We start from the raw sequence: 72,089 nt of genomic DNA, 5'->3' as shown, positions 1-72,089 counted from the left end.
TTTTTTTAGACAAACAGTCACACACACACTTATATTTGCATCTAGACATTATTTCACATTTCTTTTAGACGAGCAATTGGTTTTCAACAGTGGAGATTTGTATAAACGTTGCTGTCTGTCTCTCTGACATTTGCAACATTGTTTCAATATTGAAATTGGATCTCCAGCTGTCACATCGTAATGAACGTGCAGCAGTTGGGAGTGGGGACAAGACAGGCAGTCGGCCATCTTTTCACAGACAGTCAAAATCATGAATCTGCATCATGTTCATGGATATTTACAAAGAAATGTCAATAGAAAACTGGTCAAATGAAATGCAGATAGTTTGCTGTCTTTCCAGCTTCAGTTTGAAGTGATTGTGTTAGCTGTGTTGTTGGCTCCTCTGAACAACAGTGTCCTGATGAGAGAGCACATTTTCTATGCCAGGCGAAATCACGCCTCATTAGATCATTGTTATGGATGTATCCAAATAAATGTCACTAGAAAACAGCTTAAACAAATGCAGCTACTTTGCTGTTATTCTGGCTGCACTGTTCTACGTGACTGTAGTTGGCTAGCTACCAAGCAACCATTTTTGGCTAACTACCAAGCAGGGGATCAGAACGTTACCAGCCAGGATGGCAATAGAACATTTAGAACCAATGACTGGGTCACGTCCATAGATACAGAACAAAAACACTGAACGACTGGGTCACATCCATAGATACAGATCAAAAAGACTGAATGACTGGGTCACGTCTCTAGATACAGAACAAAAAGACTGAACGACTGGGTCGCGTCCATAGATACAGAATGAAAAGACTGAACGACTGGGTCACGTCCATAGATACAGAACAAAAAGACTGAACGACTGAGTCACGTCCATAGATACAGAACAAAATGACTGAACGACTGGGTCACGTCCATAGATACAGAATGAAATGACTACACCCTACACTACTACTGTTACAGTAACTTCCCTACACCATACACTGCTCCTGTTACAGTACCTTCACTACACCCTACACTACTTTCACTACACCCTACACTACCTTCACTACACCCTACACTACTCCTGTTACAGTACCATCACTACACCCTACACTACTCCTGTTACAGTACCTTCACTACACCCTACTCTACTCCTGTTACAGTACCTTCACTACACCCGACACTACTCCTGTCACAGTACCTTCACTACACCCTACACTACTCCTGTTACAATACGTTCACTACACCCTACACTACTCCTGTTACAGTACCTTCACTACACCCTACAATGCTCCTGTTACAGTACCTTCACTACACCCTACACTACTCCTGTTACAGTACCTTCACTACACCCTACACTACTCCTGTTATAGTACCTTCACTACACCCTACACTACTCCTGTTACAGTACCTTCACTACAAACTACACTACTCCTGTTATAGTACCTTCACTACACCCTACACTACTCCTGTTACAGTACCTTCACTACACCCTACACTCCTCCTGTTACAGTACCTTCACTACACCCTACACTACTCCTGTTACAGTACTTTCACTACACCCTACACTACTCCTGTTACAGTACCTTCACTACACCCTACACTCCTCCTGTTACAGTACCTTCACTACACCCTACACTACTCCTGTTACAGTACTTTCACTACACCCTACATTACTCCTGTTACAGTACCTTCACTACACCCTACACTACTCCTGTCACAGGACCTTCACTACTCCTGTTACAGTACCTTCACTACACCCTACACTACTCCTGTTACAGTACCTTCACTACACCCTACACTACTCCTGTTACAGTACCTTCACTACACCCTACACTACTCCTGTTATAGTACCTTCACTACACCCTACACTACTCCTGTTACAGTACCTTCACTGCACCCTACACTACTCCTGTTACAGTACCTTCACTACACCCTACTCTAAGTATGTTGTCTATCACTAGCTGCACGTCATCAGAGAGCGACACATGTTTGTTGTTGTTGAATGCTGTAAAACATTAAAAACAATCCAGCAACCCAGAAAAGTGCTAACAATACCCAATATTACCATGTGTAGCCTAAGAAACAAGGTCCAATAGGTCAATAACTTGCTTGTAACAGAGGACATTCATATTCTATCTCTGAAACTCACTTAGATAATACCTTTGATGATACAGTGGGTAGCAATACATGGTTATAACATCTACCGAAAAGACAGAAATGCCAAAGGAGGCGGTGTTGTGGTCCATATTCAGAACCACATTCCTGTAAAGCTTAGGGACGATTTAATGTAAATAGGGCTAGGGGACAACTTCTGATGAAACTGGAGGGCGCGCAATTTAAATAAATAATCATGATATTGAACATTTAGGTACATACAAGTGATTTATATCGGTTGAAAGCTTAAGTTCCTGTTAATCTAACTGCACTGTCTAATTTACAGTTGCTATTACAGCAAAAGCCATGGGATTGTTTGAGGACAGCGCCCATCATCAAAATATTTTTCCACCGGCACAGGTTTCATATATTCACAAATAGTGATTAAATATTCACTTACTTGTTAAAATCTTCCTCTGATTTGTCATCCAAAGGGTACCAGCTATAACATGTAGTGTTGTTTTGTTAGATAAAATCCTTCTTTATATCCCAAAAAGTCTCTTTAGTTGGCGCCATCGATTTGAGTAATACACCCGTTCAACATGCAGAGAAAGGAATCCGAAAATGTACCCCTAAACTTTGTTTCAACAAGTCAAAATACATTTCAATATACTCCTCAGACACCCTAAAATGTAATCAAACTATAATATTTCTTACGGAAAGAAGTATGTTCAATAGGAAACCGATTTTAGCAGGTGCGTCTTGTCTTCATGGCGCCCAAACACGAATATCCAAGACTGTGTCCCTGTACTAAAACTGATATTTCTTATTCGTTTTGGAAGTTACAACCCTGAAACCTTGAATATGTACTGCTGACATCCTGTGGAAGCCATAGGAATTGCACTACACCCTAGTAGCCGGACGCCACTCTGATCTGGTTGAAGTTGCTACTGAGTCCGGTCTCTCTGTGGCTTTTCAGTATGTGTGTGTGCATGTATCTCAGGTGGTAATAGTCGACACTCTTCCTCTACATGTCCAGACACAAACAAACTGAAAAACACACACTACACACACACACTCACACACATACACAAATACACACACATACACATACACACAATAATACTCCATATTCACACTGTTTTAAACATTTTGATTAGTTTTTATGAAATGCTTTAAAAGGCACAGTTTATGTACATATACAATAGCTATGTAAATCTCAAAGGGACAGATAACTATTATGGTATTACTGTCTTCATTATTATAACAGCCAAAATGAAGGCAAAATGATATGACAAAACACAAATATTTACAATAATGTTGGTTGACTTTCACAAAATCTGGAACTAAAAGTGATTCTGAAGCCAGATGTTCATATTTTACAGACATTGTATACAGTAAAACCACATGAGCTGTTTTAATACAAAATGTCAAGGAGGATTTGAAACAGGAAAGGGATTGTTTTCTTCATGTCATTCCAAGATGGCGGCTCTGTGGTGACAACCCTTCACTTCTCTACAGGAAGCTTCTCTTCATCCCAGATGTCACCTTGTTCTCTATAGAGCACTGCCTTTGACCAGGGTCCATATGGGGGAAAGATAATAGGATGTCATTTGGGATGCATCTCTTGTAGAGATTATATACTACTACATTATTTTGGGTGGCTGGGCTGTAGAGTAGATGGCATCTTCTGGAGTGTCTTTAGAGAGGTCTACATCAGGGCATCTTGTAGATTCTACAGTATCTTTGGGTGGCTAGGCTGTAGAGTAGATGGCATCTTCTGGAGTGTCTTTAGAGAGGTCTCCAGCAGGGTATCTTGTAGATTCTACAGTATCTTTGGGTAGCTGGGCTGTAGAATAGATGGAATCATCCTGGGATCCACTGGCTGTTGGAGGTCTTGAAGAGACTCTAGAATCTTTGGGTAGATCCACACTGGAGTAGATGAGAGAAGCTGGTTGATCTGCAGTAGAATAGCTTGGATTTATATCATCTTTGTGGCAGCTAGCGTTAGCATAGATGTCACAGTGTGAGACACTGGTAGAATGGCCAACAGGGTAGGTTGTAGAGGCTTGGCCAGCAGGGTGGGTTGTAGAGGCTTGGCCAGCAGGGTTGGTTGTAGAGGCTTGGCCAGCAGGGTAGGTTGTAGAGGCTTGGCCAGCAGGGTAGGTTGTAGAGGCTTGGCCAGCAGGGTAGGTTGTAGAGGCTTGGCCAGCAGGGTAGGTTGTAGATTTGGTAGGTGAGTTGACATTGGAGTTGACTGAAGAGATGACCTCAGCGAGTGTGTCTGTCTGTCTGTCTGCCTCTCTGATCTCCTCATAGACACAGTCAACCTGCATACAAAACCAATGACAATAGATACATGTTCAGATATGAAAAGAAGTGGAGGCCCTCAACCATCAACATGTTAGCCACTGTTTATCTTCATGGAATGATAACAGACTACAGTAGAAACCCACTAGAGGCTGTAGACTCACACACTCAACCCTTAGATGGTTAGTTTACCACCTCCCTGTCTATCACCACTACACTACACTTTATTATGGACACACACACACACACACACACACACACACACACACACACACACACACACACACACACACACACACACACACACACACACACACACACACACACACACACACACACACACACACACACACACACACACACACACACACACACACACACACACACACACACACACACACACACACACACACCGTTGTGTCTCTCACCTCTCCAGTAGGGTCAGGTTGTGTGTTGGAGGAGACTGGTGGTGGTGTTCTCCTGGTTCCTCTCCTCTGTCTGTAGAACAGGACCAGGACCAGTCCTAACACTGTCACCATGACTACCAGACCAACACTGGTCCACACCATCAGACCTGACCACAGACAGGAGGAGAGACTTTACAGAGTACTGTATATATCATAGATACCATCAGACCTGACCAGACAGGAGGAGAGACTTTACAGAGTACTGTATATATCATAGATACCATCAGACCTGACCACAGACAGGAGGAGAGACTTTACAGAGTACTGTATATATCATAGATACCATCAGACCTGACCAGACAGGAGGAGAGACTTTACAGAGTACTGTATATATCATAGATACCATCAGACCTGACCACAGACAGGAGGAGAGACTTTACAGAGTACTGTATATATTATAGATACCATCAGACCTGACCACAGACAGGAGGAGAGACTTTACAGAGTACTGTATATATCATAGATACCATCAGACCTGACCAGACAGGAGGAGAGACTTTACAGAGTACTGTATATATCATAGATACCATCAGACCTGACCACAGACAGGAGGAGAGACTTTACAGAGTACTGTATATATCATAGATACCATCAGACCTGACCACAGACAGGAGTAGAGACTTTACAGAGTACTGTATATATCATAGATACCATCAGACCTGACCACAGACAGGAGGAGAGACTTTACAGAGTACTGTATATATCATAGATACCATCAGACCTGACCAGACAGGAGGAGAGACTTTACAGAGTACTGTATATATCATAGATACCATCAGACCTGACCACAGGCAGGAGGAGAGACTTTACAGAGTACTGTATATATCATAGATACCATCAGACCTGTCCACAGACAGGAGTAGAGACTTTACAGAGTACTGTATATATCATAGATACCATCAGACCTGACCAGACAGGAGGAGAGACTTTACAGAGTACTGTATATATCATAGATACCATCAGACCTGACCACAGGCAGGAGGAGAGACTTTACAGAGTACTGTATATATCATAGATACCATCAGACCTGTCCAGACAGGAGGAGAGACTTTACAGAGTACTGTATATATCATAGATACCATCAGACCTGACCACAGGCAGGAGTAGAGACTTTACAGAGTACTGTATATATCATAGATACCATCAGACCTGACCACAGACAGGAGGAGAGACTTTACAGAGTACTGTATATATCATAGATACCATCAGACCTGACCACAGACAGGAGGAGAGACTTTACAGAGTACTGTATATATCATAGATACCATCAGACCTGACCACAGACAGGAGGAGAGACTTTACAGAGTACTGTATATATCATAGATACCATCAGACCTGACCACAGACAGGAGAGACTTTACAGAGTACTGTATATATCATAGATACCATCAGACCTGACCACAGACAGGAGAGACTTTACAGAGTACTGTATATATCATAGATACCATCAGACCTGATCACAGACAGGAGGAGAGACTTTACAGAGTACTGTATATATCATAGATACCATCAGACCTGACCACAGACAGGAGGAGAGACTTTACAGAGTACTGTATATATCATAGATACCATCAGACCTGACCAGACAGGAGGAGAGACTTTACAGAGTACTGTATATATCATAGATACCATCAGACCTGACCAGAGACAGGAGGAGAGACTTTACAGAGTACTGTATATATCATAGATACCATCAGACCTGACCACAGACAGGAGGATAGACTTTACAGAGTACTGTATATACTAAATATATAGGAAAGTCAGGTATCCTAGTGGTTAGAGCATTGGGCCAGTAACCGAAAGGTTGCTGGATCGAATCCCTGAGCTGGCAAGGTACAAATATGTTGTTCCACCCCTGAACAAAGCAGTTAACCCACTGGTCCCACCCCTGAACAAAGCAGTTAACCCACTGGTCCCACCCCTGAACAAAGCAGTTAACCCACTGGTCCCACCCCTGAACAAAGCAGTTAACCCACTGGTCCCACCCCTGAACAAAGCAGTTAACCCACTGGTCCCACCCCTGAACAAAGCAGTTAACCCACTGGTCCCACCCCTGAACAAAGCAGTTAACCCACTGGTCCCACCCCTGAACAAAGCAGTTAACCCACTGGTCCCACCCCTGAACAAAGCAGTTAACCCACTGGTCCCACCCCTGAACAAAGCAGTTAACCCACTGGTCCCACCCCTGAACAAAGCAGTTAACCCACTGGTCCCACCCCTGAACAAAGCAGTTAACCCACTGGTCCCACCCCTGAACAAAGCAGTTAACCCACTGGTCCCACCCCTGAACAAAGCAGTTAACCCACTGGTCCCACCCCTGAACAAAGCCGTTAACCCACTGGTCCCCACCCCTGAACAAAGCAGTTAACCCACTGGTCCCACCCCTGAACAAAGCCGTTAACCCACTGGTCCCCACCCCTGAACAAAGCAGTTAACCCACTGGTCCCACCCCTGAACAAAGCAGTTAACCCACTGGTTCCACCCCTGAACAAAGCAGTTAACCCACTGGTCCCACCCCTGAACAAAGCAGTTAACCCACTGGTCCCCACCCCTGAACAAAGCAGTTAACCCACTGGTCCCACCCCTGAACAAAGCAGTTAACCCACTGGTCCCACCCCTGAACAAAGCAGTTAACCCACTGGTCCCACCCCTGAACAAAGCAGTTAACCCACTGGTCCCACCCCTGAACAAGGCAGTTAACCCACTGGTCCCCGTTGGGGAAATAAGAATGTGTTCTTTTACAAATAAGAATTTGTTCTTTACTGACTTCTTTACTGACTAGTAAAATAAAGATATATATTTTTTAAATAGATAACATGATGTTCATTCGATCAGTTGTTTTGTCAGCGGGTTGTTCAGTCAGTCTCTCAGTAAAGCAGGAAGAAAATAAAGAGACAGAGAGAGAGAGAGAGAGACAGAGAGAGACAGAGAGAGAGAGAGACAGAGAGAGAGAGAGAGATTTGTCCAAAGCATGAACTGTTACATTTGATTTCCTCCAGCATTACAGCATTTAATATCACAACATATTAGTTGTAATGTCTGAGATGAGAGATTCATCATATCACAACATTTTAGTTATAATGTCTGAGTGGTCCCGTGGGGCTCAGTTGGTAGAGCATGGCGCTTGCAACGCCAGGGTTGTGGGTTCAATTCCCACGGGGGGACCAGGATGAATATGTATGAACTTTCCAATTTGTAAGTCGCTCTGGATAAGAGCGTCTGCTAAATGACTTAAATGTAAATGTAAATAAGAGATTCATCATACCTGCTCTTGATGAAGGAGGACCATTGACTTCTACAGATGCCAGAAACGTTGTAGAGATGTTAGATAATTTTGCAGAGAGGTTTGGGATGGTTGTGGAGATGTTAGATCATGTTGCAGAGAGGTTTGGGAGGGTTGTGGAGAAATGAGGTCTGGAGGTGACTGTTGACAATTTAAGAGGAGCTGTGTGTAAAACAAAAGAACAGTCATCCACAAATACTGTCACCATTTTGCTTTTCTCTAATGAAGTCATGAAGCCTGTAACAAACATTAAGCTCTGAATTTGTCAAGACAAATATGATTGAGTGTTAACTTACCATCTGTAACTGTGAGATGCACCTCTTGGTATGTGTCTGGGCCAAATCTCTCCACTCCACACCAGTAGGTTCCAGAGTCTGTCTTCCTCAGGTTCTTGATGGTCACATAGAATACTCCATTCCTTAAGTCTTCTATGATGTATCTCTGTTTCTCAATATAATGCTTCTTGCCCTCAGTTTGAACAAGACGATCTCTATGGTAACATTCTCTTCTGCAGAAATATTTGTCATTGTCCTCTGCCCATGAATAAGAACAGGTGATTTTGACTTGTCCTCCTACCACCCCCGTCACATTAATGCCAGCTGACTCCACAACACACAGAGCTGCAAACAGAAACACACAGTACAGTCACAACTAATGACCTGTGAGATATACTTTAACCCTGCTCAAATCTAACTTTAACCCTGCTCAAATCTGACTTTAACCCTGCTCAAATCTAACTTTAACCCTGCTCAAATCTAACTTTAACCCTGCTCAAATCTAACGTTAACCCTGCTCAAATCTAACTTTAACCCTGCTCAAATCTAACTTTAACCCTGCTCAAATCTGACTTTAACCCTGCTCAAATCTGACTTTAACCCTGCTCAAATCTAACGTTAACCCTGCTCAAATCTAACTTTAACCCTGCTCAAATCTTACTTTAAACCTGCTCAAATCTAACTTTAACCCTGCTCAAATCTTACTTTAACTTTAACCCTGCTCAAATCTAACTTTAACCCTGCTCAAATCTAACTTTAACCCTGCTCAAATCTAACTTTAACCCTGCTCAAATCTAACTTTAACCCTGCTCAAATCTAACTTTAACCATGGATAAATCTGACTTTAACCCTGAATAAATCTAACTTTAACCCTGCTCAAATCTAACTTTAACCCTGGACAAATCTAACTTTAACCCTGCTCAAATCTAACTTTAACCCTGCTCAAATCTAACTTTAACCCTGCTCAAATCTAACTTTAACCCTGCTCAAATCTAACGTTAACCCTGCTCAAATCTGACTTTAACCCTGCTCAAATCTGACTTTAACCCTACAAATCTGAATTTAATCCTGCACAAATCTAACTTTAACCGTGGATAAATCTGACTTTAACCCTGCTCAAATCTAACTTTAACCCTGCTCAAATCTAACTTTAACCCTGGTCAAATCTAACTTTAACCCTGCTCAAATCTGACTTTAACCCTGCTCAAATCTGACTTTAACCCTACAAATCTGACTTTAACCCTACAAATCTTACTTTAACCCTCTACAAATCTAACTTTAACCCTACAAATCTGACTTTAACCCTACAAATCTGACTTTAACCCTACAAATCTGACTTTAACCCCCTACAAATCTGACTTGAACCCTCTACAAATCTAACTTTAACCCTCTACAAATCTGACTTTAATCCTGCACAAACCCAGGTAAAAGACTCACCTAAGAGGAGATAGCATGAGACAACATGGAGTATCTTCATTCTGGACAGGTACTCCTCAGTTACTATATTGTTAAAGTTACTTTACAATCACTGTTACTATACTGTTAAAGTTACTTTACTATCACTGTTACTATACTGTTAAAGTTACTTTGCTATCACAGTTAGTATACTGTTAAAGTTACTTTGCTATCCTACCAGCTAGTTCAGGTCCACAACAGCTTGTCTGTCAGCTACTCATTTGACAGCAGGGCGTTTCTGAAGTGCTCGGTCTTCCTTAAATGAAGCTCTCACTCTCTCTGTCTCTCTCTCTCTCTCTCTGTCTCTCTCTCTCTCTGTCTCTCTCTCTCTCTCTCTCTCTCTCTCTCTCTGTCTCTCTCTCTGTCTCTCTCTCTCTCTCTCTCAATTAAATGAAATTCAAAGGGCTTTATTGAAATGGGAAACATATATTTACATTGCCAAAGCATGTCAGAGAGATTGAGATAGTGATGGTGGTCATGAAGGGCTGGGCATTAGCCTGCACATCCTAATTTCTCTGTAGTGAGCTCAGTGTCTGCAGGTCTATATGTGCTGCAGAGTGAAACTGGTTCAAACCGGCCGGAGGATAGATTTCTAAACCACAAGAGAACTCAGCTAGGTGTGGTGACTAAGTGTGAAAACTAAAGTTACCATGTTTCAGCAGAGGAGGAACACATTGTTGAGATGATGACATTATAGTTAAAGTACACATCAATATATTTTATTACATTTTTCTGACATGTCATTGATCCAAATACAGTCTTTGTAAATGATCAACTCAACAGATGAGTTTCTGAACAGAAGAAACATCCCTCCTCTACAACCCAAACCCCCCTTAATGAATGATGTCACCACATAACAGACAAGCTACTGAGATCTCAGTAAACCAACAGAACGACCTCCACATCGCCCCCTACAGACTGGTATCAGTACTGATGAATAAATCTACTATAATCTCCACCACCAGTCGTCTCTCTCTCTGTTGATCCTGGGGGACGAGGTTACAGTCTCATAAACTACATGTTTCAACTCAGTCAATTCAGGAAGTGAAGGGAAATTCCACATGGAAAATGATGGTCATCAATGATCAATTGAATTGTGATTATTTTTATGAATTTAATTGAATTCTATTCAATTGGACCCCAGCTCTGGTAACGATAGCACTTGTGGGTCAAAACCAGAGGGTCAGGTGACCTCTTCTCTTCAGCATACAGAGCATAGAATGACATATTAGAATCTAATGACATATTAGAACTTCATTACATATTCAAATGTAATTCCAATGTTAGTCAGATTTTAATAGGATCTCTGTGCTGCAGAGTCTATCAGGAGTCAGTAGTTGTGACATTGTTGAGGTTCTGGTCCAATGCTTTAGGGTTGAGTGCTTAAAAGGCTGATTGGTAGAGGGCGGGGTCATGAGCAATGCATTCTGGGTCAGCGGTAGACACGGGCTGAGGGGCCACTGCATTGTGGGTGGAAGTTACATTTTCTTCATCCTCACCATCTTCCTCATCATTAACCTTTGAGACAGTGAGGAGAATCATGACTGTTACCATTAGGTGAAGACCGAAACACACATGCATACGCACAAACACACACTCTCTCTCCTCTCTCCCACCTCTTCAGTGCTTCCTGTGTCTGCATCAGGCCTGTTCGAGATTGACCCTGTGAAACACACAATAGACTGTATATTATAACTCTGTGTGTGTGTGTGTGTGATATATATGATATCTCACCTAGATCCTTGCTGCTTTGCCAGCTCCTGTAGAACATGAGGGGGATGACAGCAAACACCAACACAGCCAGACTCACACACACAATGATCACCACTGAGGTACCTGGAATACAGGGAGGTATGAGGGGTGATAAATGACAGAAATGAACCGTTGAATGTCCTGTAGGAAAACAAGAAAAAATCTGAAAAGTCAGGACATTTGACATTTTCTGAATTTGTTAAAAGGGTTAGGGATTTAGGGTTAGGGTTAGGGTTAGGGGTTTAGAGTTAGGGGTTAGAGAATGTTGACTGCTGTGTTAGTAGTACTGCTGGGGATAGACTGGGTCTACTGGATGATGACTGCTGTGTTAGTAGTACTGCTGCTGGGGATAGACTGGGCCTACTGGATGTTGACTACTGTGTTAGTAGTACTGCTGCTGGGGATAGACTGGGCCTAATGGATGTTGACTGCTGTGTTAGTAGTACTGCTGCTGGGGATAGACTGGGCCTACTGGATGTTGACTGCTGTGTTAGTAGTACTGCTGCTGGGGATAGACTGGGCCTACTGGATGTTGACTGCTGTGTTAGTAGTACTGCTGCTGGGGATAGACTGGGCCTAATGGATGTTGACTGCTGTGTTAGTAGTACTGCTGCTGGGAATAGACTGGGCCTACTGGATGTTGACTACTGTGTTAGTAGTACTGCTGCTGGGGATAGACTGGGCCTAATGGATGTTGACTGCTGTGTTAGTAGTACTGCTGCTGGGGATAGACTGGGCCTACTGGATGTTGACTGCTGTGTTAGTAGTACTGCTGCTGGGGATAGACTGGGCCTACTGGATGATGCTGACAGCAAGATGTCTTGCGACGACGAGGAAGTAAGGGGTTCAGGAGTAACTGTGAGGAGAGTTCAGAGAACATAGAAGAGGAGAGGAGAGGAGAGGAGAGGTGTCACGGTCGTCTTGAGGTGAGAGAGTGGACCAAGGCGCAGCGTGAGAAAAATACATCTTCTTTTATTAGACGAAGATGAACCACTAACTAAAAACTTACAAACTAAACAAAACAACAAACAACCGTGAAGCTAATGACGTAAGTGCATACACAAGCATCAAACGTACAACATAGACAATTACCCACATTAACCAAATGCCTATGGCTGCCTTAAATATGGCTCCCAATCAGAGACAATGAATGACAGCTGTCTCTGATTGAGAACCCTTCAGGCAACCATAGACTTACCTAGACAACTACACTAGACACTGCCCCATACACATACAACACCCCTAGACACTACAAAAACACATACATTCCCCATGTCACACCCTGACCTAACTAAAATAATAAAGAAAACAAAGATAACTAAGGCCAGGGCGTGACAAGAGGAGAGGAGAGGAGAGGAGAGGAGAGGAGAGGAGAGGAGAGGAGAGGAGAGGAGAGGAGAGGAGAGGAGAGGAGAGGAGAGGAGAGGAGAGGAGAGGAGAGGAGAGGAGAGGAGGGGAGAGGAGAGGAGGTATATCACAAGATCCAAATAATTTCTCTCTTTCATAACAAGATGTGTTATAAAACATGTATTTCTTTGTTTGTAGTCTTTCCTCATTCAAAACTATAACTGTGGTCAGAATCTTTACTTGAGATATTTCTGACTGCATGAATTATGATGACAGTGGATTCACATTGAAATATGTAAATAGCGTTATTTTGTTAAAGACAGATTTATATACATTCTACATTGATTATTATCATTAAATAAACAGTGCATATATTATAAATTCATTTCTATACATTCATTCCCTCAACAACAGGTATATCTTGCCAAAGATCTCAATTATCTTTAACGAGGCAAATCGGAATCATTAAAGGCTATTTAAAATAAACATGAGGTTTAGTTTACAATTCACCGTCACTAACAGTAAGATGTACTTCCTGGAACGAGCCTGGGACAGTCCCTTCCACTCCACACCAGTACGTCCCAGAGTCTCTCTCCACTAGCCCAGTGATGACCACAGTGAAGTCTCCATCTCCTCTGTCGTCTATACTAGACCTGGGGAAGAGTGGAGGGTGAGGTGCAACCAAAGAATTTAGATCAGAATTGAAAAGGAAAAGGTACAGTGCCTACTCACCATTAAAAACATATTTTATTTTAACAATTATTGTGCAGAGACTTTTTCCTGTTTCTCCAGTTTTGCCTTTTGCTTCCGGCACCTTCATCATACCGCACGCGTTTTGGTGTGCGGTAGATTCTGCCTATTATTTAAACAATTATTATAAGACTTGATGTTTCGGCCTTCATCAGAAGCATCTTTGCTTTAGTGTAGCCGGCCTTCCTCTCTGTGTGTAACTGGCGTTCCCCTTCGTTTTAAGCAGGATATCCTTCCCCAGGCACGACCTCTTGCAGAAGTATTTGACTTTGTTTTCCGATTGTATTTGAGAGCAGTGGATAGTTACTGCTCCTCCCGCGAATCCTCTCATTTCAGTGACTGCAGATGCTTCCAGACACACAGCTATAAGACAGAGGCAGAGCTACATGTCACACAGCTATTAGATAGAGGTAGAGCTACATGTCACTCAGCTATTAGACAGAGGTAGAGCTACATATCACACAGCTATTAGACAGAGGTAGAGCTACATGTCACACAGCTATTAGACAGAGGCAGAGCTACATGTCAGACAGCTATTAGACAGAGGCAGAGCTACATGTCACACAGCTATTAGACAGAGGCAGAGCTACATGTCACATACCTATAAGACAGAGGCAGAGCTACATGTCACACAGCTATAAGACAGAGGCAGAGCTACATGTCACACAGCTATAAGACAGAGGCAGAGCTACATGTCACTCAGCTATTAGACAGAGGCAGAGCTACATGTCACACAGCTATTAGACAGAGGCAGAGCTACATGTCACACAGCTATTAGACAGAGGTAAAGCTACATGTCAGACAGCTATTAGACAGAGGCAGAGCTACATGTCACACAGCTATTAGACAGAGGCAGAGCTACATGTCAGACAGCTATTAGACAGAGGCAGAGCTACATGTCACACAGCTAATAAACAGAGGCAGAGCTACATGTCACATACCTATAAGACAGAGGTAGAGCTACATGTCACACAGCTATTAGACAGAGGCAGAGCTACATGTCACACAGCTATTAGACAGAGGTAAAGCTACATGTCACACAGCTATTAGACAGTGGTAAAGCTACATGTCACACAGATATTAGACAGTGGTAAAGCTACATGTAACACAGATATTAGACAGTGTATATAATATGTTTATGGTGTGTATTGCTTTTTTGTTTTTACATTTACTGATCATTCCAAAATAATATTTAAATTCTATCTTAAATAATGTGAAGAGGGGTTTGTTCTCTGCCCACTTCATTTTATGGATAAAGAATCTTCCATGAAAGACAAACAAATTAACAATGAAAGTTAAATCAGGGTCCATACCATTTGGATATAAGACAGAGGCAGAGATACATGTCACACAGCTACAAGACAGATGTGAGCTACATGTCACTTAATTAAGACAGCTATAAGACAGAGGCAGAAAACAGTAGATACTCAGTGTTTAGATTCAGAGACAGACTGTACATTGAATCAAACATGCAGTGTGGAACAGAACTTTGCTACAGCCCCGCCTCATTTGTATTATTCAGTCAGTAAGTTTACTACTACTTGAGTAAAATGACATTAAAGTAACAGTACTGTAACAGACCCCTCCTGTCTCAGCCTCCAGTATTTATGCTGCAGTAGTTTGTGTCGGGGGGCTAGGGTCAGTTGGTTATATCTGGAGTACTTATCCTGTCTTATCCAGTGTCCTGTGTGAATTTAAGTATGCTCTCTCTAATTCTCTCCTTCTCTCTTTCTTTCTCTCTCTCGGAGAACCTGAGCCCTAGGACCATACGTCAGGACTACCGGGCATGATGACTCCTTGCTGTCCCCAGTCCACCTGGCCTTGCTGCTGTTCCAGTTTCAACTGTTCTGCCTGCGGTTATGGAACCCCTACCTGTCCCAGACCTGCTGCTTTCAACTCTTAATGATCGGCTATGAAAAGCCAACAGACATTTATTCCTGATTATTATTTGACCATGCTTGTCATTTATGAACATTTTGAAAATCTTGGCTCTCTCTAATTCTCTCCTTCTCTCTTTCTTTCTCTCTCTCGGAGGACCTGAGCCCTAGGACCATACGTCAGGACTACCGGGCATGATGACTCCTTGCTGTCCCCTGTCCACCTGGCCTTGCTACTATTCCAGTTTCAACTGTTCTGCCTGCGGTTATGGAACCCCTACCTGTCCCAGACCTGCTGTTTTCAACTCTTAATGATCGGCTATGAAAAGCCAACTGACATTTATTCCTGATTATTATTTGACCATGCTTGTCACTTATTCACATTTTGAACATCTTGGCCATGTTCTGTTATAATCTCCATCCGTTCACAGCCAGAAGAGGACTGGCCACCCCTCATAGCCTGGTTCCTCTCTAGGTTTCTTCCTAGGTTTTGGCCTTTCTAGGGAGTTTTTCCTAGCCACAGTGCTTCTACACCTGCATTGCTTGCTGTTTGGGGTTTTAGGCTGGGTTTCTGTACAGCACTTCGAGATATTAGCTGATGTACGAAGGGCTATATAAAATAAACTTGATTTGATTTACTGCTACTTTAGTAGGATATTGAGTAAAAGAGGGAGTTTGTGAGTGATGAAGTAAAATGAGGGAGGGAAAGAGTGAGTGAGTGAGTGAAACCTTGTGAATGGGTGATTGAGTGAATGTCAGCCGGTCCCATGGACAAACAAGAAGTAACAGAGGGGTGAATGAGGGATTGAATGGGTGAAAGACTTAGATCTGTTTGTTTCTGGAGTCTGAAGTAGATTCTGTTTGTTTCTGGAGTCTGAAGTAGATTCTGTTTGTTTCTGGAGTCTGAAGTAGATTCTGTTTGTTTCTGGAGTCTGAAGTAGATTCTGTTTGTTTCTGGAGTCTGAAGTAGATTCTGTTTGTTTCTGGAGTCTGAAGTAGATTGAAGTCTGGCAGCTTCATTGTTTAGGACTCTTTTTCTATTGCTTGTTTATTTAAAAAAATATATATATTTAACATTTATTTATTCAGGTTTTTCTCAATGAGATAAAATCAATTTTTTCAAGAGAGACCTGGTCAAAATGACCTTGTTAATGATTCATTGCGTTTTAATTTCTTTGAATGTAAAATTTATTTTCAAATGTTAATAGTATATTTTTGACAAATCCTTTTTTTTTTACACACAGATGTGCCTTGTTACAACTCAGAAAATAAATCAACTGAGTTCCTACTGTACATTCATTTCCTCTCTTCCTTTTCTAAGTTGATGCATGGACAAGGTCATGGGTAACAACGTACATGTAACCTTAGCAAAATTATCAAGGTCATTGTTTTTTTTTAAGTAAATCAATTACTTTTACTCTGAGTACTTTTTAAATGAGCTACTTTTTACTTTTACTTGAGTATTTTTTTTACATCAGTAATTTTCAGTACTCTTTCCAACCCTGGTGATTGGTTAGTAATTGATTAGTCCAGTCTGACTAGCTGAAAACAGAACTCACCTGAGAGGACGCAGCAGGTGACATCATGGAGGATCATTGTTCTAACTCCCATGGAATCTACTCCCAAAACTCATACCACAGCACACTTCCTGCAATACTACAAATAATCAGATCACTTGAACTACAAAAATATACCAACTTTAACCACAAAAATACACCAACTGTAAACTATAAAGTACACCTACTGTTACCACAATAGCAATCTCGTTTAACCCAGAAATAAAATGTTGTGTAAACCCTACTCTTCCTGGGGTTTATTATGGATCCTCATTAGTTCCAGCCAAGGTAGCAGCTACTCTTCCTGGGGTTTATTATGGATCCCCATTAGTTCCAGCCAAGGCAGCAGCTACTCTTCCTGGGGTTTATTATGGATCCTCATTAGTTCCAGCCAAGGCAGCAGCTACTCTTCCTGGGGTTTATTATGGATCCCCATTAGTTCCTGCCAAGGCAGCAGCTACTCTTCCTGGGGTTTATTATGGATCCTCATTAGTTCCTGCCAAGGCAGCATCTACTCTTCCTGGGGTTTATTATGGTTCCTCATTAGTTCCTGCCAAGGCAGCAGCTACTCTTCCTGGGGTTTATTATGGATCCTCATTAGTTCCAGCCAAGGCAGCAGCTACTCTTCCTGGGGTTTATTATGGATCCCCATTAGTTCCTGCCAAGGCAGCATCTACTCTTCCTGGGGTTTATTATGGATCCTCATTAGTTCCTGCCAAGGCAGCAGCTACTCTTCCTGGGGTTTATTATGGATCCTCATTAGTTCCAGCCAAGGCAGCAGCTACTCTTCCTGGGGTTTATTATGGATCCCCATTAGTTCCAGCCAAGGCAGCAGCTACTCTTCCTGGGGTTTATTATGGATCCTCATTAGTTCCAGCCAAGGCAGCAGCTACTCTTCCTGGGGTTTATTATGGATCCCCATTAGTTCCTGCCAAGGCAGCAGGTACTCTTCCTGGGGTTTATTATGGATCCTCATTAGTTCCTGCCAAGGCAGAATCTACTCTTCCTGGGGTTTATTATGGATCCTCGTTAGTTCCTGCCAAGGCAACAGCTACTCTTCCTGGGGTTTATTATGGATCCTCATTAGTTCCAGCCAAGGCAGCAGCTACTCTTCCTGGGGTTTATTATGGATCCCCATTAGTTCCAGCCAAGGCAGCAGCTACTCTTCCTGGGGTTTATTATGGATCCTCATTAGTTCCTGCCAAGGCAGCAGCTACTCTTCCTGGGGTTTATTATGGATCCTCATTAGTTCCTGCCAAGGCAGCAGCTACTCTTCCTGGGGGTTATTATGGATCCTCATTAGTTCCAGCCAAGGCAGCAGCTACTCTTCCTGGGGTTTATTATGGATCCCCATTAGTTCCTGCCAAGGCAGCAGCTACTCTTCCTGGGGTTTATTATGGATCCTCGTTTGTTCCTGCCAAGGCAGCAGCTACTCTTCCTGGGGTTTATTATTGATCCTCATTAGTTCCAGCCAAGGCAGCAGCTACTCTTCCTGGGATTTATTATGGATCCTCATTAGTTCCTGCCAAGGCAGCAGCTACTCTTCCTGGGGTTTATTATGGATCCTCATTAGTTCCTGCCAAGGCAGAATCTACTCTTCCTGGGGTTTATTATGGATCCTCGTTAGTTCCTACCAAGGCAGCAGCTACTCTTCCTGGGGTTTATTCTGGATCCTCATTAGTTCCAGCCAAGGCAGCAGCTACTCTTCCTGGGGTTTATTCTGGATCCCCATTAGTTCCTGCCAAGGCAGCAGCTACTCTTCCTGGAGTTTATTATGGATCCTCATTAGTTCCTGGCAAGGCAGCAGCTACTCTTCCTGGGGTTTATTATGGATCCTCATTAGTTCCTGCCAAGGCAGCAGCTACTCTTCCTGGGGTTTATTATGGATCCCCATTTGTTCCTGCCAAGGCAGCAGCTACACTTCCTGGGGGTTATTATGGATCCTCATTAGTTCCTGCCAAGGCAGCAGCTACTCTTCCTGGGGGTTATTATGGATCCTCATTAGTTCCAGCCAAGGCAGCAGCTACTCTTCCTGGGGTTTATTATGGATCCCCATTTGTTCCTGCCAAGGCAGCAGCTACTCTTCCTGGGGGTTATTATGGATCCTCATTAGTTCCTGCCAAGGCAGCAGCTACACTTCCTGGGGGTTATTATGGATCCTCATTAGTTCCTGCCAAGGCAGCAGCTACTCTTCCTGGGGGTTATTATGGATCCTCATTTGTTCCTGCCAAGGCAGCAGCTACTCTTCCTGGGGGTTATTATGGATCCTCATTAGTTCCAGCCAAGGCAGCAGCTACTCTTCCTGGGGGTTATTATGGATCCTCATTAGTTCCTGCCAAGGCAGCAGCTACTCTTCCTGGGGTCCAGCAACATTAAGGCAGTTATATGCAATTCTAAAAACATTACATATCTACAACACAATGTGTTCCCTCAGGCCACTACTCTACAACACAATATACATGTGTACTGTACGTGTGTGTGGAGTGCGTATGTTATCATGTGTGTGTCTCTTCACAGTCTCTGCTGTTCCATAAGGTGTAGTTCTGCCTGGTTTTTAAATCTGATTTCACTGCTTACATCAGTTACTTGATGTGGAATAGAGTTCCATGTAGCCATGGCTCTATGTAGTACTGTGAACCTCCCATAGTCTGTTCTGGACCTCCGGTGGCATGTCTTGTGGGGTATGCATGGGTGTCTGAGCTGTGTGCTAGTAGTTTAAACAGGCAGCTCGCTGCATTCAACATGGCAATACTTTTCACAAATGCAAGTAGTGATGAAGTTAATCTCTCCTCCACTTTGGGCCAGGAGAGATTGACATGCATATTATTAACATTAGCTCTCTGTGTACGTTTAAGAGCCAGCCGTGCTGCCCTGTTCTGGGACAATTCTAATTTGCCTAAGACTTTCTTTGTGGCGCCTGACCACACGACTGGACATAACTGGACAAAACAATATGTTTTGACCATGACAGTTTACAATACAGGGTTACTACAAGCAGTTTAGTCTCCTCAACTTGCTCAATTTAGGGTTTAGTGAATGATTTGTGCCAAATACAACGCTATTAGTTTTCTAAATCATTTAGGACTTATTTCTTGCCGCCCATTCTGAAACTGACTGCAGCTCTTAGTAAAGCGCTGCAGTGATTTCACTGGCTGTGGTAGCTGACGTGTATAGCGTTGAGTCATCAGCATACAGAGACACAGGCTGAGAAGAGGCCCCGGCGCGTCTCAAGCCAAAAGACGTCTTCATACCAGATCACACTGTTACAACACGTTCATCACATCTTTCCAGAAAGAGAAACAAGGATCCGTTTATCTAGAAGAAAACTTTATTTTCTTATGAAAGTTATGTAGAAAATACATTCTGTGTATAGAAAACTGTTCAGAAATATAATACATACGTGGGAAATGTTTAGTAAACTAAGAAATTCAAAGTCTGGTTGCAGTTGTAGAAGATTCTGTCCAGGGTTAACGTTTTCTTAAAGGTATTCCTTAAATCTGAATGACATGATTTAAATATAAAAACTAGTTCCTGATGTGAAGGAGAAATAATAGCCTCTATATTGAGGTGAGGGATCTTTCATTTAAATGCATAGATCATTACAAAGCAAAAGTTGATATTCTTTGCTCGATAAACACAGCTTCATATCAGTTTCTGGACAGTTCTCACTTGCTGCATCAACAACAGGTAGCAACAATACATGTCGTGTATAATATTCAGTAAAGAGGAATGCTATGGGTTTAACATGAAGGCCTATATCTCCCATGGTTACTGTGCTAACATCCTATCTCATGATAGTACACAATCCAACAGTTGCACCATACAAAGCCCAGATCCTACAGCAAGTCACACATTCCAACCGTTTCTGTACAAAAAGTTCACCTAGTCAGCTAACTCATACACGCTAGCTGAAAAACACACCTCACACTTCCCTCCACCCTGTTATTGTAGGCATCCTGGAAAAGTAAAGACCTTTCAAGCATAGAAATAGAATCAGCATTGACTTGAATGGGAAGGTCGGGTCTATAGATTATATTTCTATGCATTCAAATAGCATTGTTTCTCTTCTAAACCATTAACTATGGGTATTATCAGACTATGGGTATTGATCAGTGATCAGTGGCAATACTTTCTATTGATTTGATCAGAATCCAGAGCCATGAAAACCACCCATGATACCTAAACCCCTAGAATCGTTACATGAAGAGACGTCATCTACAAAGAAACGCCACCAAGAGATACAATCTAATCCCCCAAAACAGGAGTTCTCAGACCTCTCCTGGGGGACCCACAGACAAATGGATTTCATCTACTCAAGAGCCAGAACATCTGATTACATTAGTCAATCAATCATCAAGCCCTTGACTAGGTGAATCAGGTGATCTCTTACTCCAACAGTCTCTCTGGCAGTAAATGTCCATTCATTCTCACATCTCTCTCTCTCTCTCATATCAACCAATCATCAAGCCCTTGACTAGGTAAATCAGGTGAGCTAGTCCAGGGCTACAACGTTGTGTTAAATGTCTGAGGGTCCCAGAGAAGAGGTTTGGAAACCACTGCTAACAAGCCAATGGCTCTAGTCTGTACATGGAAACATTCACCAGTGGGGAAGTAGAGATAAAAAGAGGCTCATACTAAAAGGAAGCTAAACAACATGTATATGATGTTCTCTGGTTCTACAGTGCAGGAGTGCTGATCTGGGATCAGGTGCCCCCCTGTCCATGTAGTCACATGCATTATTATCTAAAAGGCTACACTGATCCTAGATCAGTATGCCTACTCTAAGATGCTTTTTGAATAATATGAGTTGCAGGTTTTCCTCAGTTCACTAGTGGTTCTGAAGTGGACTCACGAGGTCCAAAGTGGCAGTTCTCAACTAAAGGACAAGAGACACCATAACGAACATTGGCCGTGCGCAGTAGGTCACCTGATGGGTGTCGACGAACGATGGTGATTCAACACGCAGAATGGTCTGGAAATGAACAGAAAATGGCAGCGGTAAACGTTCTTTGGTCAGAGGCGATAGGGAGGACAGCCACCTGTTGCTTTTCACTGTTCGTCGGCTCCGTCCGGTTTGTCCTTAACAAGTTCATAGTTCATAGCGGTCAGGACTAGGGTGGAAGCACCTGTGCGATGGTCTCCTTGGCACTCTGACTCAGTCTCTCCGGAAACGCCACCTCGTACTCCACCAGCAGGTCACCGCGGCGATCGGGCCGCTTGGGCAGAGGAAGCCCCTCCCCCGTGATGCGTCGTTTCATCCCCGGACGCACCACGTCCCCTGTCGTCACGGTTACTGTCCTGCCGTCCAACGTGGGGGCGATGACCGTGCAGCCGCACAGCGACTGAAGGAGAGAGAGAGATGGAGAGAGAGAATAGGGGGAGAGAGATGTTACACTTCATCACTCTAGTCTACGTACAAATAGTTGTCTGTAGGTTCAAGAATTATTGTCATTCTAAGTACTATCAATTTGTTTTAGCGAGCACTTGGAGAGCAACGTATACAAACAAAGTATATTTAGTTTAGTTAAAGTTCAGATCACTCTGCCTTACCTCTCTGAGGGAGACCTTGGCGGGGTAAACAATGTCAGAGCCGTCTCGCCGGAACACCGGGTGTGGCTTATCCTTGACCACAAACACCACGTCTGCCGGGATGTTAGTCGGCGTCTCGTCCCCCTCTTTAGGGAAGGTGACCTTAGTCCCCTCCTTCCATCCCTTCTTGATCTCCACCTCCAGGATCTTGTCCTCCGTCCGGATGGTCTGTCGGTCTGCGTTCAGCCGCTTGTGGGATATCTTCATTCTCTTCGTGCAGCCTGAGAGAACCTTTAAAAAGGACCACGATGGAAATGAGGCATGGACTTCATGGTGTTATCCTAGACAACTTTTACTTTGAATTGTCAAATAAAATAAGTCAACCAACCAACCTCCTCTAAGGTCACCCTGAGGTCGTGGAGCACGGGTGGGTCCTGGTGCTTCTCAACCATCTGCCCCCCCATCCCCCCTCCGCCCATCCCTGTGCTGAAAGAACGGGGGAACCCCCCCATCCCGAAACGGGCGAAGGGATCGTCAGTGTCCATGTTGTCCCCGTCTGGGCCCCCGCCGTTTCGGGGGAAGAACTGGTCGAAGGGGCTCCGGCCCCCGAAGAACTCGGCGAATATGGCGTGGGGGTCACCCTGGAAGGAGTAGCTGAAACTAGGGCCCCCGGGAACACCCCCTCCTCCTGGGGGGCCTCCTCCCTTCAACCCTGGAGAGGAGAGGGAGAGTTAAACATTTGTGGCTCTGGTCCAGACTTCTTTCAATAGAAGTTGTGTAAACATTTTCTATGTGCAGTGGCACCCATGGGTGTGGAAACAACGTGTCTGTGTGGAGGGCTAGATGGGAGGAACAATGGGTCTGTGTGGAGGGCTAGATGGGAGGAACAATGGGTCTGTGTGGAGGGCTAGATGGGAGGAACAATGGGTCTGTGTGGAGGGCTAGATGGGAGGAACAATGGGTCTGTGTGGAGGGCTAGATGGGAGGAACAATGGGTCTGTGTGGAGGGCTAGATGGGAGGAACAATGGGTCTGTGTGGAGGGCTAGATGGGAGGAACAATGCGTCTGTGTGGAGGGCTAGATGGGAGGAACAATGCGTCTGTGTGGAGGGCTAGATGGGAGGAACAATGGGTCTGTGTGGAGGGCTAGATGGGAGGAACAATGGGTCTGTGTGGAGGGCTAGATGGGAGGAACAATGGGTCTGTGTGGAGGGCTAGATGGGAGGAACAATGGGTCTGTGTGGAGGGCTAGATGGGAGGAACAATGGGTCTGTGTGGAGGGCTAGATGGGAGGAACAATGGGTCTGTGTGGAGGGCTAGATGGGAGGAACAATGGGTCTGTGTGGAGGGCTAGATGGGAGGAACAATGGGTCTGTGTGGAGGGCTAGATGGGAGGAACAATGGGTCTGTGTGGAGGGCTAGATGGGAGGAACAATGGGTCTGTGTGGAGGGCTAGATGGGAGGAACAATGGGTCTGTGTGGAGGGCTAGATGGGAGGAACAATGGGTCTGTGTGGAGGGCTAGATGGGAGGAACAATGGGTCTGTGTGGAGGGCTAGATGGGAGGAACAATGGGTCTGTGTGGAGGGCTAGATGGGAGGAACAATGGGTCTGTGTGGAGGGCTAGATGGGAGGAACAATGCGTCTGTGTGGAGGGCTAGATGGGAGGAACGCTCTGTGTGGAGGGCTAGATGGGAGGAACAATGCGTCTGTGTGGAGGGCTAGATGGGAGGAACAATGCGTCTGTGTGGAGGGCTAGATGGGAGGAACAACGCGTCTGTGTGGAGGGCTAGATGGGAGGAACGCTCTGTGTGGAGGGCTAGATGGGAGGAACAATGCGTCTGTGTGGAGGGCTAGATGGGAGGAACGCTCTGTGTGGAGGGCTAGATGGGAGGAACAATGCGTCTGTGTGGAGGGCTAGATGGGAAGAACGCGTCTGTGTGGAGGGCTAGATGGGAGGAACGCTCTGTGTGGAGGGCTAGATGGGAGGAACGACGCATCTGTGTGGAGGGCTAGATGGGAGGAACGACGCCTCTGTGTGGAGGGCTAGATGGGAGGAACGACGCATCTGTGTGGAGGGCTAGATGGGAGGAACGACGCGTCTGTGTGGAGGGCTAGATGGGAGGAACGACGCGTCTGTGTGGAGGGCTAGATGGGAGGAACGACGCGTCTGTGTGGAGGGCTAGATGGGAGGAACGCTCTGTGTGGAGGGCTAGATGGGAGGCTGCTGAGGGGAGGACGGCTCATAATAATGGCCAGGACAGACCAAATGGAACGGCATCAGACACCTGGAAACAATGTGTCTGATGTATTTGATACCATTCCACCACAGTCATTACCACGAGCCCGTCCTCCCCAATTAAGGTGCCACCAACCTCCTGTGGTCTACAGTGTCTGTTGCTATACACGGAATAATGCAGCTTGACCGTTGAGTTATCTAGCCTGGTCCTTAAAGACAACTGATAAGAACACAGCAGCACCGTTGTAACCTCGGTCTACTGTAGGTACTAGGAATACACAACCACACCATCTGTCGTTTGAGAAGCTGGCTGACAGGCTCGTGCCAAACTGTCAAAGTCAAACTCTCCGCCCCGCTGTGACGTCAGCGCCAGAACCTTCCAGTAGTGGGCGCGCACCTCTCCCTCGCCGCTCCGCTCTTGGCGTACAGCCAATCAGCAGTGTTATTGTATCTATCCGTTTTTTTTCCTTCTCCATTCTTATGATTGTGCTGCAAGGGATTCTTGTTGGAACTCGCTAATCCCTTGCAGCTCAATCATACGAATGGAAAAGGGGAAAAAAAGGATAGATACAATAAGCCTGCTGTGTCTTGCCCTTTCCAGTATTAAAATATAGCTCACATGGGCTAAGAAAGGTAGGCTTATAAGCTGTTGCTCACACAGGCCAAGGAGGGTTGGCTTATGAGGTGTTGCTTGGTTTGTTATAAGCATATAGCGTTTGTTTTTGGAACTTCTGTGGCCCAATGCGTTAGAACACTAGAAATACAACAACGATTTCAGCACCACTGAAGAAGAGTAGATTATCAGAGGAAAGAGGCAGGTTCTTGAGACAGATCTTGAAATGCCTCTTCGCCTTAATACTCATCTAAATATCCAGCGACAATGATTCAGCTTTACATCTTTATAATCGCAGTTTTGAAATCTTTTCCGATAAGCCTACCTAACTAAAGCATTTTGAAAAACAAAGTGTATTTATTCACTTTCAATAATAACTTGTTGCGTCTGGTAATTAAAAAGAACACTTACCTTCTTCACCGAATCGGTCGTAAATGTCCTTTTTCTTTGGGTCGCTCAGAACGTCATAAGCTTCAGCTATTTCTTTAAACTTATCCTCGGCTTTAGGAGCCTTGTTTTTATCCGGGTGGTAACGCAGAGCCTGCTTACGATACGCCTTCTTGATCTCGTCCTCCGTCGCTCCTTTCTGTATGCCCAGGACATTATAGTAGTCTTTACCCATTTTGACCATTTAGCTGTCGGTGTGTTTATTCCGAATAGCTGCGAGAAATAGTTTAAAGTTCCCTTGCTTGAGCCTGTGCTGACTGTCAATCAAATTCACACAAGGTAGACGGGTCTCTCTCTTTAAATGCGCTGGTCCGCTTGCAGGCAGTCTATCTATGGAATGGTAAATAAACGTATGAAAGCCTAACCTGAACTTCACACATACTGTTGAAGAACGCTACCGTTCTGTCAGCTCAGCGCGACACTCCGCTTGGGACCCATTCTAGTTTATACCCGCGCAGAAAGTTCGAGAATTTTCTAGCAACATCAGGAAGAGTCTGGACGCAGCTCAGCTCCTGTCGGACGAAAGTTCCTGGGACCGACCACGCCCACTGGAGCGTCACTGAGTTTGAAAGTTCGATAGGACACGCCTCTGTAGTCTAGGAAACTCAACCACGCCTTCCTTATAGAAATCTCACCGTGTGTGTGTGTGTGTGTGTGTGTGTGTGTGTGTGTGTGTGTGTGTGTGTGTGTGTGTGTGTGTGTGTGTGTGTGTGTGTGTGTGTGTGTGTTTGTCTCTGTGTGTGTGTGTGTGTGTGTGTGTGTGTGTGTGTGTGTGTGTGTGTGTGTGTGTGTGTGTGTGTGTGTGTGTGTGTGTGTGTGTGTGTGTGTGTGTGTGTGTGGGTGTGTGTGCGTGTGGTGGCAGATACAGTGTTGACTCACTGGATGTATCAAAAGTACTAAGAATCGTGTTAGTGAACAAAATGTATCACAATGTGTCTGCAAACTGCGCAGATGAAAAGCTTTATGGATCCCCTGAACAAAACTGATGCCCTCATAATGTGGTTTGTCTGTCGCTTTTGTTGGAACTATAGGTTTAGTCCTCGCTATTGTCAAAAGTTGATGTTACAGTTACTAGAGAAATGAGACGAAGTTAAAACGCTGGACAGGGTGGATCGGTATATAGTAAGACAGTTTATTCAGATGTGAAGATATCTGACAAATCGTGCTGCACGGCTCCGTTTTTCAAGTTCCTAGCGAACTATCAAAATGGAGTCCCCATACATAGTGTCCAATGCATTTTATACAGGTAATGACGTAGGTAGATTCTGGCAGCTCGTGCTGCTGACTGGTCGTCGGTAGTGGAGGATCGTCCCCTTCAGGCTGATATCAATGTCTCATTGGTTCATGGTAATGTTCTTTGTTCGTGGAACTCCCGCCTGAAACAGGGGTTTGTGTGTGTGTGTGTGTGTGTGTGTGTGTGTGTGTGTGTGTATGCATGCGCGTGCTCGTTGAGTGCCATGCTGGTCTGGGTTGTCTCTTGTATTGACAAGATGTTGATGCAGACACCAGCAACTGGCGCCTGAGGTCCGAGCGCCCCCCTGAGGTCAGAGCGCCCCCCTGCCTTATCAGAGCTCATCAATGGTTTGTGTCAGCCATCTCTCTCTGTGTGTGTGTGGGAGTGAGGTTAGTATCTGGCACAGGCAGAACGAGTTCATCTGTGGGGTGCAGCAAAGTATTACAACAAAGTCTACTTTAGTAAAAAGGCATTATGTCAGCATTGTAGCTATGGGTTAAAGTCACATAAAAAACATCATTTATTACACTATGCTTCAGGTTTAGAGGTACTATGCGTTAGGTTGAGCCCTGTCCTTTCTCAATTTAAATAATGACGTTATTTCAACATTACTAGCCTCTTCTTGGTCAAATACCCACAAAGAGGTCTAGGCATATCCTTGGCAAACAGCCGTGCTGCTTTTGAAAACCACCGCTTGCCCAATATAACAGTCAGTAATCTAGGAACTAAAATCGCTGATCTGTAAAGTCAGTATATAGCTTGCCCTGGTGTTGATAACATAAGATTTACTAACATAATCACCTGCTTATACAATTTACCCCGCATCTCCATTTGTCCAAACGGATCACTCCATTGTGGGAATCTACTCCCCCATTGGCTACAGTACGGGAAGTAAGGCATATCTACTTAGCTTTCCGACACATTGATTGGACGTGATATTAAAGAGGTAACCATTGGACTTTCCAATCATTGGACCAATTGGGGACCTCAACGCTTCCTCTTGCTCTGATTGGAAGGCACGACCCGTCACTCACCTTGGATGAGAGCGAGCACAAACTGCCAAGATGAAGCATTACGAGGTAAGATAGTATCCGCTGTAACTCTAAACCTTTCATCGGGATTCTGTACATTATATTTCTGACTGTTTCATACCGGTTGTAAGATTGTCCGTTCGTTTCCCACCGGTCAGATGTAGGATGGTAGGACACGCTGGAGAACAGAGACTAGCTCACTCGGATGTCAAAGCCTCCAGCCCGTGTGGTGTGCTTGTGGACTCTGGTCGAAGTTGTAGCCTACTTGCCTGCAATTCACACATCACGGACACAGCCTATCACTTCTACTTACACAACAAACAGCGATCCAAACAGATAGGTTACTAGTTTATTTATCTATTTACCAGTCGTTCTTTTCTCACAATGCATAAACTAGGCTGCGCCACCGCTGGTGGATTGGAACGCGGAATATTTCTTATCTCGGCATTGTTGCTTCATTGCAGGGCAGCTACTATCATTGCAGGTGAACAGTCAAGTGCGCAACAAATCTAACCTTGTGGGGAGAGTTGTCGTAAAATAATGTAGCCTCTTGGGTAGAAATGTTGACCGTTACACTAATTTACTGTATGAACACAGAGACCACTGCGTCTCATATCAGACTGACTGACATTGTTGATCTGCATAAAGGAGAGTGAAGTGATGACACAACTAGGCCTAGCTTAAATCTAAACTCCTATTGCACATAGCCTCGTAGACTTAAGTTTTTCAATCACAAATACGAGACAAAGTTATATGGTAAGCAAGAAAGACTGCATGCAATGATGCGTATTTAATCATATCAAAGCCCACAGGTTACTTTATGATAAATGCATAGCAAACAGGCAATAATTGTAGTCGCTATGTCCTCTGAAACACATGACCACCTTCACTCTCATGGCTGTATAGGCAGACAGACCCATAGACATGTACCTCTACATGTGCTGTCCTTGTGGCTCTCGCAGACCTAATACACACAGATCTAGGACCAGATTAACCCCCACTAAACCTAACCTTAGCCATTTGGGGGTAATCGCATACAACCTGATCTTAAATCAGTGTCTAGAGGGGAGTTAATCCTCCTACAGTCAGATTTTAAAACCGCTTTCTAGACTGCAGGCTAGCTAGCTACAGCAGGTGTTGTCATGGCTGCCAGGACTGAAGCTACAGCAGGTGTGCCGACCAAACCCAATGGGCAGGATGTGAAGGAGCCAGTTTGGGGAGTTGTGTAGAGTTAAAGTGCCCGACCAGTGGGTTCCCGCCCCCCCATGTCTCCTCCTCCTCATACCAGACCTGGGTTCAAATAGTATTTGAAATCGTTCCAATACTTTGAGAGTTTGCTCTCTAGCCTATCTAGAGTTGTAGATGGGTATCTGTTGCAGCTATTGGACTATTCCATTGGTCTGTTAAAGCCCGGCAAGCTCAGTCAAGCAAATAATGTTTTTCGAAATAATTTCAAATAGTACTTCAACCCAGGTCTGTCTGATACAAAATATGCACTGGGAGGTGATCATACTTCAAACCCAGGTCTGTCTGATACCTATATGCACTGGGAGGTGATCATACTTCAAACCCAGGTCTGTCTGATACCTATATGCACTGGGAGGTTATCATACTTCAACCCAGGTCTGTCTGATACCTATATGCACTGGGAGGTTATCATACTTCAACCCAGGTCTGTCTGATACCTATATGCACTGGGAGGTTATCATACTTCAACCCAGGTCTGTCTGATACCTATATGCACTGGGAGGTGATCATACTTCAACCCAGGTCTGTCTGATACCTATATGCACTGGGAGGTGATCATACTTCAACCCAGGTCTGTCTGATACCTATATGCACTGGGAGGTGATCATACTTCATCCCAGGTCTGTCTGATACCTATATGCACTGGGAGGTTATCATACTTCAACCCAGGTCTGTCTGATCCCTATATGCACTGGGAGGTTATCATACTTCATCCCAGGTCTGTCTGATACCTATATGCACTGGGAGGTGATCATACTTCAACCCAGGTCTGTCTGATACCTATATGCACTGGGAGGTGATCATACTTCAACCCAGGTCTGTCTGATACCTATATGCACTGGGAGGTGATCATACTTCAACCCAGGTCTGTCTGATACCTATATGCACTGGGAGGTGATCATACTTCAACCCAGGTCTGTCTGATACCTATATGCACTGGGAGGTGATCATACTTCAACCCAGGTCTGTCTGATACCTATATGCACTGGGAGGTTATCATACTTCAACCCAGGTCTGTCTGATCCCTATATGCACTGGGAGGTTATCATTCCAAGAACTTTCTGTCTGTCTAATGTAGTAATTGAGGGGACAGAACAGCTTGAGAGGAGCTGGAACCAGCTAGCCTGCTACAATGTAACCTAGTGTTCTGACAGAAAGGTCCACAACTCTTGGAGGCCGTAGTTAGCTAACATACAAGCAGGCTACAGTAATATCTACATTAGTCTGCAGTAAGCCCAATATAAACATGTTATTGCACTGGTAAGATGTGCAATTGACTATAGAATACATGTTGGGACCGTATCAAAGCATCATTGGCCATCAGGGAAGGATTGCTAACAATCAACAAGATTACTGTCTGCATCCATCTTGAATCCAATTGATCTCCAATGAATTACATTTATCACAACACAAAATCACTGCTGATGTAGTTATAACACATATCCACAAGGTGGAGCCAAAGCACTGTAATAGTAAATATAGACCTAGGCATGACACCTGCTGCTTCGCTGCACTGACAACACACACATTGGAGAAGATGGACACTCATTCCACCATACCACAGATCTAGGATCAGATTACTATACGCACAATGCTAATATTAACCATTCGGGTGGTAGAATATACCTGACTGTAGATCAGTTGCTAGTCCACTCCATCAGCATCAGGTCTGTCCATAGAGAACGTTGTGCTAAGCTCACAGTGCATTTCTGTGCTTATACAACCAGTAAATAATATTAATCATTAACACTGACCTGTGTGTGAGTGAGAAGGCAGGTGTGGAGATGCCAGAGTCCAGTAGACTGGAGATACACCATCTGTCAACCTGTAGAGAGAGAACTATTAGTGTACTATAATGAGCTGGAGTGTTCTACGAATCCCTCTGTCTTTCCACACTCAATCATGGCAGCACAGCACTACTACAACTTGCACTACTACCCGAGTCTTGAATTTAGCTAGTTCCAATGCTGTCCTACTCTAGAGCTCCACGTTTTCCCCCTTTCCTACACTACCCTACCCTAACACTACCCTACCCTAACACTACCCTGCTCTACCCTAACACTACCCCAGCCCTACCCTACCACTACCCCAGCACTACCCCAGCCCTACCCTAACACTACCCCTACCCTAACACTACCCCTACCCTAACACTACCCCTACCCTAACACTACCCCTACCCTAACACTACCCCTACCCTAACATTACCCCTACCCTAACGCTACCCCTACCCTAACGCTACCCCTACCCTAACGCTACCCCTACCCTAACGCTACCCCTACCCTAACGCTACCCCTACCCTAACGCTACCCCTACCCTAACGCTACCCCTACCCTAACGCTACCCCTAACACTACCCCTACCCTAACGCTAGCCCTACCCTAACGCTAGCCCTACCCTAACGCTACCCCTACCCTAACGCTACCCCTACCCTAACGCTACCCTAACACTACCCCTACCCTAACACTACCCCAGCCCTAACACTACCCCAGCCCTACCCTAACGCTACCCCTAACGCTACCCCTACCCTAACGCTACCCCTACCCTAACGCTCCCCCTACCCTAACGCTACCCCAGCCCTACCCTAACGCTACCCCAGCCCTACCCTAACCCTACCCCTAACACTACCCCTACCCTAACGCTACCCCTACCCTAACGCTACCCCTACCCTAACACTACCCCAGCCCTATCCTAACACTACCCCAGCCCTATCCTAACTCTACCCCTACCCTAACACTACCCCTACCCTAACACTACCCCTACCCTAACACTACCCCAGCCCTACCCTAACTCTACCCCTACCCTAACACTACCCCTACCCTAACACTACCCCAGCCCTACCCTAACACTACCCCTACCCTAACACTACCCCAGTCCTACCCTAACACTGCCCCAGCGATGACAGTTGTCTATCCAGTATTGCTTTAGACCCCCAGCACTAGGAAAGGCCAGGGGGGGTCTTTATATAGACAGGGGGTAGAGGCGATGGAAGGGGGGGGTGTTTAAATAGCTAGAGAAATCCTAGCCGTGTGTGTGTGTGTGTGTGTGTGTGTGTGTGTGTGTGTGTGTGTGTGTGTGTGTGTGTGTGTGTGTGTGTGTGTGTGTGTGTGTGTGTGTGTGTGTGTGTGTGTGTGTGTGGACTAAAGCACTGGGCAGTTCTACAGTAATGGATTTGCGTAGACTCAGATTTTTCACTTTCAAAATGTATATCAAACAAAAACCATTGATTTCAAAGTTTAGAAAACCATACAACTCTACAGTGCCTTGCAAAAGTATTCACCCCCCCTTGGTGTTTTTCCTATTTTGTTGCATTACAACTTGTAATTTAAATTGATTTTTATTTGGATTTCATGTAATGGACATACAAAAGATAGTCCAAATTGGTGAAGTGAAATGAAAAAAGAAAAAAAAGTGGTGCGTGTATATGTATTCACCCCTTTGCTATGAAGCCCCTAAATAAGATCTGGTGCAACTAATTACCTTCAGAAGTCACATAATTAATTAAATAAAGTCTACCTGTGTGCAATCTAAGTGTCACATGATCTGTGTGTGTGTGTGTGTGTGTGTGTGTGTGTGTGTGTGTGTGTGTGTGTGTGTGTGTGTGTGTGTGTGTGTGTGTGTGTGTGTGTGTGTGTGTGTGTGTGTGTGTGTGTGTGTGTGTGTGTGTATGTATGTATATATTATACACACATCTGTATCTGTTCTGAAAGGCCCAGAGTCTGCAACACCACTAAGGGGCGGCACCATGAAGACCAAGGAGCTCTCCAAACAGGTCAGGGACAAAGTTGTTTAGAAGTACAGATCAGGGTTGTTGTTTTTTTTTTATATCCAAAACTTTGAACATCCCACGGAGCACCATTTTAAATCCATTATTAAAAAATTGAAAGAATATGGCACCAAAACAAACCTGCCAAGAGAGGGCCGCCCACCAAAACTCATGGACCAGGCAAGGATGGCATTAATCAGAGAGGCAACAAAGATACCAAAGATAACCCTGAAGGAGCTGCAAAGCTCCACAGCGGAGATTGGAGTATCTGTCCATAGGACCACTTTAAGCCGTACACTCCACAGAGCCGGGCTTTACGGAAGAGTGGCCAGAAAAAAAAATAAGCAAACACATTTGGCGTTACCCAAAAGGCATGTGGGAGAATCCCCAAACATATGGAAGAAGGTACTCTGGTCAGATGAAACTAAAATTGAGCTTTTTGGCCATCAAGGAAAACGCTATGTCTGGCACAAACTCAACACCTCTTGTCACCCCGAGAACACCATCCCCACAGTGAAGCATGTTGGTGGCAGCATCATGCTTTTCCATCAGCAGGGACTGGGAAACTGGTCAGAATTGAAGGAATGATGGATGGTGCTGAATACAGGGACATTTTTGAGGAAAACCTGTTTGTCTTCCAGAGATTTGAGACTGGCACGGAGGTTCACTTTCCAGCAGGACAATGACCCTAAGTGTACTGCTAAAGCAACACTTGAGTGGTTTAAGGGGACACATTTAAATGCCTTGGAATGGCCTAGTCAAAGCCCAGACCTCAATCCAATTGAGAATCTGTGGTATGACTTAAAGATTGCTGTACACCAGCGGAACTGATCTAACTTGAAGGAGCTGGACCAGTTTTGCCTTGAAGAATGGGAAAAAATCCCAGTGGCTAGATGTGCCAAGCTTATAGCGACATATCCCAAGAGACTTGCAGCTGTAATTGCTGCAAAAGGTGGCTCTACAAAGTATTGACTTTGGGGGGGGGTGAATAGTTATGCACGCTCAAGTTTCTATATTTTTTTTGTCTTGTTTGTTTCACAAAATATTTTGCATCTTCAAAGTGGTAGGCATGTTGTCTAAATCAAATGATACAACCCCCCCCCCCAAAAAAACCACATATTTAAAATCCAGGTTGTAAATCAACAAAATAGGAAAAATGCCAAGGGGGATGAATACTTTCACAAGGCACTGTATGCACAAGGACTACTTTGAATAATTTACACAGTAAATAAAATAAGTATTTGCTGGAGAAACTGTAAATATGCAAAGTTTGGTAACTGAATTGGAGTAAAATCTCCCTCAGTTTCCTTCTGTTACCAAACTATCTGCACAGTTCTTCCTGTAAATGTGTTTTTGTAAAATGTTCTGACATTTTTAAAAGTAGTCCTTCTGCATAGAGTTGTATGGATTATCTTTGAAATCAATGGTTTTTGTTTGGTATACATTTGAAGTCTTGGCGTGATTGTTAACATAGTAAATTGATATTGGACCGACGTATCTAGGAACATAAGGGTTAAAGGTGACGGTTCCGGACATTATTGGAGGGTCGATGGGTTGAACGGAGGAGAATTCCCCCAACTAAGCCATGAGTCTCTGGAGTATTATCACCCTACTCTGTGTGTGGGTGGGGGGGGGGATAGGGAAGGTGTGGAGGTAGGGAGAGGGTTGCTTACACAGAGCTTTTTATTTAGCTGTGGGGGGGACTGACAACACATACTTCCTTCTAGACTGGGGAAGGGGGTGCTCGGGTATCATAATGGGGGGGGACTGACAACACATACTTCCTTCTAGACTGGGGAAGGGGGTGCTCGGGTATCATAATGGGGGGGGGACTGACAACACATACTTCCTTCTAGACTGGGGAGGGGGGTGCTCGGGTATCATAATGGGGGGGGACTGACAACACATACTTCCTTCTAGACTGGGGAAGGGGGTGATCGGGTATCATAATGGGGGGGTTCATAATCAACTCGACACAGGAATGCATCAACTTTCCTTACTGTTCTTTAAACTTTGTTCCCTGGTGTAAATGACTTCAAAGGGGAGCAGGGCTGTGTGGGGGTGGGGTTAAATAAAGCAGCCAGCGTGCCAGGAGAGAAGGAATGAGAAGTGGGGGGTGACCGAATGATAGAAAGGATGAAGAGAGGGAGGGGTGGGAGGAAAACCGACGGAGCGAACGAGGGGGAGAGAAAGAGATTTATTTCCACAGCTGAAACCAGGCGCTCCTCTCTCCTCTCTTCGCTCAAACTGAGGGAATTAAGAAAAAGGTATTTTTCCAGACAAAGGGATTAAATAGAGAGGCTCGTGGTGGAGGAGTGTGGATATGGATACCGTAGTACTAGAGGGGGCTACCCACAAAAAGGCTGGTCCGGGGAGTGCCCCAGGAGTGCCAGCACCCCCCGTTAAACGGCCCAAAGCTAAGAAGGCTAAGAAAGCTGTGGTTTTCTTTGAGGTGGAGATTCTGGATGCCAAGACCAAGGACAAACTCTGCTTCCTGGACAAGGTAAGACGGCTTCACAAATACTGGTGTGTGTGTGTGTGTGGGGGGACGTCTATATCTGTGTGTGTACGTCTATCTGTGTGTGTCTCTGTGTTAAATAGTGCAACAGGTGCAGGCTAGATAGGACTATTAGTCTAATGTAGGACGCTCCACTGTACTCCGGTCAGAAGTGCTGTCTGTCTGAGCCCAGTCAGTCAGTATAGTGCTGTGTAGCTCCAGGTACAACCTGGACCTTGTCTGAGCCAGAACGGCCCATAGTGGTCAGTACTACCTAGTACTGTAGTGAACTATCATTCTTATGGCTTAGAGGTTAAAACTCCTCTCTATTAGCATGGTGTTATAGACTGATGGTTAAATGACAGGTGGAACACCTAGCTAGGTTTAGCATGGTGTTATAGACTGATGGTTAAATGACAGGTGGGACACCTAGCTAGGTTTAGCATGGTGTTATAGACTGATGGTTAAATGACAGGTGGAACACCTAGCTAGGTTTAGCATGGTGTTATAGACTGATGGTTAAATGACAGGTGGAACACCTAGCTAGGTTTAGCATGGTGTTATAGACGGATGGTTAAATGACAGGTGGAACACCTAGCTAGGTTTAGCATGGTGTTATAGACGGATGGTTAAATGACAGGTGGGACACCTAGCTAGGTTTAGCATGGTGTTATAGACGGATGGTTAAATGACAGGTGTGACACCTAGCTAGGTTTAGCATGGTGTTATAGACGGATGGTTAAATGACAGGTGTGACACCTAGCTAGGTTTAGCATGGTGTTATAGACGGATGGTTAAATGACAGGTGGGACACCTAGCTAGGTTTAGCATGGTGTTATAGACGGATGGTTAAATGACAGGTGTAACACCTAGCTAGGTTTAGCATGGTGTTATAGACTGATGGTTAAATGACAGGTGGGACACCTAGCTAGGTTTAGCATGGTGTTGTAGACAGATGGTTAAATGACAGGTGGGACACCTAGCTAGGTTTAGCATGGTGTTATAGACAGATGGTTAAATGACAGGTGTAACACCTAGCTAGGTTTAGCATGGTGTTATAGTCGGATGGTTAAATGACAGGTGGAACACCTAGCTAGGTTTAGCATGGTGTTATAGACCGATGGTTAAATGACAGGTGGAACACCTAGCTAGGTTTAGCATGGTGTTATAGACTGATGGTTAAATGACAGGTGGGACACCTAGCTAGGTTTAGCATGGTGTTATAGACTGATGGTTAAATGACAGGTGGGACACCTAGCTAGGTTTAGCATGGTGTTATAGACTGATGGTTAAATGACAGGTGGGACACCTAGCTAGGTTTAGCATGGTGTTATAGACGGATGGTTAAATGACAGGCGGAACACCTAGCTAGGTTTAGCATGGTGTTATAGACGGATGGTTAAATGACAGGTGGGACACCTAGCTAGGTTTAGCATGGTGTTATAGACTGATGGTTAAATGACAGGTGGAACACCTAGCTAGGTTTAGCATGGTGTTATAGACGGATGGTTAAATGACAGGTGGGACACCTAGCTAGGTTTAGCATGGTGTTATAGACGGATGGTTAAATGACAGGTGGAACACCTAGCTAGGTTTAGCATGGTGTTATAGACTGATGGTTAAATGACAGGTGTGACACCTAGCTAGGTTTAGCATGGTGTTATAGACAGATGGTTAAATGACAGGTGGAACACCTAGCTAGGTTTAGCATGGTGTTATAGACAGATGGTTAAATGACAGGTGTGACACCTAGCTAGGTTTAGCATGGTGTTATAGACAGATGGTTAAATGACAGGTGTAACACCTAGCTAGGTTTAGCATGGTGTTATAGACTGATGGTTAAATGACAGGTGTGACACCTAGCTAGGTTTAGCATGGTGTTATAGACTGGTGGTTAAATGACAGGTGTGACACCTAGCTAGGTTTAGCATGGTGTTATAGACGGATGGTTAAATGACAGGTGTAACACCTAGCTAGGTTTAGCATGGTGTTATAGACTGATGGTTAAATGACAGGTGGGACACCTAGCTAGGTTTAGCATGGTGTTATAGACTGATGGTTAAATGACAGGTGTAACACCTAGCTAGGTTTAGCATGGTGTTATAGACTGATGGTTAAATGACAGGTGGGACACCTAGCTAGGTTTAGCATGGTGTTATAGACGGATGGTTAAATGACAGGTGTAACACCTAGCTAGGTTTAGCATGGTGTTATAGACTGATGGTTAAATGACAGGTGTGACACCTAGCTAGGTTTAGCATGGTGTTATAGTCGGATGGTTAAATGACAGGTGTGACACCTAGCTAGGTTTAGCATGGTGTTGTAGACTGATGGTTAAATGACAGGTGGGACACCTAGCTAGGTTTAGCATGGTGTTATAGTTTTAATAGCACTGTATTAGGTTCTGTATGGTGTTGGTGTGATATTAGTAGGGCATACAGGAGCTGCAAGGTATCAGGTCACGTCCTCGCAGGATTACCACTGCTCTGAGACCTGTTCTCAGCTTAACACAGTTTCCATGGCCACGTCATCCCCCACTTTAGACTGCGGCCCCCTGGAAAATAGAGATTCCTGAAGTAGGGCTTTGATGTGGGAGTGAGTATTTGATTTGGTTATTAGAATTTTATATTGGTGGAGTTGAATAAAGTTATTCTAATCTAATGTTGTCAAGTAAATGATTTGGAATGTCTGGGGTGAAGTCATAAAGAGACTAGAATGTCTGGGAGAGACCTGTGATGTCACAAGTAGACTATAATCTCTTGAAGACCTCACCTCTGTGATGTCATAAAGATTAAATAATGTCTGGAGAATACTTTTTTGTGATTTTTATAAAGAGTAGAATCTCTGGGAAAGACCTCTGTGATGTCATGAAGGCACTAGAATGTCTGGAGAGGAACTTGTCATGAGAGAGTAGAATATCTGGGGAAGACCTGTGATGTCATAAGTAGACTAGAATGTCTGGAGAGGAACTTGGTGATGTCATAAAGAGAATAGAATGTCTGAGGGAAGACCTCTGTGATGTCACAGACAAATACAGTAGTAGTAGAATGTCTGGTGAATGTTGTCAGGATGCCAAAAAGAATGGAGTAGCCTAGTGGGGAGTCCAGTGTTAAGAACCTTTCAGTTTGACTGTTGTGACCCACCTTCAGTACAGTCTTTGTACAAACACCTAGTCCTTATCAACTAGTCCTTATCAACTAGCCAGTAAGGACTGTCCGTTATTCCTCTGCCCGGCGATTAGTATTGGCCAAAGTGGCCCAGGCTGGGCAGAACCATCCAGTCCCTGCTGACTGGAGTTAGGGGGGTATGTGAGGGCTAAGCCCCCAGGATGAGGCAGTCTGGCTGGGGGAACAGGGTTCAGCGCACGCCCCTAAACCTCCAGACTTGGCATCAATCTGGGAGGGGCCGCTGTTAAATGGTTGTGTGTGCGTCAAATGATGCACACATGGTCTTGTCTGTGCGTCATTTGTCAGTTTGTCTTTGTGGGATTGTTGTTGCGGTGTGGCTTTAACTGTGTGTGTGTTTTGGCGCTGTATGTGTCTGTTATATTTATGCTGTGTGTGTGTGTGGTAATAATACCAGCTGTTTGATACCCAGTACCCAGGGGGTGTGGCCAGAGCTAGAGCTAAATTTACTGGTAATCACATGAAAGGGCAATGAGGGGAGGGGGGGTGTGTGTGTCCCACTCATCTCTCTTGATTTTGCAGGTTGAGCCAAATGCCACTATTGGGGAGATCAAGTCTATGTTCCACAAAAGCCGTGAGTACGACCTTAGATTGACATCACACAGCAGCACATTCTAATACAATTAAATTCAATTAAATTCACTTCAATATACAGTATTTCAATTAAATAAAGCTAAACAGTTTACCCCCCCACTGTTGTCTGTGTGTCTGTCTTCTTTCTCTGTCTGTCCCTCTACTTGTCTGGTCTCCCTCCCGCCCTTGTCCGTCTGTCTGTCTTCTTTCTCTGTCTGGTCTCCCTCCCGCCCTTGTCCGTCTGTCTGTCTTCTTTCTCTGTCTGGTCTCCCTCCCGCCCTTGTCTGTCTGTCTGTCTCAGATCCTCAATGGTACGCAGCCAGACAGTCCATCCGTCTAGACCCAAGTAAGTCTAACTCCAAACCAGTCTTCTGATGTTCAGTCTGTATGAAGACAGTGTTGATATGTATAGTAGTGATGGTAGCAGGCTGGTAGAGGACAGTGTTGATATGTATAGTAGTGATGGTAGAGGACAGTGTTGATATGTATAGTAGTGATGGTAGAGGACAGTGTTGATATGTATAGTAGTGATGGTAGAGGACAGTGTTGATATGTATAGTAGTGATGGTAGAGGACAGTGTTGATATGTATAGTAGTGATGGTAGAGGACAGTGTTGATATGTATAGTAGTGGTGGTAGCAGGCTGGTAGAGGACAGTGTTGATATGTATAGTAGTGATGGTAGAGGACAGTGTTGATATGTATAGTAGTGGTGGTAGCAGGCTGGTAGAGGACAGTGTTGATATGTATAGTAGTGATGGTAGAGGACAGTGTTGATATGTATAGTAGTGATGGTAGAGGACAGTGTTGATATGTATAGTAGTGATGGTAGAGGACAGTGTTGATATGTATAGTAGTGATGGTAGAGGACAGTGTTGATATGTATAGTAGTGGTGGTAGCAGGCTGGTAGAGGACAGTGTTGATATGTATAGTAGTGATGGTAGAGGACAGTGTTGATATGTATAGTAGTGATGGTAGAGGACAGTGTTGATATGTATAGTAGTGATGGTAGCAGGCTGGTAGAGGACAGTGTTGATATGTATAGTAGTGATGGTAGAGGACAGTGTTGATATGTATAGTAGTGGTGGTAGCAGGCTGGTAGAGGACAGTGTTGATATGTATAGTAGTGATGGTAGAGGACAGTGTTGATATGTATAGTAGTGATGGTAGAGGACAGTGTTGATATGTATAGTAGTGATGGTAGAGGACAGTGTTGATATGTATAGTAGTGATGGTAGAGGACAGTGTTGATATGTATAGTAGTGATGGTAGAGGACAGTGTTGATATGTATAGTAGTGATGGTAGAGGACAGTGTTGATATGTATAGTAGTGGTGGTAGCAGGCTGGTAGAGGACAGTGTTGATATGTATAGTAGTGATGGTAGAGGACAGTGTTGATATGTATAGTAGTGATGGTAGAGGACAGTGTTGATATGTATAGTAGTGATGGTAGCAGGCTGGTAGAGGACAGTGTTGATATGTATAGTAGTGATGGTAGAGGACAGTGTTGATATGTATAGTAGTGGTGGTAGCAGGCTGGTAGAGGACAGTGTTGATATGTATAGTAGTGATGGTAGAGGACAGTGTTGATATGTATAGTAGTGATGGTAGAGGACAGTGTTGATATGTATAGTAGTGATGGTAGCAGGCTGGTAGAGGACAGTGTTGATATGTATAGTAGTGATGGTAGAGGACAGTGTTGATATGTATAGTAGTGGTGGTAGCAGGCTGGTAGAGGACAGTGTTGATATGTATAGTAGTGATGGTAGAGGACAGTGTTGATATGTATAGTAGTGATGGTAGAGGACAGTGTTGATATGTATAGTAGTGATGGTAGAGGACAGTGTTGATATGTATAGTAGTGGTGGTAGCAGGCTGGTAGAGGACAGTGTTGATATGTATAGTAGTGATGGTAGAGGACAGTGTTGATATGTATAGTAGTGATGGTAGAGGACAGTGTTGATATGTATAGTAGTGATGGTAGCAGGCTGGTAGAGGACAGTGTTGATATGTATAGTAGTGATGGTAGAGGACAGTGTTGATATGTATAGTAGTGATGGTAGAGGACAGTGTTGATATGTATAGTAGTGATGGTAGAGGACAGTGTTGATATGTATAGTAGTGGTGGTAGCAGGCTGGTAGAGGACAGTGTTGATATGTATAGTAGTGATGGTAGAGGACAGTGTTGATATGTATAGTAGTGGTGGTAGCAGGCTGGTAGAGGACAGTGTTGATATGTATAGTAGTGATGGTAGAGGACAGTGTTGATATGTATAGTAGTGATGGTAGAGGACAGTGTTGATATGTATAGTAGTGATGGTAGCAGGCTGGTAGAGGACAGTGTTGATATGTATAGTAGTGGTGGTAGAGGACAGTGTTGATATGTATAGTAGTGGTGGTAGCAGGCTGGTAGAGGACAGTGTTGATATGTATAGTAGTGATGGTAGCAGGCTGGTAGAGGACAGTGTTGATATGTATAGTAGTGGTGGTAGCAGGCTGGTGGAGGACAGTGTTGATATGTATAATAGTGGTGGTAGCAGGCTGGTAGAGGACAGTGTTGATATGTATAGTAGTGGTGGTAGCAGGCTGGTAGAGGACAGTGTTGATATGTATAGTAGTGGTGGTAGCAGGCTGGTAGAGGACAGTGTTGATATGTATAGTAGTGGTGGTAGCAGGCTGGTAGAGGACAGTGTTGATATGTATAGTAGTGGTGGTAGCAGGCTGGTAGAGGACAGTGTTGATATGTATAGTAGTGGTGGTAGCAGGCTGGTAGAGGACAGTGTTGATATGTATAGTAGTGATGGTAGAGGACAGTGTTGATATGTATAGTAGTGATGGTAGCAGGCTGGTAGAGGACAGTGTTGATATGTATAGTAGTGATGGTAGAGGACAGTGTTGATATGTATAGTAGTGATGGTAGAGGACAGTGTTGATATGTATAGTAGTGATGGTAGAGGACAGTGTTGATATGTATAGTAGTGGTGGTAGAGGACAGTGTTGATATGTATAGTAGTGATGGTAGAGGACAGTGTTGATATGTATAGTAGTGATGGTAGAGGACCGTGTTGATATGTATAGTAGTGGTGGTAGCAGGCTGGTAGAGGACAGTGTTGATATGTATAGTAGTGATGGTAGCAGGCTGGTAGAGGACAGTGTTGATATGTATAGTAGAGGACAGTGTTGATATGTATAGTAGTGATGGTAGAGGACAGTGTTGATATGTATAGTAGTGATGGTAGCAGGCTGGTAGAGGACAGTGTTGATATGTATAGTAGTGATGGTAGCAGGCTGGTAGAGGACAGTGTTGATATGTATAGTAGTGATGGTAGAGGACAGTGTTGATATGTATAGTAGTGGTGGTAGAGGACAGTGTTGATATGTATAGTAGTGGTGGTAGCAGGCTGGTGGAGGACAGTGTTGATATGTATAGTAGTGATGGTAGAGGACAGTGTTGATATGTATAGTAGTGATGGTAGAGGACAGTGTTGATATGTATAGTAGTGGTGGTAGCAGGCTGGTGGAGGACAGTGTTGATATGTATAGTAGTGATGGTAGCAGGCTGGTAGAGGACAGTGTTGATATGTATAGTAGCGGTGGTAGCAGGCTGGTGGAGGACAGTGTTGATATGTATAGTAGTGATGGTAGAGGACAGTGTTGATATGTATAGTAGTGGTGGTAGCAGGCTGGTAGAGGACAGTGTTGATATGTATAGTAGTGATGGTAGCAGGCTGGTAGAGGACAGTGTTGATATGTATAGTAGTGATGGTAGAGGACAGTGTTGATATGTATAGTAGTGATGGTAGAGGACAGTGTTGATATGTATAGTAGTGATGGTAGAGGACAGTGTTGATATGTATAGTAGTGGTGGTAGAGGACAGTGTTGATATGTATAGTAGTGATGGTAGAGGACAGTGTTGATATGTATAGTAGTGATGGTAGAGGACCGTGTTGATATGTATAGTAGTGGTGGTAGCAGGCTGGTAGAGGACAGTGTTGATATGTATAGTAGTGATGGTAGCAGGCTGGTAGAGGACAGTGTTGATATGTATAGTAGAGGACAGTGTTGATATGTATAGTAGTGATGGTAGAGGACAGTGTTGATATGTATAGTAGTGATGGTAGCAGGCTGGTAGAGGACAGTGTTGATATGTATAGTAGTGATGGTAGCAGGCTGGTAGAGGACAGTGTTGATATGTATAGTAGTGATGGTAGCAGGCTGGTAGAGGACAGTGTTGATATGTATAGTAGTGATGGTAGAGGACAGTGTTGATATGTATAGTAGTGGTGGTAGAGGACAGTGTTGATATGTATAGTAGTGGTGGTAGCAGGCTGGTGGAGGACAGTGTTGATATGTATAGTAGTGATGGTAGAGGACAGTGTTGATATGTATAGTAGTGATGGTAGAGGACAGTGTTGATATGTATAGTAGTGGTGGTAGCAGGCTGGTGGAGGACAGTGTTGATATGTATAGTAGTGATGGTAGCAGGCTGGTAGAGGACAGTGTTGATATGTATAGTAGTGGTGGTAGCAGGCTGGTGGAGGACAGTGTTGATATGTATAGTAGTGATGGTAGCAGGCTGGTGGAGGACAGTGTTGATATGTATAGTAGTGGTGGTAGAGGACAGTGTTGATATGTATAGTAGTGGTGGTAGAGGACAGTGTTGATATGTATAGTAGTGATGGTAGAGGACAGTGTTGATATGTATAGTAGTGATGGTAGAGGACAGTGTTGATATGTATAGTAGTGGTGGTAGAGGACAGTGTTGATATGTATAGTAGTGATGGTAGAGGACAGTGTTGATATGTATAGTAGTGATGGTAGAGGACAGTGTTGATATGTATAGTAGTGATGGTAGCAGGCTGGTGGAGGACAGTGTTGATATGTATAGTAGTGGTGGTAGCAGGCTGGTGGAGGACAGTGTTGATATGTATAGTAGTGGTGGTAGCAGGCTGGTGGAGGACAGTGTTGATATGTATAGTAGTGGTGGTAGAGGACAGTGTTGATATGTATAGTAGTGGTGGTAGCAGGCTGGTGGAGGACAGTGTTGATATGTATAGTAGTGGTGGTAGAGGACAGTGTTGATATGTATAGTAGTGATGGTAGAGGACAGTGTTGATATGTATAGTAGTGGTGGTAGCAGGCTGGTGGAGGACAGTGTTGATATGTATAGTAGTGATGGTAGAGGACAGTGTTGATATGTATAGTAGTGATGGTAGAGGACAGTGTTGATATGTATAGTAGCGGTGGTAGCAGGCTGGTAGAGGACAGTGTTGATATGTATAGTAGTGGTGGTAGAGGACAGTGTTGATATGTATAGTAGTGGTGGTAGCAGGCTGGTAGAGGACAGTGTTGATATGTATAGTAGTGGTGGTAGAGGACAGTGTTGATATGTATAGTAGTGGTGGTAGCAGGCTGGTAGAGGACAGTGTTGATATGTATAGTAGTGGTGGTAGAGGACAGTGTTGATATGTATAGTAGTGGTGGTAGAGGACAGTGTTGATATGTATAGTAGTGGTGGTAGCAGGCTGGTAGAGGACAGTGTTGATATGTATAGTAGTGGTGGTAGAGGACAGTGTTGATATGTATAGTAGTGGTGGTAGAGGACAGTGTTGATATGTATAGTAGTGATGGTAGAGGACAGTGTTGATATGTATAGTAGTGGTGGTAGCAGGCTGGTGGAGGACAGTGTTGATATGTATAGTAGTGATGGTAGAGGACAGTGTTGATATGTATAGTAGTGGTGGTAGCAGGCTGGTGGAGGACAGTGTTGATATGTATAGTAGTGATGGTAGAGGACAGTGTTGATATGTATAGTAGTGGTGGTAGCAGGCTGGTGGAGGACAGTGTTGATATGTATAGTAGTGGTGGTAGCAGGCTGGTGGAGGACAGTGTTGATATGTATAGTAGTGATGGTAGCAGGCTGGTAGAGGACAGTGTTGATATGTATAGTAGTGATGGTAGAGGACAGTGTTGATATGTATAGTAGTGATGGTAGAGGACAGTGTTGATATGTATAGTAGTGATGGTAGAGGACAGTGTTGATATGTATAGTAGTGGTGGTAGAGGACAGTGTTGATATGTATAGTAGTGATGGTAGAGGACAGTGTTGATATGTATAGTAGTGATGGTAGAGGACCGTGTTGATATGTATAGTAGTGGTGGTAGCAGGCTGGTAGAGGACAGTGTTGATATGTATAGTAGTGATGGTAGCAGGCTGGTAGAGGACAGTGTTGATATGTATAGTAGAGGACAGTGTTGATATGTATAGTAGTGATGGTAGAGGACAGTGTTGATATGTATAGTAGTGATGGTAGCAGGCTGGTAGAGGACAGTGTTGATATGTATAGTAGTGATGGTAGCAGGCTGGTAGAGGACAGTGTTGATATGTATAGTAGTGATGGTAGCAGGCTGGTAGAAGACAGTGTTGATATGTATAGTAGTGATGGTAGCAGGCTGGTGGAGGACAGTGTTGATATGTATAGTAGTGATGGTAGAGGACAGTGTTGATATGTATAGTAGTGGTGGTAGAGGACAGTGTTGATATGTATAGTAGTGGTGGTAGCAGGCTGGTGGAGGACAGTGTTGATATGTATAGTAGTGATGGTAGAGGACAGTGTTGATATGTATAGTAGTGATGGTAGAGGACAGTGTTGATATGTATAGTAGTGGTGGTAGCAGGCTGGTGGAGGACAGTGTTGATATGTATAGTAGTGATGGTAGCAGGCTGGTAGAGGACAGTGTTGATATGTATAGTAGTGGTGGTAGCAGGCTGGTGGAGGACAGTGTTGATATGTATAGTAGTGATGGTAGCAGGCTGGTGGAGGACAGTGTTGATATGTATAGTAGTGGTGGTAGAGGACAGTGTTGATATGTATAGTAGTGGTGGTAGAGGACAGTGTTGATATGTATAGTAGTGATGGTAGAGGACAGTGTTGATATGTATAGTAGTGATGGTAGAGGACAGTGTTGATATGTATAGTAGTGGTGGTAGAGGACAGTGTTGATATGTATAGTATTGATGGTAGAGGACAGTGTTGATATGTATAGTAGTGATGGTAGAGGACAGTGTTGATATGTATAGTAGTGATGGTAGCAGGCTGGTGGAGGACAGTGTTGATATGTATAGTAGTGGTGGTAGCAGGCTGGTGGAGGACAGTGTTGATATGTATAGTAGTGGTGGTAGCAGGCTGGTGGAGGACAGTGTTGATATGTATAGTAGTGGTGGTAGAGGACAGTGTTGATATGTATAGTAGTGGTGGTAGCAGGCTGGTGGAGGACAGTGTTGATATGTATAGTAGTGGTGGTAGAGGACAGTGTTGATATGTATAGTAGTGATGGTAGAGGACAGTGTTGATATGTATAGTAGTGGTGGTAGCAGGCTGGTGGAGGACAGTGTTGATATGTATAGTAGTGATGGTAGAGGACAGTGTTGATATGTATAGTAGTGATGGTAGAGGACAGTGTTGATATGTATAGTAGCGGTGGTAGCAGGCTGGTAGAGGACAGTGTTGATATGTATAGTAGTGGTGGTAGAGGACAGTGTTGATATGTATAGTAGTGGTGGTAGCAGGCTGGTAGAGGACAGTGTTGATATGTATAGTAGTGGTGGTAGAGGACAGTGTTGATATGTATAGTAGTGGTGGTAGCAGGCTGGTAGAGGACAGTGTTGATATGTATAGTAGTGGTGGTAGAGGACAGTGTTGATATGTATAGTAGTGGTGGTAGAGGACAGTGTTGATATGTATAGTAGTGGTGGTAGCAGGCTGGTAGAGGACAGTGTTGATATGTATAGTAGTGGTGGTAGAGGACAGTGTTGATATGTATAGTAGTGGTGGTAGAGGACAGTGTTGATATGTATAGTAGTGATGGTAGAGGACAGTGTTGATATGTATAGTAGTGGTGGTAGCAGGCTGGTGGAGGACAGTGTTGATATGTATAGTAGTGATGGTAGAGGACAGTGTTGATATGTATAGTAGTGGTGGTAGCAGGCTGGTGGAGGACAGTGTTGATATGTATAGTAGTGGTGGTAGCAGGCTGGTGGAGGACAGTGTTGATATGTATAGTAGTGATGGTAGCAGGCTGGTAGAGGACAGTGTTGATATGTATAGTAGTGATGGTAGCAGGCTGGTGGAGGACAGTGTTGATATGTATAGTAGTGGTGGTAGAGGACAGTGTTGATATGTATAGTAGTGGTGGTAGCAGGCTGGTGGAGGACAGTGTTGATATGTATAGTAGTGATGGTAGCAGGCTGGTAGAGGACAGTGTTGATATGTATAGTAGTGATGGTAGCAGGCTGGTGGAGGACAGTGTTGATATGTATAGTAGTGGTGGTAGCAGGCTGGTAGAGGACAGTGTTGATATGTATAGTAGTGATGGTAGAGGACAGTGTTGATATGTATAGTAGTGGTGGTAGAGGACAGTGTTGATATGTATAGTAGTGATGGTAGCAGGCTGGTGGAGGACAGTGTTGATATGTATAGTAGTGAAGGTAGCAGGCTGGTAGAGGACAGTGTTGATATGTATAGTAGTGATGGTAGCAGGCTGGTGGAGGACAGTGTTGATATGTATAGTAGTGGTGGTAGCAGGCTGGTGGAGGACAGTGTTGATATGTATAGTAGTGGTGGTAGAGGACAGTGTTGATATGTATAGTAGTGATGGTAGCAGGCTGGTAGAGGACAGTGTTGATATGTATAGTAGTGATGGTAGCAGGCTGGTGGAGGACAGTGTTGATATGTATAGTAGTGGTGGTAGAGGACAGTGTTGATATGTATAGTAGTGGTGGTAGAGGACAGTGTTGATATGTATAGTAGTGGTGGTAGAGGACAGTGTTGATATGTATAGTAGTGATGGTAGCAGGCTGGTAGAGGACAGTGTTGATATGTATAGTAGTGATGGTAGCAGGCTGGTAGAGGACAGTGTTGATATGTATAGTAGTGATGGTAGCAGGCTGGTGGAGGACAGTGTTGATATGTATAGTAGTGGTGGTAGCAGGCTGGTGGAGGACAGTGTTGATATGTATAGTAGTGGTGGTAGCAGGCTGGTAGAGGACAGTGTTGATATGTATAGTAGTGATGGTAGCAGGCTGGTGGAGGACAGTGTTGATATGTATAGTAGTGGTGGTAGCAGGCTGGTGGAGGACAGTGTTGATATGTATAGTAGTGGTGGTAGAGGACAGTGTTGATATGTATAGTAGTGGTGGTAGCAGGCTGGTAGAGGACAGTGTTGATATGTATAGTAGTGATGGTAGCAGGCTGGTGGAGGACAGTGTTGATATGTATAATAGTGATGGTAGCAGGCTGGTAGAGGACAGTGTTGATATGTATAGTAGTGGTGGTAGCAGGCTGGTAGAGGACAGTGTTGATATGTATAGTAGTGATGGTAGAGGACAGTGTTGATATGTATAGTAGTGGTGGTAGCAGGCTGGTAGAGGACAGTGTTGATATGTATAGTAGTGGTGGTAGCAGGCTGGTAGAGGACAGTGTTGATATGTATAGTAGTGGTGGTAGCAGGCTGGTGGAGGACAGTGTTGATATGTATAGTAGTGATGGTAGCAGGCTGGTAGAGGACAGTGTTGATATGTATAGTAGTGATGGTAGCAGGCTGGTAGAGGACAGTGTTGATATGTATAGTAGTGATGGTAGCAGGCTGGTAGAGGACAGTGTTGATATGTATAGTAGTGATGGTAGAGGACAGTGTTGATATGTATAGTAGTGATGGTAGAGGACAGTGTTGATATGTATAGTAGTGATGGTAGCAGGCTGGTAGAGGACAGTGTTGATATGTATAGTAGTGATGGTAGAGGACAGTGTTGATATGTATAGTAGTGATGGTAGAGGACAGTGTTGATATGTATAGTAGTGATGGTAGAGGACAGTGTTGATATGTATAGTAGTGATGGTAGAGGACAGTGTTGATATGTATAGTAGTGGTGGTAGAGGACAGTGTTGATATGTATAGTAGTGATGGTAGCAGGCTGGTAGAGGACAGTGTTGATATGTATAGTAGTGATGGTAGCAGGCTGGTGGAGGACAGTGTTGATATGTATAGTAGTGGTGGTAGAGGACAGTGTTGATATGTATAGTAGTGGTGGTAGAGGACAGTGTTGATATGTATAGTAGTGGTGGTAGAGGACAGTGTTGATATGTATAGTAGTGATGGTAGCAGGCTGGTAGAGGACAGTGTTGATATGTATAGTAGTGATGGTAGCAGGCTGGTAGAGGACAGTGTTGATATGTATAGTAGTGATGGTAGCAGGCTGGTGGAGGACAGTGTTGATATGTATAGTAATGGTGGTAGCAGGCTGGTGGAGGACAGTGTTGATATGTATAGTAGTGGTGGTAGAGGACAGTGTTGATATGTATAGTAGTGGTGGTAGCAGGCTGGTAGAGGACAGTGTTGATATGTATAGTAGTGATGGTAGCAGGCTGGTAGAGGACAGTGTTGATATGTATAGTAGTGGTGGTAGCAGGCTGGTAGAGGACAGTGTTGATATGTATAGTAGTGGTGGTAGCAGGCTGGTAGAGGACAGTGTTGATATGTATAGTAGTGATGGTAGCAGGCTGGTGGAGGACAGTGTTGATATGTATAGTAGTGGTGGTAGCAGGCTGGTGGAGGACAGTGTTGATATGTATAGTAGTGGTGGTAGAGGACAGTGTTGATATGTATAGTAGTGGTGGTAGCAGGCTGGTAGAGGACAGTGTTGATATGTATAGTAGTGATGGTAGCAGGCTGGTGGAGGACAGTGTTGATATGTATAATAGTGATGGTAGCAGGCTGGTAGAGGACAGTGTTGATATGTATAGTAGTGGTGGTAGCAGGCTGGTAGAGGACAGTGTTGATATGTATAGTAGTGATGGTAGAGGACAGTGTTGATATGTATAGTAGTCGTGGTAGCAGGCTGGTAGAGGACAGTGTTGATATGTATAGTAGTGGTGGTAGCAGGCTGGTAGAGGACAGTGTTGATATGTATAGTAGTGGTGGTAGCAGGCTGGTGGAGGACAGTGTTGATATGTATAGTAGTGATGGTAGCAGGCTGGTAGAGGACAGTGTTGATATGTATAGTAGTGATGGTAGCAGGCTGGTAGAGGACAGTGTTGATATGTATAGTAGTGATGGTAGCAGGCTGGTAGAGGACAGTGTTGATATGTATAGTAGTGATGGTAGAGGACAGTGTTGATATGTATAGTAGTGATGGTAGAGGACAGTGTTGATATGTATAGTAGTGATGGTAGCAGGCTGGTAGAGGACAGTGTTGATATGTATAGTAGTGATGGTAGAGGACAGTGTTGATATGTATAGTAGTGATGGTAGAGGACAGTGTTGATATGTATAGTAGTGATGGTAGAGGACAGTGTTGATATGTATAGTAGTGATGGTAGAGGACAGTGTTGATATGTATAGTAGTGGTGGTAGAGGACAGTGTTGATATGTATAGTAGTGGTGGTAGCAGGCTGGTGGAGGACAGTGTTGATATGTATAGTAGTGGTGGTAGAGGACAGTGTTGATATGTATTGTAGTGGTGGTAGAGGACAGTGTTGATATGTATAGTAGTGATGGTAGCAGGCTGGTAGAGGACAGTGTTGATATGTATAGTAGTGGTGGTAGCAGGCTGGTAGAGGACAGTGTTGATATGTATAGTAGTGGTGGTAGCAGGCTGGTGGAGGACAGTGTTGATATGTATAGTAGTGGTGGTAGCAGGCTGGTGGAGGACAGTGTTGATATGTATAGTAGTGGTGGTAGCAGGCTGGTGGAGGACAGTGTTGATATGTATAGTAGTGGTGGTAGAGGACAGTGTTGATATGTATAGTAGTGGTGGTAGCAGGCTGGTGGAGGACAGTGTTGATATGTATAGTAGTGATGGTAGAGGACAGTGTTGATATGTATAGTAGTGGTGGTAGCAGGCTGGTGGAGGACAGTGTTGATATGTATAGTAGTGGTGGTAGCAGGCTGGTAGAGGACAGTGTTGATATGTATAGTAGTGATGGTAGAGGACAGTGTTGATATGTATAGTAGTGATGGTAGCAGGCTGGTGGAGGACAGTGTTGATATGTATAGTAGTGGTGGTAGAGGACAGTGTTGATATGTATAGTAGTGGTGGTAGAGGACAGTGTTGATATGTATAGTAGTGATGGTAGAGGACAGTGTTGATATGTATAGTAGTGATGGTAGCAGGCTGGTAGAGGACAGTGTTGATATGTATAGTAGTGGTGGTAGAGGACAGTGTTGATATGTATAGTAGTGATGGTAGCAGGCTGGTAGAGGACAGTGTTGATATGTATAGTAGTGATGGTAGAGGACAGTGTTGATATGTATAGTAGTGATGGTAGAGGACAGTGTTGATATGTATAGTAGTGATGGTAGCAGGCTGGTTGAGGACAGTGTTGATATGTATAGTAGTGGTGGTGGAGGACAGTGTTGATATGTATAGTAGTGATGGTAGCAGGCTGGTAGAGGACAGTGTTGATATGTATAGTAGTGATGGTAGCAGGCTGGTGGAGGACAGTGTTGATATGTATAGTAGTGATGGTAGAGGACAGTGTTGATATGTATAGTAGTGGTGGTAGCAGGCTGGTGGAGGACAGTGTTGATATGTATAGTAGTGGTGGTAGAGGACAGTGTTGATATGTATAGTAGTGGTGGTAGCAGGCTGGTAGAGGACAGTGTTGATATGTATAGTAGTGATGGTAGCAGGCTGGTAGAGGACAGTGTTGATATGTATAGTAGTGGTGGTAGCAGGCTGGTAGAGGACAGTGTTGATATGTATAGTAGTGATGGTAGAGGACCGTGTTGATATGTATAGTAGTGGTGGTAGCAGGCTGGTAGAGGACAGTGTTGATATGTATAGTAGTGGTGGTAGCAGGCTGGTAGAGGACAGTGTTGATATGTATAGTAGTGGTGGTAGCAGGCTGGTAGAGGACAGTGTTGATATGTATAGTAGTGATGGTAGCAGGCTGGTAGAGGACAGTGTTGATATGTATAGTAGTGATGGTAGCAGGCTGGTGGAGGACAGTGTTGATATGTATAGTAGTGATGGTAGCAGGCTGGTAGAGGACAGTGTTGATATGTATAGTAGTGGTGGTAGCAGGCTGGTAGAGGACAGTGTTGATATGTATAGTAGTGATGGTAGAGGACAGTGTTGATATGTATAGTAGTGATGGTAGCAGGCTGGTAGAGGACAGTGTTGATATGTATAGTAGTGATGGTAGAGGACAGTGTTGATATGTATAGTAGTGATGGTAGAGGACAGTGTTGATATGTATAGTAGTGGTGGTAGCAGGCTGGTAGAGGACAGTGTTGATATGTATAGTAGTGATGGTAGCAGGCTGGTAGAGGACAGTGTTGATATGTATAGTAGTGATGGTAGCAGGCTGGTAGAGGACAGTGTTGATATGTATAGTAGTGGTGGTAGCAGGCTGGTAGAGGACAGTGTTGATATGTATAGTAGTGATGGTAGCAGGCTGGTGGAGGACAGTGTTGATATGTATAGTAGTGATGGTAGAGGACAGTGTTGATATGTATAGTAGTGATGGTAGCAGGCTGGTAGAGGACAGTGTTGATATGTATAGTAGTGATGGTAGAGGACAGTGTTGATATGTATAGTAGTGATGGTAGCAGGCTGGTAGAGGACAGTGTTGATATGTATAGTAGTGATGGTAGCAGGCTGGTAGAGGACAGTGTTGATATGTATAGTAGTGGTGGTAGAGGACAGTGTTGATATGTATAGTAGTGATGGTAGAGGACAGTGTTGATATGTATAGTAGTGGTGGTAGCAGGCTGGTAGAGGACAGTGTTGATATGTATAGTAGTGATGGTAGAGGACAGTGTTGATATGTATAGTAGTGATGGTAGAGGACAGTGTTGATATGTATAGTAGTGATGGTAGAGGACAGTGTTGATATGTATAGTAGTGGTGGTAGCAGGCTGGTAGAGGACAGTGTTGATATGTATAGTAGTGATGGTAGCAGGCTGGTGGAGGACAGTGTTGATATGTATAGTAGTGATGGTAGAGGACAGTGTTGATATGTATAGTAGTGATGGTAGCAGGCTGGTAGAGGACAGTGTTGATATGTATAGTAGTGATGGTAGCAGGCTGGTAGAGGACAGTGTTGATATGTATAGTAGTGATGGTAGCAGGCTGGTAGAGGACAGTGTTGATATGTATAGTAGTGATGGTAGAACAGTGTTGATATGTATAGTAGTGATGGTAGAGGACAGTGTTGATATGTATAGTAGTGATGGTAGAGGACAGTGTTGATATGTATAGTAGTGGTGGTAGCAGGCTGGTAGAGGACAGTGTTGATATGTATAGTAGTGATGGTAGAGGACAGTGTTGATATGTATAGTAGTGATGGTAGCAGGCTGGTAGAGGACAGTGTTGATATGTATAGTAGTGATGGTAGAGGACAGTGTTGATATGTATAGTAGTGATGGTAGAGGACAGTGTTGATATGTATAGTAGTGATGGTAGCAGGCTGGTAGAGGACAGTGTTGATATGTATAGTAGTGATGGTAGCAGGCTGGTAGAGGACAGTGTTGATATGTATAGTAGTGATGGTAGCAGGCTGGTAGAGGACAGTGTTGATATGTATAGTAGTGATGGTAGCAGGCTGGTAGAGGACAGTGTTGATATGTATAGTAGTGGTGGTAGAGGACAGTGTTGATATGTATAGTAGTGATGGTAGAGGACAGTGTTGATATGTATAGTAGTGATGGTAGCAGGCTGGTAGAGGACAGTGTTGATATGTATAGTAGTGATGGTAGCAGGCTGGTGGAGGACAGTGTTGATATGTATAGTAGTGGTGGTAGCAGGCTGGTTGAGGACAGTGTTGATATGTATAGTAGTGGTGGTGGAGGACAGTGTTGATATGTATAGTAGTGATGGTAGCAGGCTGGTAGAGGACAGTGTTGATATGTATAGTAGTGATGGTAGCAGGCTGGTGGAGGACAGTGTTGATATGTATAGTAGTGGTGGTAGCAGGCTGGTGGAGGACAGTGTTGATATGTATAGTAGTGGTGGTAGAGGACAGTGTTGATATGTATAGTAGTGGTGGTAGCAGGCTGGTAGAGGACAGTGTTGATATGTATAGTAGTGATGGTAGAGGACAGTGTTGATATGTATAGTAGTGGTGGTAGCAGGCTGGTAGAGGACAGTGTTGATATGTATAGTAGTGGTGGTAGCAGGCTGGTAGAGGACAGTGTTGATATGTATAGTAGTGGTGGTAGCAGGCTGGTGGAGGACAGTGTTGATATGTATAGTAGTGATGGTAGCAGGCTGGTAGAGGACAGTGTTGATATGTATAGTAGTGATGGTAGCAGGCTGGTAGAGGACAGTGTTGATATGTATAGTAGTGGTGGTAGCAGGCTGGTAGAGGACAGTGTTGATATGTATAGTAGTGGTGGTAGCAGGCTGGTAGAGGACAGTGTTGATATGTATAGTAGTGATGGTAGAGGACAGTGTTGATATGTATAGTAGTGATGGTAGAGGACAGTGTTGATATGTATAGTAGTGATGGTAGCAGGCTGGTAGAGGACAGTGTTGATATGTATAGTAGTGATGGTAGAGGACAGTGTTGATATGTATAGTAGTGATGGTAGAGGACAGTGTTGATATGTATAGTAGTGGTGGTAGCAGGCTGGTAGAGGACAGTGTTGATATGTATAGTAGTGATGGTAGCAGGCTGGTAGAGGACAGTGTTGATATGTATAGTAGTGATGGTAGCAGGCTGGTAGAGGACAGTGTTGATATGTATAGTAGTGATGGTAGCAGGCTGGTAGAGGACAGTGTTGATATGTATAGTAGTGATGGTAGCAGGCTGGTAGAGGACAGTGTTAATATGTATAGTAGTGATGGTAGCAGGCTGGTAGAGGACAGTGTTGATATGTATAGTAGTGATGGTAGCAGGCTGGTAGAGGACAGTGTTGATATGTATAGTAGTGGTGGTAGAGGACAGTGTTGATATGTATAGTAGTGATGGTAGAGGACATTGTTGATATGTATAGTAGTGATGGTAGAGGACAGTGTTGATATGTATAGTAGTGATGGTAGCAGGCTGGTAGAGGACAGTGTTGATATGTATAGTAGTGATGGTAGAGGACAGTGTTGATATGTATAGTAGTGATGGTAGAGGACAGTGTTGATATGTATAGTAGTGGTGGTAGCAGGCTGGTAGAGGACAGTGTTGATATGTATAGTAGTGATGGTAGCAGGCTGGTAGAGGACAGTGTTGATATGTATAGTAGTGATGGTAGCAGGCTGGTAGAGGACAGTGTTGATATGTATAGTAGTGATGGTAGCAGGCTGGTAGAGGACAGTGTTGATATGTATAGTAGTGATGGTAGCAGGCTGGTAGAGGACAGTGTTGATATGTATAGTAGTGATGGTAGCAGGCTGGTAGAGGACAGTGTTGATATGTATAGTAGTGATGGTAGCAGGCTGGTAGAGGACAGTGTTGATATGTATAGTAGTGGTGGTAGAGGACAGTGTTGATATGTATAGTAGTGATGGTAGAGGACAGTGTTGATATGTATAGTAGTGATGGTAGAGGACAGTGTTGATATGTATAGTAGTGATGGTAGAGGACAGTGTTGATATGTATAGTAGTGATGGTAGAGGACAGTGTTGATATGTATAGTAGTGATGGTAGCAGGCTGGTAGAGGACAGTGTTGATATGTATAGTAGTGATGGTAGCAGGCTGGTGGAGGACAGTGTTGATATGTATAGTAGTGATGGTAGAGGACAGTGTTGATATGTATAGTAGTGATGGTAGAGGACAGTGTTGATATGTATAGTAGTGATGGTAGCAGGCTGGTAGAGGACAGTGTTGATATGTATAGTAGTGATGGTAGCAGGCTGGTAGAGGACAGTGTTGATATGTATAGTAGTGATGGTAGCAGGCTGGTAGAGGACAGTGTTGATATGTATAGTAGTGATGGTAGAGGACAGTGTTGATATGTATAGTAGTGGTGGTAGCAGGCTGGTAGAGGACAGTGTTGATATGTATAGTAGTGGTGGTAGAGGACAGTGTTGATATGTATAGTAGTGATGGTAGAGGACAGTGTTGATATGTATAGTAGTGATGGTAGCAGGCTGGTAGAGGACAGTGTTGATATGTATAGTAGTGATGGTAGCAGGATGGTAGAGGACAGTGTTGATATGTATAGTAGTGATGGTAGCAGGCTGGTAGAGGACAGTGTTGATATGTATAGTAGTGATGGTAGAGGACAGTGTTGATATGTATAGTAGTGATGGTAGCAGGCTGGTAGAGGACAGTGTTGATATGTATAGTAGTGATGGTAGAGGACAGTGTTGATATGTATAGTAGTGGTGGTAGCAGGCTGGTAGAGGACAGTGTTGATATGTATAGTAGTGATGGTAGAGGACAGTGTTGATATGTATAGTAGTGATGGTAGCAGGCTGGTAGAGGACAGTGTTGATATGTATAGTAGTGATGGTAGCAGGCTGGTAGAGGACAGTGTTGATATGTATAGTAGTGGTGGTAGCAGGCTGGTGGAGGACAGTGTTGATATGTATAGTAGTGATGGTAGCAGGCTGGTAGAGGACAGTGTTGATATGTATAGTAGTGATGGTAGCAGGCTGGTAGAGGACAGTGTTGATGTGTATAGTAGTGATGGTAGAGGACAGTGTTGATATGTATAGTAGTGATGGTAGCAGGCTGGTAGAGGACAGTGTTGATATGTATAGTAGTGATGGTAGCAGGCTGGTAGAGGACAGTGTTGATATGTATAGTAGTGATGGTAGCAGGCTGGTAGAGGACAGTGTTGATATGTATAGTAGTGATGGTAGCAGGCTGGTAGAGGACAGTGTTGATATGTATAGTAGTGGTGGTAGCAGGCTGGTAGAGGACAGTGTTGATATGTATAGTAGTGATGGTAGCAGGCTGGTAGAGGACAGTGTTGATATGTATAGTAGTGATGGTAGCAGGCTGGTAGAGGACAGTGTTGATATGTATAGTAGTGGTGGTAGCAGGCTGGTGGAGGTTAAGGACTGATGCAACTTGTTTGTGGGGCTGTTATTAATCAGAATTCTCCTCTCTCTATCAGAGGGTAAGTCTCTAAAGGATGAGGACGTTCTGCAGCATCTTCCTGTGGGAACCACGGCAACCTTCTACTTCCGAGACCTGGGAGCTCAAATCAGCTGGGTCACCGTGAGTACACACACATACCACATGTACCACACACACGTACCACACACACATACCACACACACGTACCACACACACGTACCACACACCCGTACCACACACACATACCACACACACGTACCACACACACGTACCACACACACGTACCACACACCCGTACCACACACACATACCACACACACGTACGCACGCGCTCACGAACTTGTGGCTATTACTTTCCTCCTGACTTTGTTAAGAATCACTATTAAAGCCCTTGTCACCTTAACTGGGGGGATGGAGAGACGTCGGGGAGGGACGTGAAGGAGGGAGGGGTGACTGTTGGTTAGGCAGGAGCAGGTGTGGAAAACAGAGAGCGATAAATGTATCCTGGCTGGCTGACTGGCTGGTTGACTGGCTGGTTGACTGGCTGGTTGACTGGCTGGTTGACTGGCTGGCTGGACATCTGTTAGTACAACGCATAAACACCAGTGTTCCACTAGGAGGAGGAGGAGAGCTGGGCAGACTAGAGAGAGGGAGAAAAGTAAAGTTATGTTTTGTAAGTTATTCATGATGACGGTAGCAACAGTTTTTAAAATGGCTTTGTCCTTTGCCGCTCAGACAAGAGTTTATAAATGATCTGGAGCTCTGACACAACAGGGTTTATTATGAATGATCTGGAGCTCTGACACAACAGGGTTTATGAATGATCCGGAGCTCTGACACAACAGGGTTTGTTATGAATGATCTGTAGCTCTGACACAACAGGGTTTATGAATGATCTGTAGCTCTGACACAACAGGGTTTATGAATGACCCAGAGCTCTGACACAACAGGGTTTATGAATGATCTGTAGCTCTGACACAACAGGGTTTATGAATGACCCGGAGCTCTGACACAACAGGGTTTATGAATGATCTGTAGCTCTGACACAACAGGGTTTATGAATGACCCAGAGCTCTGACACAACAGGGTTTATGAATGATCCGGGGCTCTGACACAACAGGGTTTATGAATGATCCGGAGCTCTGACACAACAGGGTTTATGAATGATCCGAAGCTCTGACACAACAGTGTTTATGAATGATCCGGGGCTCTGACACAACAGGGTTTATGAATGATCCGAAGCTCTGACACAACAGGGTTTATGAATGATCCAGAGCTCTGACACAACAGGGTTTATGAATGATCCGGAGCCCTGACACAACAGGGTTTATGAATGATCCAGAGCTATGCCACAACAGGGTTTATGAATGATCCGGAGCCCTGACACAACAGGGTTTATGAATGATCCGGAGCTCTGACACAACAGGGTTTATGAATGATCCGAAGCTCTGACACAACAGGGTTTATGAATGATCCAGAGCTCTGACACAACAGGGTTTATGAATGATCCGGAGCCCTGACACAACAGGGTTTATGAATGATCCGGAGCTCTGACACAACAGGGTTTATGAATGATCCAGAGCTCTGACACAACAGGGTTTATGAATGACCCGGAGCTCTGACACAACAGGGTTTATGAATGACCAGGAGCTCTGACACAACAGGGTTTATGAATGATCTGTAGCTCTGACACAACAGGGTTTATTATGAATGATCTGGAGCTCTGACACAACAGGGTTTATGAATGATCTGTAGCTGGACAAAAAATATAAATGTAACAATTTCAAAGATGTTCCTGAGTTCCAGTTGACATGAGGAAATCAGTGAATTGAAATAGGTCTCTGTCTCTCAGGTGTTTCTGACAGAGTATGGTGGTCCTCTCCTCCTCTACCTCATGTTCTACTTCCGTGTTCCCTTCATCTACGCCCCCAAATATGACTTCACCACCAGCAAGCACTGGGTCGTACAGTGAGTCTCTCTCTCACACACACACACACACACTGGGTCGTTCAGACGACTGTAGTCAGACGACTGTATATCTGAGTGGAACTGCAATGAGCCTCTTGTTAGATGTGAATCATATTTGTCTGCTAGTTGAACTCAAGTTCATTGAACTACGAATGGCAGGAATAAAGAGAACCATTGTCTTTGGTTTCTATGGTGAGTATCCTGGTGCGTGTTGGGTAATGTAGTTTGTGTGTGTGTGATCCCAGTCTAGCCTGTATGTGTCACTCCTTCCATTACCTGAAGAGACTCCTGGAGACCCTGTTTGTCCATCGCTTCTCCCACGGGACCATGCCGCTACGCAACATCTTCAAGGTGACACACACACACTGACGCATGCACACACACACGCATTCATAACACACACTCACTGACTCTCTCTGACACACACCACAGCCTTAGTTGCCCTCTTACCTCATCTTGATGGTGTATCACCTTACACTTACCTCATCTGGGGAACCCTAGCCTGTCTCTTCAACCCAGGGTGACCTTTGAACCTGTTGAGAGATTCTGGGGTCATCTGACACTGTGGTCCGCATCCTAATTGGCTCCCTATTTCCTATGTAATGTGCTACTTTTGACCAGGGCCCATATGACTCTGGTCAAAAGTAGTGCACTATATAGTGGATAGGGTAATGGGCCCTGGTTAAAAGGTAGCGCACTATAAAGGGAATAGGGTGCAATTTGGGATGAAGCTTGTGTGTGATACAGTGTGTTCTGTGTTCCTGTGTTCCAGAACTGCACCTACTACTGGGGCTTTGCTGCCTGGATGGCCTACTATATTAACCACCCTCTGTATACACCCCCTAGTGAGTACGCTACTATATTAACCACCCTCTGTATACACCACCTAGCGAGTACGCTACTATATTAACCACCCTCTGTATACACCACCTAGTGAGTACGCTACTATATTAACCACCCTCTGTATACACCACCTAGTGAGTACGCTACTATATTAACCACCCTCTGTATACACCACCTAGCGAGTACGCTACTATATTAACCACCCTCTGTATACACCACCTAGCGAGTACGCTACTATATTAACCACCCTCTGTATACACCACCTAGCGAGTACGCTACTATATTAACCACCCTCTGTATACACCACCTAGCGAGTACGCTACTATATTAACCACCCTCTGTATACACCACCTAGCGAGTACGCTACTATATTAACCACCCTCTGTATACACCACCTAGTGAGTACGCTACTATATTAACCACCCTCTATATACACCACCTAGTGAGTACGCTACTATATTAACCACCCTCTGTATACACCACCTAGTGAGTACGCTACTATATTAACCACCCTCTGTATACACCACCTAGCGAGTACGCTACTATATTAACCACCCTCTGTATACACCACCTAGCGAGTACGCTACTATATTAACCAGCCTCTGTATACACCCCCTAGTGAGTACGCTACTATATTAACCACCCTCTGTATACACCCCCTAGTGAGTACGCTACTATATTAACCACCCTCTGTATACACCCCCTAGTGAGTACGCTACTATATTAACCACCCTCTATATACACCACCTAGTGAGTACGCTACTATATTAACCACCCTCTGTATACACCACCTAGTGAGTACGCTACTATATTAACCACCCTCTGTATACACCCCCTAGTGAGTACGCTACTATATTAACCACCCTCTATATACACCACCTAGTGAGTACGCTACTATATTAACCACCCTCTATATACACCACCTAGTGAGTACGCTACTATATTAACCACCCTTGTCTTTTCAGCAATCTATGGTGAGCAGCAGGTCAGGATTGCCCTCATCATCTTTCTGGTAAGACTCTACTGTTCTATGCTCTACTATAATCTGCTCTACTATAATGTACTCTACTCATCCTATAAACTATAGTAATAGAACAATATCATAGTAAATGGTTATTTAGTAGATGCTATCTTCTCAGTTCTGTCAGGTTGGTAACTTCTCCATCCATATCGCCCTGCGGAACCTCCGCCCACCAGGTACACACTCCTATTGAATATGCAAACATCAGAACACATCAATCAATTCAACAGACACACTGTTTTCTGTATGCTACAAAACAGTAGCCCACAATAAACTCTCCCTCCGTCTGTCTCCATCAGGATCTAAGACCAGGAAGATCCCCTACCCCACTAAGAACCCCTTCACCTGGATCTTCCTGCTGGTCTCCTGTCCCAACTACACCTACGAGGTGAGTCTTAGACCCCTAGGCACAGATCTAGGATCAGCTTCTCCTCCACTAATCCTAACCATTAGTGGGGAAAATGCAAAGATCAACGTCACCCTGTATTTAGTCCAGGGTGATGCTGCCCTCTGCTGGTTAGGAGGAACAGTGTGTATCATGTCTCTCTCAATGTACTAGTTAGGCTCATGGCCACCTAGTGGCAGAAGTTGGCAGTGAAATTCTAGTGTATAGGAAACTGGGTTGGATACCTGGTCAGTTATACAACTGAATGCATTCAACTGAAATGTCTTCCACATTTAACCCAACCCCTCTGAATCAGAGGTGCGGGGGGGCTGCCTTAATCAACATCCACATTATGATGTGTGTGTGACACCATCGTTCTCTTTCTCCCATGTAGTGTCTGCTCATAGCCACCTTTAGTGTGTGTGATATAACAGTATGTGTGTAACAGCAGCTCTCCTCTCCTGTAGCTGGGCTCGTGGTTTGGCTTCACCTTGATGACTCAGTGTCTGCTCATAGCCACCTGTAGTGTGTGTGATATAACAGTATGTGTGTAACAGCAGCTCTCCTCTCCTGTAGCTGGGCTCGTGGTTTGGCTTCACCTTGATGACTCAGTGTCTGCTCATAGCCACCTGTAGTGTGTGTGATATAACAGTATGTGTGTAACAGCAGCTCTCCTCTCCTGTAGCTGGGCTCGTGGTTTGGCTTCACCTTGATGACTCAGTGTCTGCTCATAGCCACCTGTAGTGTGTGTGATATAACAGTATGTGTGTAACAGCAGCTCTCCTCTCCTGTAGCTGGGCTCGTGGTTTGGCTTCACCTTGATGACTCAGTGTCTGCCGGTGGCTTTCTTCACGGCGGTGGGCTTCATCCAGATGACGGTGTGGGCCAAGGGGAAACACCGCAGCTACCTGAAAGAGTTCCGGGACTACCCTCCCCTTCGCTCGCCCATCCTCCCCTTCGTCCTCTAGAGGAGACCCTCGCCCATCCTCCCCTTCGTCCTCTAGAGACCCCCATCCTCCAGAGAAGAATGGAGACACACCCAAACCTACTCTACACTGGACTGACCTGGAATGAGAACCCTACCCCCCCCCCCACCCTCCAATTAATAACACTTAACCCCCCCAAACATTTTGAGGAGACTTGTCTTATACTATGCTTTCCCGCCTAACAACGCTCCTCAACCCACTTTTGATTGGCTATTGTTATTTTTCTTATCTGAGTGTTTTGTCTGTTTAATAACCTGACTGACAGTCTGGCGTGTCTCAAATGGTACACTACTACAGGGCCCTCTGGTTAAAAGTAGTGCACTACATAGGGGAAGAAATGGGGAAATAAACCATGATGTGCTTTTGGTCGCTCTGTTGGAACTTTCATTAGAAGTCATTTAGTTAAAACCATGTCTTGATGATATAGGCTACTGTTGCTAGACTAATACACCACACTGGAGATGGGGGGCTATATGATACAATAGAACACTAAATGTAATGCATATCTAAGGCTGCGTTTACACAGGCAGACCAATTGTGATTTCCCCCCCCCACACAAATTGGTCTTTTGACCAATCTCACTTCTTATTGCTCCAATGACAAATGAGTGAGAAATCAGAATTGGGCTGCCTGTCTAAACCCAGCCTGTGATGGGGACGGAATGAGACACTAAATTCAGATTCTTTTCAATCAGTTGATGGATCTAGATTGTAGCAGAGCTACTGTCAGCAGAGGGAAAGATGGTGTCATCCTGAATGACCAGACAGAGTGCACATGTCCATATGATCTAGGATCAGCTGCCCTCTTCTAATCATTATGAAATAAAAGGCTAACCTGATCCTAGATCAGTAGTTCTCAGAGACGCTTTTCACCCCGTTGAATGTAGCACAGGCAGGGCTAGTGATAAACTAACCTTGATTCAATCAGATCCAGCATTAACTGGCGATAGCAGATGTCTGGGCGGTGTCAGAGGTGGAACTGCGTTAAGAGCGGTCAAATCCCCAAGCAGCGCCGTGCGATAAGGCCGGTTAACGCCGTCACGGACAGTCCCATTGGATGCAACAAAATCCCATTCAGCCGTGTTAAAGATCAAACACTTGAATTAGACTGGAAGGCAGAAATCCCCTCATTCAAATGAAAACATGCCTTAGCCTAACAGAGTCATTCTTACCCTGATAGAGCCTACACTGTCTAACACAGCACAGATAAGGGGTTTGTCAATAGCAGCTCCTGCTGTAGTTACACCTCCGGCCAACGCTGGTTGGCACGCGATCTGATTGCATCCGGGCCTAAATGTTTGGCCGGGATTCAGTTAGACCGCGGGGGTTGTCGACAATGCCGCTTTTAAAGGCATTTTTCCGATTGAACCGACATATGCAGCGTGAATGAGATCTCTACTACAAACGTGGGAACATCGCCTTTAAAAGCTGCATTGTCCACAACCCACTGTCAAATAGATAGCTGGCTCAGACCCTGCTATGATGCACACACCTCCCCTCCTACTACCTGGGGTGTATTCAAAAAAAATAAGCGTTTCTATTGGACAAATTGGGGTAGGTCCCTCCACGTGTGGTTCCCAGGCTCGTAACGTAGCAGGAAACAAAGAGACGGATGGCTCAGTGGTAGAGTAGTGGAGCTCAAAAGGTCTTTATTGTGGAGAGCAGCAGGTATGTACACAGAGGGGTCGGGGGTTAGAGGTCATGATGACGATGATGCTCAAGCTGCCTGGGCTTCCTCCACCCTCTTCTTCCTCATCTGCAGCCGTCGCTCCCGCTCATACTCCTTCATACGCATCACGTAGCTACACACACACAGAAGAGAGGGGCGTTCAAGTGGATTTGATGGTAAAGGACCTCAGATGGCAGTACTACTACAACAAGTCTGACAACTCTAGTCACGTGTGACCATCAGACACATGCAACAACTCTTTGATAACAATACATGCCATTTTGCACTTTAATCAAAAGCCACATGACCACTGTCAAGTCAACTTCCTGGTCCCTCTAAGCTGCGCGCGGTCACTACTCCTCCAGGACAGCAGAGCAGAAGAAATGCCATCCAGACTCGAGAGATTGGACTTCACCCCCATTAGTTTGTACTATATAGATCAATGTTTCTCTCTCTGATTCAATCAACTTATCAGCCCCTTTTCAACGCAACCAAACAAATCTTAACTTTGCAAGATTGAGTCTAATTTTGTTGTAGGCAGAGCCAGTCTCATGGAATGTAGGCCTGCATTGAACACCACCTATAGGTTACTGTAGGCCTGCATTAAACCCCACCTATAGGCCTGCATTGAACCCCACCTATAGGTTACTGTAGGCCTGCATTAAACACCACCTATAGGTTACTGTAGGCCTGCATTGAACCCCACCTATAGGTTACTGTACACCTGCATTAAACACCACCTATAGGATACTGTAGGCCTGCATTGAACACCGCCTATAGGTTACTGTAGGCCTGCATTAAACACCACCTATAGGTTACTGTAGGCCTGCATTGAACCCCACCTATAGGTTACTGTAGGCCTGCATTGAACCCCACCTATAGGTTACTGTAGACCTGCATTGAACACCGCCTATAGGTTACTGTAGGCCTGCATTAAACACCACCTATAGGTTACTGTAGACCTGCATTAAACACCACCTATAGGTTACTGTAGGCCTGCATTGAACACCACCTGATGGTACAGCCTATTGGCTACTGTCTATTTAAACAGGGAACATTGAACGATTTACAGGGACCATTGGACATGACCCCCAGTGAGATTTAAACAGGGAACATTGGACATGACCCCAATGAGATTTAAACAGGGAACATTGGACATGACCCCCAGTGGGATTTAAACAGGGAACATTGGACATGACCCCCAGTGGGATTTAAACAGGGAACATTGGACATGACCCCAATGAGATTTAAATAGGGAACATTGGACATGACCCCAGTGAGATTTAAACAGGGAACATTGGACATGACCCCAGTGAGATTTAAACAGGGAACATTGGACATGACCCCAGTGGGATTTAAACAGGGAACATTGGACATGACCTCAGTGGGATTTAAACAGGGAACATTGGACATGACCTCAGTGGGATTTAAACAGGGAACATTGGACATGACCCCAGTGGGATTTAAACAGGGAACATTGGACATGACCCCAGTGGGATTTAAACAGGGAACATTGGACATGACTCCAGTGAGATTTAAACAGGGAACATTGGACATGACCCCCAGTGGGATTTAAACAGGGAACATTGGACATGACCCCCAGTGAGATTTAAACAGGGAACATTGGACATGACCCCCAGTGGGATTTAAACAGGGAACATCGGACATGATCCCCAGTGGGATTTAAACAGGGAACATGACCCCAGTGGGATTTAAACAGGGAACATTGGACATGACCCCCAGTGGGATTTAAACAGGGAACATTGGACATGACCCCCAGTGAGATTTAAACAGGGAACATTGGACATGACCCCCAGTGGGATTTAAACAGGGAACATCGGACATGATCCCCAGTGGGATTTAAACAGGGAACATGACCCCAGTGGGATTTAAACAGGGAACATTGGACATGACCCCCAGTGGGATTTAAACAGGGAACATGACCCCAGTGGGATTTAAACAGGGAACATTGGACATGACCCCCAGTGGGATTTAAACAGGGAACATGACCCCAGTGGGATTTAAACAGGGAACATTGGACATGACCCCCAGTGGGATTTAAACAGGGAACATTGGACATGACCCCCAGTGGGATTTAAACAGGGAACATTGGACATGACCCCAGTGGGATTTAAACAGGGACCATTGGACATGACCCCAGTGAGATTTAAACAGGAAACATTGGACATGACCCCAGTGGGATTTAAACAGGGAACATTGGACATGACCCCAGTGAGATTTAAACAGGGAACATTGGACATGACCCCAGTGGGATTTAAACAGGGACCATTGGACATGACCCCCAGTGGGATTTAAACAGGGAACATTGGACATGACCCCCAGTGAGATTTAAACAGGAAACATTGGACATGACCCCAGTGGGATTTAAACAGGGAACATTGGACATGACCCCAGTGGGATTTAAACAGGGAACATTGGACATGACCCCCAGTGGGATTTAAACAGGGAACATTGGACATGACCCCAGTGGGATTTAAACAGGAAACATTGGACATGACCCCCAGTGGGATTTAAACAGGGAACATTGGACATGACCCCCAGTGAGATTTAAACAGGGAACATTGGACATGACCCCCAGTGGGATTTAAACAGGGAACATTGGACATGACCCCCAGTGAGATTTAAACAGGGAACATTGGACATGACCCCCAGTGGGATTTAAACAGGGAACATTGGACATGACCCCCAGTGGGATTTAAACAGGGAACATTGGACATGACCCCAGTGAGATTTAAACAGGGAACATTGGACATGACCCCAGTGGGATTTAAACAGGGAACATTGGACATGACCCCAGTGGGATTTAAACAGGGAACATTGGACATGACCCCAGTGGGATTTAAACAGGGAACATTGGACATGACCCCAGTGGGATTTAAACAGGGAACATTGGACATGACCTCAGTGGGATTTAAACAGGGAACATGACCCCAGTGGGATTTAAACAGGGAACATTGGACATGACCCCCAGTGGGATTTAAACAGGGAACATTGGACATGACCCCAGTGGGATTTAAACAGGGAACATTGGACATGACCCCAGTGAGATTTAAACAGGGAACATTGGACATGACCCCAGTGGGATTTAAACAGGGAACATTGGACATGACCCCCAGTGGGATTTAAACAGGGAACATGACCCCAGTGGGATTTAAACAGGGAACATTGGACATGACCCCAGTGGGATTTAAACAGGGAACATTGAACATGACCCCAGTGAGATTTAAACAGGGAATATTGGACATGACCCCCAGTGGGATTTAAACAGGGAACATGACCCCAGTGGGATTTAAACAGGGAACATTGGACATGACCCCAGTGGGATTTAAACAGGGAACATTGGACATGACCCCAGTGGGATTTAAACAGGGAACATTGGACATGACCTCAGTGAGATTTAAACAGGGAACATTGGACATGACCCCAGTGGGATTTAAACAGGGAACATTGGACATGACCCCAGTGGGATTTAAACAGGGAACATGACCCCAGTGGGATTTAAACAGGGAACATGACCCCAGTGGGATTTAAACAGGGAACATTGGACATGACCTCAGTGGGATTTAAACAGGGAACATTGGACATGACCCCAGTGGGATTTAAACAGGGAACATTGGACATGACCCCAGTGGGATTTAAACAGGGAACATTGGACATGACCCCAGTGAGATTTAAACAGGGAACATTGGACATGACCCCAGTGGGATTTAAACAGGGAACATTGGACATGACCTCCAGTGGGATTTAAACAGGGAACATTGGACATGACCCCAGTGAGATTTAAACAGGGAACATTGGACATGACCCCAGTGGGATTTAAACAGGGAACATTGGACATGACCCCAATGGGATTTAAACAGGGAACATTGGACATGACCCCCAGTGAGATTTAAACAGGGAACATTGGCTGGAATGCAACCATAAAGTGTGTCCAGCAGAGCCAGAAACAAACTCCATGTGCTGCTAAACCTCGACCTACACCTAGAACCAGGCAGATACTTACTCCTGGTGCTGCTAAACCTCGACCTACACCTAGAACCAGGCAGATACTTACTCCTGGTGCTGCTAAACCTCGACCTACACCTAGAACCAGGCAGATACTTACTCCTGGTGCTGCTAAACCTCGACCTACACCTAGAACCAGGCAGATACTTACTCCTGGTGCTGCTAAACCTCGACCTACACCTAGAACCAGGCAGATACTTACTCCTGGTGCTGCTAAACCTCGACCTACACCTAGAACCAGGCAGATACTTACTCCTGGTGCTGCTAAACCTCGACCTACACCTAGAACCAGGCAGATACTTACTCCTGGTGCTGCTAAACCTCGCCCTACACCTAGAACCAGGCAGATACTTACTCCTGGTGCTGCTAAACCTCGACCTACACCTAGAACCAGGCAGATACTTACTCCTGGTGCTGCTAAACCTCGACCTACACCTAGAACCAGGCAGATACTTACTCCTGGTGCTGCTAAACCTCGACCTACACCTAGAACCAGGCAGATACTTACTCCTGGTGCTGCTAAACCTCGACCTACACCTAGAACCAGGCAGATACTTACTCCTGGTGCTGCTAAACTTCGACCTACACCTAGAACCAGGCAGATACTTACTCCTGGTGCTGCTAAACCTCGACCTACACCTAGAACCAGGCAGATACTTACTCCTGGTGCTGCTAAACCTCGACCTACACCTAGAACCAGGCAGATACTTACTCCTGGTGCTGCTAAACCTCGACCTACACCTAGAACCAGGCAGATACTTACTCCTGGTGCTGCTAAACCTCGACCTACACCTAGAACCAGGCAGATACTTACTCCTGGTGCTGTTAAACCTCGACCTACACCTAGAACCAGGCAGATACTTACTCCTGGTGCTGCTAAACCTCAACCTACACCTAGAACCAGGCAGATACTTACTCCTGGTGCTGCTAAACCTCGACCTACACCTAGAACCAGGCAGATACTTACTCCTGGTGCTGCTAAACCTCGACCTACACCTAGAACCAGGCAGATACTTACTCCTGGTGCTGCTAAACCTCGACCTACACCTAGAACCAGGCAGATACTTACTCCTGGTGCTGCTAAACCTCGACCTACACCTAGAACCAGGCAGATACTTACTCCTGGTGCTGCTAAACCTCGACCTACACCTAGAACCAGGCAGATACTTACTCCTGGTGCTGCTAAACCTCGACCTACACCTAGAACCAGGCAGATACTTACTCCTGGTGCTGCTAAACCTCGACCTACACCTAGAACCAGGCAGATACTTACTCCTGGTGCTGCTAAACTTCGACCTACACCTAGAACCAGGCAGATACTTACTCCTGGTGCTGCTAAACCTCGACCTACACCTAGAACCAGGCAGATACTTACTCCTGGTGCTGCTAAACCTCGACCTACACCTAGAACCAGGCAGATACTTACTCCTGGTGCTGCTAAACCTCGACCTACACCTAGAACCAGGCAGATACTTACTCCTGGTGCTGCTAAACCTCGACCTACACCTAGAACCAGGCAGATACTTACTCCTGGTGCTGTTAAACCTCGACCTACACCTAGAACCAGGCAGATACTTACTCCTGGTGCTGCTAAACCTCAACCTACACCTAGAACCAGGCAGATACTTACTCCTGGTGCTGCTAAACCTCGACCTACACCTAGAACCAGGCAGATACTTACTCCTGGTGCTGCTAAACCTCGACCTACACCTAGAACCAGGCAGATACTTACTCCTGGTGCTGCTAAACCTCGACCTACACCTAGAACCAGGCAGATACTTACTCCTGGTGCTGCTAAACCTCGACCTACACCTAGAACCAGGCAGATACTTACTCCTGGTGCTCGCAGTAGTCCCAGTCGTGTCTCTCGTGTTTACAGGCCAGGAAGTTGGGCCAGTTGTCCCTCTTACACTTCATGAGCTTGATGAGGTGGTGGGCGCAGTAGTCCCTCTGGAGTACAGGGACCTGGGCCAGGTTCATCTGGGCCTGGGTGGCCACCATCTCTACCAGGGGGACAAGATAACATGTTACACCAGGGGTTAATGGGGGGAGGCCACCATCTCTACCAGGGGGACAAGATAACATGTTACACCAGGGGTTAATGGGGGGAGGCCATCATCTCTACCAGGGGGACAAGATAACATGTTACCCCAGGGGTTAATGGGGGGAGGCCATCATCTCTACCAGGGGGACAAGATAACATGTTACCCCAGGGGTTAATGGGTGAGGCCACCATCTCTACCAGGGGGACAAGATAACATGTTACCCCAGGGGGTAATGGGTGAGGCCACCATCTCTACCAGGGGGACAAGATAACATGTTACCCCAGGGGTTAATGGGTGAGGCCACCATCTCTACCAGGGGGACAAGATAACATGTTACCCCAGGGGTTAATGGGTGAGGCCATCATCTCTACCAGGGGGACAAGATAACATGTTACACCAGGGGTTAATGGGGGGAGGCCATCATCTCTACCAGGGGGACAAGATAACATGTTACACCAGGGGTTAATGGGGGGAGGCCACCATCTCTACCAGGGGGACAAGATAACATGTTACCCCAGGGGTTAATGGGGGGAGGCCACCATCTCTACCAGGGGGACAAGATAACATGTTACCCCAGGGGTTAATGGGGGGAGGCCATCATCTCTACCAGGGGGACAAGATAACATGTTACACCAGGGGTTAATGGGGGGAGGCCATCATCTCTACCAGGGGGACAAGATAACATGTTACACCAGGGGTTAATGGGGGGAGGCCACCATCTCTACCAGGGGGACAAGATAACATGCCATCATCTCTACCAGGGGGACAAGATAACATGTTACACCAGGGTTAATGGGGGGAGGGCCATCCATCTCTACCAGGGGGACAAGATAACATGTTACCACCAGGGGTTAATGGGGGAGGCCACCATCTCTACCAGGGGGACAAGATAACATGTTACACCAGGGGTTAATGGGGGGAGGCCATCATCTCTACCAGGGGTGACAAGATAACATGTTACACCAGGTGGTTAATGGGGGGAGGCCATCATCTCTACCAGGGGGACAAGGATAACATGTTACACCAGGGGTTAATGGGGGGAGGCCATCATCTCTACCAGGGGGACAAGATAACATGTTACACCAGGGGTTAATGGGTGAGGCCATCATCTCTACCAGGGGGACAAGATAACATGTTACACCAGGGTTAATGGGGGGAGGCCCATCATCTCTACCAGGGGACAAGTAACATGTTACACCAGGGGTTAATGGGGGGAGGCCATCATCTCTACCAGGGGGACAAGATAACATGTTACACCAGGGGTTAATGGGGGGAGGCCATCATCTCTACCAGGGGGACAAGATAAACATGTTACACCAGGGGTTAATGGGGGGAGGCCATCATCTCTACCAGGGGGACAAGATAACATGTTACACCAGGGGTTAATGGGGGGAGGCCATCATCTCTACCAGGGGGACAAGATAACATGTTACACCAGGGGTTAATGGGTGAGGCCATCATCTCTACCAGGGGGACAAGATAACATGTTACACCAGGGGTTAATGGGTGAGGCCATCATCTCTACCAGGGGGACAAGATAACATGTTACACCAGGGGTTAATGGGGGAGGCCATCATCTCTACCAGGGGGACAAGATAACATGTTACACCAGGGGTTAATGGGGGGA

The 72,089-nt window shown here is 44.9% G+C and overlaps 3 protein-coding genes and 2 long non-coding RNA genes across 6 annotated transcripts; 1 reads left to right on the top strand and 4 right to left on the bottom strand.

Moving 5' to 3' along the window:
- Positions 1-4,813: 4,813 nt before the first annotated feature.
- Positions 4,814-8,841, bottom strand: LOC120040319. Its single transcript, XR_005475619.1, has 3 exons — positions 8,424-8,841; positions 8,110-8,289; positions 4,814-4,951 (listed from the first exon to the last, which is right to left on the bottom strand). It is a non-coding gene; the product is annotated as an uncharacterized LOC120040319 (long non-coding RNA).
- Positions 8,842-10,325: 1,484 nt separating this feature from the next.
- Positions 10,326-17,438, bottom strand: LOC120040320. The gene is made up of 3 exons (XR_005475620.1): positions 17,143-17,438; positions 11,474-11,693; positions 10,326-11,375 (listed from the first exon to the last, which is right to left on the bottom strand). It is a non-coding gene; the product is annotated as an uncharacterized LOC120040320 (long non-coding RNA).
- Positions 17,439-20,453: 3,015 nt separating this feature from the next.
- LOC120040318 (dnaJ homolog subfamily B member 1-like) lies at positions 20,454-26,393 on the bottom strand. The gene is made up of 4 exons (XM_038985511.1): positions 25,930-26,393; positions 23,061-23,380; positions 22,690-22,959; positions 20,454-22,481 (listed from the first exon to the last, which is right to left on the bottom strand). The coding sequence occupies exons 1-4, from the start codon at positions 26,147-26,149 to the stop codon at positions 22,251-22,253; spliced, it is 1,041 nt and encodes a 346-aa protein (XP_038841439.1). The 5' UTR covers positions 26,150-26,393; the 3' UTR covers positions 20,454-22,250.
- A 1,796-nt stretch (positions 26,394-28,189) lies between these two features.
- Positions 28,190-63,092, top strand: tecrb (trans-2,3-enoyl-CoA reductase b). Of its 2 annotated transcripts, none has more exons than XM_038985509.1 (12): positions 28,190-28,278; positions 35,693-35,743; positions 39,445-39,496; positions 39,797-39,841; positions 57,558-57,661; positions 59,373-59,488; positions 59,734-59,839; positions 60,261-60,333; positions 61,297-61,343; positions 61,471-61,528; positions 61,652-61,740; positions 62,532-63,092. In XM_038985509.1, the coding sequence occupies exons 1-12, from the start codon at positions 28,264-28,266 to the stop codon at positions 62,703-62,705; spliced, it is 930 nt and encodes a 309-aa protein (XP_038841437.1). In that variant the 5' UTR covers positions 28,190-28,263; the 3' UTR covers positions 62,706-63,092. The 2 variants fall into 2 exon arrangements, with proteins under 2 accessions (XP_038841437.1, XP_038841438.1); XM_038985510.1 differs by lacking the exon at positions 62,532-63,092 and adding an exon at positions 62,205-62,306 and having other exon boundaries at positions 28,191-28,278.
- Positions 63,093-64,346: 1,254 nt separating this feature from the next.
- On the bottom strand, positions 64,347-70,442 carry LOC120040321 (NADH dehydrogenase [ubiquinone] 1 beta subcomplex subunit 7-like). Its single transcript, XM_038985513.1, has 2 exons — positions 70,252-70,442; positions 64,347-64,524 (listed from the first exon to the last, which is right to left on the bottom strand). The coding sequence occupies exons 1-2, from the start codon at positions 70,416-70,418 to the stop codon at positions 64,440-64,442; spliced, it is 252 nt and encodes an 83-aa protein (XP_038841441.1). The 5' UTR covers positions 70,419-70,442; the 3' UTR covers positions 64,347-64,439.
- Positions 70,443-72,089: the final 1,647 nt, after the last annotated feature.

Source organism: Salvelinus namaycush, unplaced genomic scaffold (assembly GCF_016432855.1).
Source record: "Salvelinus namaycush isolate Seneca unplaced genomic scaffold, SaNama_1.0 Scaffold341, whole genome shotgun sequence".
NCBI classification, from domain to species: Eukaryota; Metazoa; Chordata; class Actinopteri; order Salmoniformes; family Salmonidae; genus Salvelinus; species Salvelinus namaycush.
Note: the sequence above shows the minus strand (reverse complement) of the source record. Positions and strands in the feature narration are given on the sequence as shown.

Bases quoted from the DNA above. Each gene is read 5' to 3' on its own strand.
- LOC120040318 (XM_038985511.1), bottom strand. From the start codon at position 26,149: ATGGTCAAAATGGGTAAAGACTACTATAATGTCCTGGGCATACAGAAA. The intron at 22,960-23,060 runs GTTGGTTGGTTG...TCCTTTTTAAAG, and splicing joins TCAGGGTGACCTTAGAGGAG to GTTCTCTCAGGCTGCACGAA. The intron at 22,482-22,689 runs GTAAGGCAGAGT...TCTCTCCTTCAG, and splicing joins CCAAGGTCTCCCTCAGAGAG to TCGCTGTGCGGCTGCACGGT.
- tecrb (XM_038985509.1), top strand. The intron at 57,662-59,372 runs GTGAGTACACAC...TCTGTCTCTCAG, and splicing joins CTCAAATCAGCTGGGTCACC to GTGTTTCTGACAGAGTATGG. The intron at 61,741-62,531 runs GTGAGTCTTAGA...CCTCTCCTGTAG, and splicing joins GTCCCAACTACACCTACGAG to CTGGGCTCGTGGTTTGGCTT.
- LOC120040321 (XM_038985513.1), bottom strand. From the start codon at position 70,418: ATGGTGGCCACCCAGGCCCAGATGAACCTGGCCCAGGTCCCTGTACTC. The intron at 64,525-70,251 runs GTAAGTATCTGC...GTGTGTGTGTAG, and splicing joins GACTACTGCGAGCACCAGGA to CTACGTGATGCGTATGAAGG.